At 33.4% G+C, this 51,199-nt stretch overlaps 7 protein-coding genes and 1 pseudogene across 7 annotated transcripts; 7 read left to right on the forward strand and 1 right to left on the reverse strand.

Moving 5' to 3' along the window:
- Positions 1–234: 234 nt before the first annotated feature.
- LOC145610932 (cation/H(+) antiporter 25-like) lies at positions 235–6,181 on the forward strand. The gene is made up of 7 exons (XM_081666191.1): positions 235–302; positions 1,106–1,183; positions 1,350–1,419; positions 1,722–1,764; positions 1,860–1,948; positions 3,027–4,034; positions 4,971–6,181. The coding sequence occupies exons 1-7, from the start codon at positions 235–237 to the stop codon at positions 6,126–6,128; spliced, it is 2,514 nt and encodes an 837-aa protein (XP_081522317.1). The 3' UTR covers positions 6,129–6,181.
- A 2,533-nt stretch (positions 6,182–8,714) lies between these two features.
- Positions 8,715–12,239, forward strand: LOC145610933 (cation/H(+) antiporter 25 pseudogene; annotated as a pseudogene).
- Positions 12,240–13,435: 1,196 nt separating this feature from the next.
- On the forward strand, positions 13,436–14,317 carry LOC145610934 (cysteine-rich repeat secretory protein 8-like). The gene has a single exon (XM_081666192.1). It carries the CDS (start codon positions 13,436–13,438, stop codon positions 14,315–14,317), a length of 882 nt encoding a protein of 293 aa, XP_081522318.1.
- Positions 14,318–15,117: 800 nt separating this feature from the next.
- On the forward strand, positions 15,118–15,987 carry LOC145610935 (antimicrobial ginkbilobin-2-like protein). Its single transcript, XM_081666193.1, has one exon. It carries the CDS (start codon positions 15,118–15,120, stop codon positions 15,985–15,987), a length of 870 nt encoding a protein of 289 aa, XP_081522319.1.
- A 1,225-nt stretch (positions 15,988–17,212) lies between these two features.
- Positions 17,213–18,073, forward strand: LOC145610936 (antimicrobial ginkbilobin-2-like protein). The gene has a single exon (XM_081666194.1). It carries the CDS (start codon positions 17,213–17,215, stop codon positions 18,071–18,073), a length of 861 nt encoding a protein of 286 aa, XP_081522320.1.
- A 1,433-nt stretch (positions 18,074–19,506) lies between these two features.
- On the forward strand, positions 19,507–20,343 carry LOC145610937 (cysteine-rich receptor-like protein kinase 4). Its single transcript, XM_081666195.1, has one exon. It carries the CDS (start codon positions 19,507–19,509, stop codon positions 20,341–20,343), a length of 837 nt encoding a protein of 278 aa, XP_081522321.1.
- A 194-nt stretch (positions 20,344–20,537) lies between these two features.
- Positions 20,538–26,492, reverse strand: LOC145610208 (uncharacterized). Its single transcript, XM_081665492.1, has 7 exons — positions 24,154–26,492; positions 23,853–24,042; positions 22,697–22,800; positions 22,471–22,573; positions 22,037–22,338; positions 21,248–21,553; positions 20,538–21,135 (listed from the first exon to the last, which is right to left on the reverse strand). Exons 1-7 carry the CDS (start codon positions 25,993–25,995, stop codon positions 20,719–20,721), a joined length of 3,264 nt encoding a protein of 1,087 aa, XP_081521618.1. The 5' UTR covers positions 25,996–26,492; the 3' UTR covers positions 20,538–20,718.
- A 5,591-nt stretch (positions 26,493–32,083) lies between these two features.
- Positions 32,084–43,815, forward strand: LOC145612211 (cysteine-rich receptor-like protein kinase 10). The gene is made up of 7 exons (XM_081667592.1): positions 32,084–32,221; positions 33,091–33,126; positions 40,729–40,862; positions 40,955–41,165; positions 42,571–42,808; positions 43,010–43,160; positions 43,265–43,815. The coding sequence occupies exons 2-7, from the start codon at positions 33,099–33,101 to the stop codon at positions 43,586–43,588; spliced, it is 1,086 nt and encodes a 361-aa protein (XP_081523718.1). The 5' UTR covers positions 32,084–32,221; positions 33,091–33,098; the 3' UTR covers positions 43,589–43,815.
- Positions 43,816–51,199: the final 7,384 nt, after the last annotated feature.

Consider the following 51,199-nt stretch of genomic DNA (forward strand, 5'->3'; position numbering starts at 1 on the left):
ACCCAATTTTGTTACTCACCTGTGTTATGAGTTTGTCTGTTTTGCAGTAAGGTTGTGTAAGCTTCCTAACATGATTGACTAATGATCATAGGGTTTGTTATTGATACAATCATATGAGACAACTCAAGGTATGAGAATAACCTTCATATATTAAATTAACTTTTGTGGTTAATGTGGTGAGTGGACTAGACAAGTCATGTGGGGGTCAAGTGTCTTAATTTAATCTATGCCAAGATGAAAGTACGAAATGATGAGATGAGTGGTGAGATTCTGGATGGTATAAGATCATTGAATCAACCAAGGTATGTATCGAACTCATTCTCACTATGTAGAGAATTTAATATGATGAATATGTTGATCATGTTAAAAACCAGATTTATTGGGTGTGAATTAGCTTTGATGTTTGATTCAATATGCTAATGATTTGCAAATATTTTGGTTTAAGATTTTATTCTTGACATGATGTAGCTTTGCAGAAAGGAATTTGTTCGTTCACTTAATTTGTCTAGATAGCATTGTCCAATCGTTATTGGAGTTGGAGTGATGCAGTGGACAAAGGTTAAGTAAACAACAAAGCTTATGATTACCCTGCCAGTGTATGTTTTACAGGTTGATGGGTTGTACTTTGTTTGAGTTAATTGCAAAGCAAGTGTGACGCACTATCCGGTAGGAAGCAAAGATCATTGCTATTTAGGGATGATAAGTGTCAAGAATATAAGTTATTGCAAAGTGAACTATGGAAGTTTGTCCGTTGTGGGGGCAAGTTGATCCTCAAGTTCTCTACATTATTTTCTCAAGTGTCTTTGTGTGTGTTGATAGGAACTACGAAGGTAGTTACCTAGTAAGACAGAGCTTGTGGAAATGATATTCTGGTGAGAGTATGTAAAAGCAGGAAGAGTCAAGCAGTTCCTTAAAAAAAAGGATGGAGCACAAGTAAGTGCTTGATCGTCTAAGGAAATGGTGTTTTAAAACTCCCATGTGGTTTTTCATTCCAGTGACGAAGTGTCAGATAATGAGTCTACGTAATTGAGGTATCTGGTGTGGTAACCCTCTAATTTTTATGGTTATGAGATGCCTTGCTAGACCTATTGCTTGATATTAACAGGTTGAGTTTTAGTGTTCTTAATGTGTCCATGACCCAGGTTGGGTGGTCAGATGAGATAGCTTACATGGATGCACCAATGTGCTTTTAACTTGAACTTTTGTTCTAATTGAGTCTGGAGCCTAGTTTGGTTGACTCATTATTGTTTTACACTGTTGGTGTATGTTGAATCTAACTCTTTTGAGTGGTTTTTTGACCAGGTGATTAAGAGACAGGCTGAGTGTGCCTCTTAATGTCATTTGTCCAGATATTCTTTGAATAGGACTGATAATGACGCCGACGTAGAGGTTGAGCATACTCTTAATACCTTTATCCCGGTAATCAAGAGTGAGGAGTGATGGTGGTCTTAAGTGACCTGGACTGTCAGCTCTAAAACTGCTTGAGTAGGGAATGTGCAGTGAAAGGTACCGAAGAGATAGGTTGAGCGTAGCTCTTAATGGCTCTAGCCCAGTCGCTCAAGAGTAGGGAGTTATAGTGATCTTAAGTGATCAGGAACTATTAGCCCAGATACTTCTTGAGCAGGGACCGATAGAGACACTGAAGTGTTGAGTGCATCTTGCCCGAAAGCTCGTTGAGCTGCGGCTAGATGGTGCACTGTTGAGTGCATCTTGCTTGAAAGCTCGTTGAGCTGCGGCTAGATGGTGCACTATTGACTGATGGAGGTTGAACTTAAATGTTCTTAATGTTTAGTTCCATTGCATAAATAGTCCTTGGATTTGCAAGGTGCATGTGAAGGTTCACATGTCTGCATGAATAGTCCTTGTATTTGCTGGGAATGCTGAGAACACCTATGTGGGTACGAAGAGTGGCGCTCTTCAAGGGAGGATTGGGTGTGATCCTTCTGAAGTACTCATGAGATCCCAAGTGTAGCCAAGATTTGCGGAATTGCTTAAGCTCTAAAGTCAAGGTATGTGTTTACAAGGTCCCTTCCTCGCTCCTAGGAATTCAAATCTTAGGATATTCACTAGGGAAGTGTTGAAAACCTTGTGCACTAATGTGTTAGTTCAAATCTTCGGATACTAGCATTTAAGTACTAAGACTTTCATTTACTGTTCAGATTTCATGATCTCAGGTTCCGTTTGCATTAGTGGGGGATTGTTGGAGTTGGTAATGCAACCGGAGATATTTGTTCTCATTTGGTTGTATACTCCCATAAGCAATTGATACATGGTCGTGTGTCTAATAGTACACGATCGTGTGATAGCTCTTGCATATGAACCTGGCTACACGACCGTGTGTTTTCTCCTACACGACCGTGTGATAACTCTTGCATATTAACCCGTCTACACGGCCGTGTGTTCTTTCCTACACGACTGTGTACTTCTGCGGACAAGTTTTTACTACACGGCCGTGTACCCTCACCTACACGACCGTGTATGGCTGCAGCAAGAGAGGAAGTTTATATTTATTAGGTTTCTTTTGGAGACCTTATAAATATACTACTACTACTATTTTTCATGTACATTCTTTTCAAAGGTAAAAAAGGAAAACCTAAACACAGAAACACAAACCCACCCTTTGAGATCTGAACAGTTCTTGAGCAATTCCAACCTTTGGTTCGGGTACACGAATTGCAAAGGTCGTTGTGTAAAACTTGGGGGGCGTGCGTCATCGGAAAACCTGTACCGGTGGTGGCGTATTTCGCTTCTAAGTCAGTGGGTTCCAAACCACGGCACAACAGAAGGAGGACAGGTCTATGTTTCGAGTATGGCGATCGAAGTTCTTGATTTGTCTATTATTATTCATGGAATCAACAGGTATTTTTCCAACATTAATTACAATTAATTATATATATATATACACACACATACATTATCGATTTTTGATTTACAACCATTGAACTCTACAATCCATGGGTCACACACTATTTAATTTTTAGTAATAAAAGATACCAAGACAAAAATGATGTATTTTGTGTTTGTAGGCGGGAATAATCCTCGGACCATCAGTATTATGTCGAAATAGTTTCGTTGCGAAGAATTTCAATTTAGAGAGCTCACGCTTCGTAATGAAAAATATCGGGGTAATGGGGCTTTCCTTTTTTATGTTTATGACGGGGGTGAAAATGGATCTTTCGACGGTCACCAAGGCTGAAAAGAAGCATTGGGTGATTTCAGGTGTTGGGATAGTAATCCCCCATACCATCATGTATATAGTAGCGTCATGTATTCGTAAATACATAGACAATCCCATTCTCCACGAACAATCTTCAATTGCAGCTATTACTTCGACTATGATTGTGTCACCGTTTCCAACTCTTTATAGCATTTTAAGTGACATGAAACTTTTAAGGTCGCAAATTGGACTTACGGTATTATCAACGGCAACCTTAACTGAACTAGTTGGTATATCTCATATCGTTTCCTTTGAAGCCATGATGCAAGCAGAAGCTAGCAAGATTTATGTATTGTATTACATTCTCACAAATTTTATACTTAGTGGCTTACTACTCTACGTCATACCACAATTGATGCTATGGGTTAATATGCATACTCCTAAAGTTAAACCCGTGGAGCAAATATATATCATTGCTATTTTGTTAGGAGTTTTTGTGTTAGGGTTTATCACTGATCTACTCGGATCTTCAATTGGAGTCGGATCTTTTTTTCTTGGGCTAGTCATACCAGACGGCCCCTTAATAGGAGAAACCATTGTAAATCATACGGAGGTTATTACAAATGACATTTTAATGCCCTTTGCATATGCCACTCTTGGCCTTACGACGGATGTGTTTACAATCATCGAGTGTTGGTCTTCCTTAAGTGCCATCTTGACTTTGGCCGTTCTACCCATTATAGCTAAGTTTGCTACAATTGTTATGACTGCTCGGTTTATGGAAATGTCGTATAGAGATTCTCTTATTATGGGCTTCATATTCAACCTTAAAGGTCAAACGGAATTTTTTCTTTTCCTTCATTACATGGATAAAAAGGTACGTACAATTCTAAGACATACATACTCTATGGGAAATTCCCTGTTTCTCACGGTGAGAAACGAAATTTGTTTCTCATGGTGGCATTTTTGTGATTAAATCAACAACTTTTTCAATATTGTGAGCTCCACAGTTGAATAAAGTTGAAAAAATTGTTGATTTATTCACAAAAATGCCCCCATGAGAAACGAATTTGTTTCTCACCGTGAGAAACTGAGGCTTCCTCCATAATCTATCTTATTTGAACTTGATGCAAATTTTTAATAATGTGAAAGTTGAGTGTTTTTTTTTCATCAATAACTCAATACTAGTGATTATGTTAGTGGTAATTATTATCTTCTGATTTACATGTGAATGAGCATGCACCAAATTTATGTTCAAATTTTTGTGGATATGAAAAAACATTTAAATGTATTTTACTTAGGTCTGTTCTCTTACGTTGAAATTCAGTTCAGTTTAGTTCAATTCAGCTCAGCTCAGTTCAGTTCCATTCTGTTCAGTTCAGTTCAGTTCAGCTCCTAATTTCCTTCTCTTATAAAATATTCATTTCAGTGCAGTGCAGTTCAGTTCAGTTTAATTTAGCTCAGTTCAGTTCAGTTCAACTGAGTTCAGCCTGAACTCAGCTGAACTGAACTGAACTGAACTGAAATGAATATTTTATAAGAAAAGGAAATTAGGAGCTGAACTGAACTGAACTGAAATGAATATTTTATAAGAAAAGGAAATTAGGAGTTGAACTGAACTGAACTGAATTTCAACGTAAGAGAACAGGCCCTTAGTATATGCTCCCCGTTAGTATATAGGATAATACTTGCAATTAACAAAAGCAACATTAGTAATAGCTTAATTTACATAACAATGATACTACTAGACTTTGCTTTATATACTTACTGAATATATATGACATTAATGGATTTTCTATTATTATGCATGCAGATCATAGATACAGTATCTTTTTCACTGATGATGATGTTAATAATTGTTGTGACAAGCATAACTTGCCCTTTAATCAACTACCTTTATGATCCAACAAAGCCATACATGATCGAAAAGAAAAGAACCATACAACACACAGTAGATGTGTCTAAACTTCGATTGATGGCATGCATTTACGACCAAGAAAGTGTGGCTAGCCTATTTAGCCTCTTGGACTTCGTGAATCCAACAACGAGTAACCCATTTACAATTTTTGTAATCCACCTTATCGATCTCATAGGGCGAACTACCCCTATGTACATCGACCACATGAAGGAGATTGGTGAGTATTGGGATAACAACAATGTCGCCGTCCACAATGCCATCAAGCTATACGAGAAGGATCGTAAGCACTGCATTACAATGAACTTATTTACTAGTGTTACCCCTAATCGGACAATGTACCAAGACATTTGTGAGAGTGCCTTGTTGAACAAGGTAAGATTTATAATTTTACCCTTCCACAAGAAATGTATTAAGGATGGAAGTGATTTTTCAACCGCCATGCTTAGGCCAGGGGTACAATACACTAATGCAAATACGTTAACACATGCACCTTGCTCCGTCGGAATTTTAGCATGTAAGAATGCTGCTACATGGGAGACATTCCCAAGTCGGTTAAATCAATGCACTCGTCGCCAATTTGTTCTATTGTTTTTTGGAGGGCCTGATGCTCGTGAGGCTCTTGCGTTAGCAAGCCACATGGTTGAACATCCAGATGTATCATTGATTGTGGTTCGATTCTTGGCAAATGAACAAATGGGAGATATAAAGTCGGAAAGAAAAATGGATGATGGGGTGATAACTTGGTTTTGGGTTAAAAATGAGAGGAATGAAAAGGTTGTGTACAGGGAAGTAGTTGTGAACAATGGTTTCAAAACGGTTATGACTATACAATCATTGAACTCTAGTGCTCCGATAGATCTTTGGATTGTAGGAAGGGGAAATGGTATCAATCCAACTTTATTGGAGGGATTATCGGAATGGAGTGAAAACCCCGACTTAGGGTTGATTGGTGATTTTTTAGTATCAGCCGATTTTAATACTTTAGGCTCTGTATTGGTAGTTCAACAACAAGTGTTGAGAAATAAACGAGTTACTTCTTTTCCTTGCTCTTAAATTAGATTTTGTGCTACATTTTCTTTTTTTTTTTTTCTTGTAAACATGTTAGATTTAATCGATTTCCTTTCATTTTATTTGTGGTTTATATGTGAACTCTCAGATGAATTGCCACAAATCATGAATGAGTACATAAATACATGAGAGTAAACTTGGTTTTACTATATAAATCAATTTAATATGTAAATATAGAGTACTGTATAATATTCTTTATAATTGTTTTTGGTCTTCCCATTTGACTTTTGTTGTGTCAAAAAAAAGTGAAAAACAAAGTTAATTAAGAATTAGGTGCTAGTATTTTAGTAGTGGCTAGTACTTTCAACGATGTCTAGCTAAGAATTAGATGTTAGTATTTTAGTGGGTCTTAGGTATTATGTTAAGATGATTAATCCCTTAAAAAAAATGTTAACATGATTAAAAGAGAGATTATTTAGGCATTAACTTTCATCATGCGATCATGCATGTATAGTATATCTTCCCATTTTATAGCTTTAGTTGGTTGTTTTACCCTCCTAAAATTGTGTAGGGTATCTTAAGTTGGAGGAAGTTCCAGTTAATCAATTTGATAAACAAAATTTGTTTATCAAATGTTAAAATGGTAAATAAAACAACATAAATGCACAGTTATCATGGCATTTTCGTAAATATATCAACAACAGTGGGACTCATATTTAACAAAAAGTTGTTGATTTATTTACAATTGTGCCATTTGATAAACAAATTTTGTTTATCAAATTGATAAACTTGAATTTTCCCCTTAAGTTGGGCTCTCTTTATTATTTATGTTTATTGATTCTACAAGGTATCATGATCTTTAGGTTAACGGAAAGAGATGAAGAAAAGGAAAAAAAGAAAAAACAAAAGAGAGAGAGAAAGAGAGTATTAAGAAAAATAAGAGTAAGAAAATGATTTCATTATTGTTTGTGAGCAATTAGTTTCTCGAAAGATGTTTTTTGCATTATGAGTTTCTTTGTGTTTAATCATACATAAAAGTAATGGTTGGTTTGATGTAGGTGTTGATGGGTTCCCTTTTAGCTTATGCAAATGGTTTTATCATCCAATATAATGAAAATAAAAAGAGGGAGAAAGATTGTTTGAGCTAAAGATCGCATAATCTTTATGAGTGTGGAAGTCGTAAGAAATGGTTTAATTTCCAAGATAACACTAAAGATTTTTGGTACAATGTCAAGATAATTAATGGAGAGAGTGTGGAAGGGTGGCTAACCATGTATGTGATTCGTGCACCATAGCTAGCTATATCCGAGAATTCTTTTTATTTGGCTTTGTGCCACAACTTTAGTTAAACTATTACCAATATTAATAAAGAAAAATATGTAAACAAATTATTTAATCGTATAGTTGTTTTGCACACTATTCTTAATATATAGTTCAGAAAAAGAGGCAATTAACATTAATGAGGCCATATATATAAATAAACATATTAAAGGGCATAGTTGTCCCAAACAATATTCATAAAACTAGAATAAATATTTTAAGGGTAAATATGTAAATAAATATTTTAAGGGGCATAATTGTCTCAACAATATTTATAAATGTAACAAATACTAGTATATTTTTTTAAAGGTAAATATGTAAATAAATATATAAAGGGGCATATTTGTCTCAACACTATACATAAATGTTTAGTCATACTTTTAAAAAGGCAAGGATAAATGAAAACACACTATTCTTAAGAGTAATTAACGTTAATGAAGGCAAATAAGTAAATAAACATTTAACAAGATATAATAGTTCAAACAATATTTGTAAAAAATATATATTATCTCAATTTTTAAAATAAGTAGGGCGATGCTTAGAGATATAAAGTGTTGAAATAATACATTGACAAGCGTGATGGTATTTTGTAAATAGGCATTTTACTCGTCCGGAAGAAAAAAAAAGAACATTTTAGAAAATGACGGTACAATGCATTTTATCATGGGTATTTTTCATAGTTTCTATCCTAATTTCGGAAACATTCAAAACTAATTAAGGTAGTACAGCTACAAGGTATAGACAACAAGTTCATGACATGCTATCTTTAATTATGTGATCGCTGTGTTTAAGGATTATGATAGTGATGAAATTATTGTTCAAATTACTCTAAATTTCTTCCTAATTTGATAAGAATCATCCTATAAATGTGATAGTTGAAAATTAATTTTAAAATATAATATCTAAAATTAGTAATTTGTTTATGACGCTAATAAAAAAATTAAAAATAAAATAAAATAAAAAAACAATTTATTTTTTATATTAACCCCTTCGTTTTTGTTCTAATTTAGGAGGAAATTAAAAAAAATAAAATTACACTAGTTCATGAAGAACAAAAAAAAAAAGGGAGCGAATGACAAGGAACATAGCATATAATTATTATGTAACTTTTTGTTTGAGCTGCAAAGTTTTGGTCGCATGGTCATTATATACATGCATGATTGTGATTCTATTGGATTTTGTAATCGTGTTCATCAAGCTAAGGTGTAAAGATGTTGTGCACATTCATGTTGTGCTATCCATTGCATTGAAAGACAACTTAAATAAATAAAGTGTTTCTATAATTCCTCCTTTAGAATTCAATTGTCATCTATGGACCAAATTCTTCCTAAATTGAATGGTTCTGTTGTGACAGATTATCATGGCCGTGTTGTTGAGATAATTTGTCAAAGAAACCTTGAAAGTCATGCATTCTCATTATTTGAAGGTGCTATTAATCATCTTGATTTCTCATTCACTGTTCTCCTTTTAGAAATCTCTATGGTTCTTATTTTTAGCAATATTTTGCGCTTCCTCTTGAAGCCTCTCAAACAGCCTAGAGTCATTTCTGATATCCTTGTAAGTGTTTCACCTTTATTATTAATCATTTTAGGACCATCATTTTATATTGATAAATATAGATAGTATATAGTACTCTATGATTTTCTTTAATTTGTTCAAACAACTTTTTGCAAATAAAGGAATATAAAAAAGAAAAATAGAGAGAATTTTTTAGGATGCGTAAAAGCATGAAATAAGCCAATTAATGACTACGAGCAAGTTGTGTGGTGCAAGAATGGCTAAAATACCGGAGTAAAAATTATTTCAGCAAATGGAACAAAGTAGAATGAATATTATGGGCTTCAATTCTACAAATTAAATTAAATTAAATAAATAGCAAGAGTAAATGCAATATATGCTTGAAATTCTTAAAACTTGAAATAATGGCATCACTTCTACATATAATAATAATAATAATAATAATAATAATAATAATACTCCGTAATAAAAAGTACTAAAACAAAAGTGATGTACCAAGTTTGTTTGTTTGTGCAGGCAGGCATAATCCTTGGACCGTCAGTTTTGGGTCGCGACAATATCTTTGCAAAAACATTCACTCCAGCTAGCTCGTACTTTGTGATGAGAAATATTGGGACGATAGGGATTTGTTTTTTCTTGTTTGTGACCGGGGTGAAAATGGACCTTTCGATGGTCACAAATGCTAGAAAGAAGCACTGGGTAATTGCAATTGTTGGGGTGACAGTGCCCCATACTGTCATGACCATGGTAGGTTTAAGCATCTTTAAAGATATAGACAATCCAATGCTTGATAAGGAATCATCTATTGCAGCTATTACTTCAACTATGATTGTCACAACTTTCCCAACTCTCTATAGCATTCTAAAAGACATGCAAATTTTAAGATCGGAAATAGGGCGCATTGTAATATCAACGGGAACCCTAATCGAACTCATTGGGATATCTCATATTATTTCCTTTGAAGCCATGATGCAAGCCGAAATGAGCAGGATTAATGTATTGTATTACATGCTCACAAATTCTTTGTTTGGCAGCTTATTATTATACGGCGTACCACATGTGATGCAATGGATTAACAAACAAGCTCCTAAATTTAAACCTGTGGAGGAAAAATATATCATCGCCATTTTACTAGGTGCTTTTGTGACTGGATTTTTCGCTGATCTAATCGGATCTGCAATTGGAAATGGGTTTTTTTGGCTCGGGCTACTCATACAAGATGGCCCTCTAATAGGAGAAAGCATTGTACTTCATACCGAGGTTGTTATGGATAACATTCTTTTGCCCTTTTCATATGCTACTTTTGGCCTTACCACGGATGTGTTTGCAATGATCAACGGTTGGTCCTTCTTAAGTCCCGTCCTCACTTTCGCTGTTCTTCCCGTTTTAGTTAGGTTTGCTACCGTTGTTATGTCGGCTCGGTTTATGGACATATCATACAGAGATTCTATTACTCTCAGCTTCATCTTAAATCTTAAAGGTCAAACAGAATTTATGCTCTTCTTTCATTATATGGAATTTAAGGTACGATTCTTAAACATACATAATCTTATGTAATAATAATAATTAGATGTGAAAGTAGAGTGATTTTAATACAATTACTATGAAGTATTTAATTTGTAAAAGGTCACATTGACAACTATTTTTTAAAAAATTTGTTAATTACTACTCTTAAAAGTGATCTATAAGTACAATTACTATCTTCAGTCCTCTGATGAATTAGCTTTAGTATGACATCACTCATTACCTTGAATTTGACCAACATTTAGGCTAGCAATGAAAAACAATTGATAAAAATTACATTTTGTTGTTTGATAAGTAAAAACATAAAATACATTTTTCAACTGAAAGTGAGGTTACAAAAACAAATTATTATTATTGCATAAGTACTACATTTAATTAAGCTAATAATAAGTGACGTTATAGTCGGGCTAATTCAAATGGCTTAAGGTAATTAGTAGTGATCATACTCTTAAAGGTTTTATTTTTTATTTTTTTGAAAAGATAGTAATTAACAACTTTTTTATTCTTAAAAGTAGTTATTAATTTTAAGTTATATAATTGTCAAGGCGCCTTTATTAGAGTAGTATTTGTTTTTTTATACTCATTTAATTTACAGAACATTAATTACATTGTTTTTTTTTTTTTAATATGCAGTTCATAACAACGGCATCTTTCACAATGTTAGTGATTGTGTCAATCATAGTGACAAGCATATCCTGCCCTATGATAAACTATCTTTATGATCCAACAAAGCCATACATGACCAACAAGAAAAGAACCATACAACACACAATAGTAGAGTCCAAACTTCAATTTTTAGCCTGCATTTATGATCATGAAAGTGTGGCTAGCCTATTTAGTATCTTGGACTTTGTGAATCCAACAACGACTAACCCAATCAAAGTTTACGTAATCTACCTTATCGAACTCTTCGGGCGAGCTGCCCCTATGTTCATCGACCACAGGAAGGAGATCGGTGAGTATTGGGATAACAACAATGTCGCCGTCCACAATGCCATCAAGCTATACGAGAAAGATCGTAGGGATAGTATTACAATGCATTTATTTACTATTGTTACTATGAATCGGACCATGTACCAAGATATCTGTGAGAATGCCTTTTTGAACAAGGTAAGATTTATAATTTTACCCTTCCACAAGAAATGTATTAAAGATGGGAATGGTTTTTCAAGTGTCATACTAAGGCCTGGCGTACAATCTACAAATGCTAATATGTTATCCCATGCACCTTGCTCCGTGGGAATTTTAGCGTGCAAAAATGCTTCTTCTACATGGGATACACTCCAAACTCGATCTAATCATCGTGTTCGTCGCCAATTTGTCTTGTTGTTCCTTGGAGGGCCTGATGCTCGTGAGGCTCTATCGTTGGCAAGCCACATGGTCGAACATCCAGATGTATCGTTGATTGTGGTTCGGTTCTTGGCACGTGATAATAATGGAGATATTACGTCGGAAAGAAAGATGGATGATGGGGTGATAACTTGGTTTTGGGTTAAAAATGAGATGAATGAAAAAGTAGAGTATAGAGAAATAGTTGTGAACAACGGTTTTGAAACGATCTCGACTATACAATCATTGAACGCTAGTGCTTCGATAGATCTTTGGATTGTTGGGCGGAAATATGGAATTAATCCATCTTTATTGGACGGATTATCAGAATGGTGTGAAAATCCTGAATTAGGATTAATCGGTGATTTTTTAGTATCGGCTGATTTTAATACTTCAGGCTCTGTATTGATAGTGCAACAACAAGTGTTGAGGGATCAAAGGGTTATACCTTGGGCTTGTTACTAGATTAGATTTTGTATTGGGTTTGATTTGGTATTTTTTACAAAATGTACTATTGGTTTAGGTTTGATTTGACTCCATTTTAATATGTAGTTTATGACTCTTCCGATTTAATTTGACTCCATTTTAATTTGATTTCCTTTTTTAAAAAAATTTAGCTTATTGCTTGTATGGACTAAATTAAACTTAGATCATATGAATATTGGGTTTAACAAAATAAGCATTAACTTCGTATTTCTTTCAAAAAAAAAAATATTAATTTCATATTGCTAAAACTAGCTAATGTATTTCTTCAAAAAAAAAAAAAAAAACTAGCTAATGTAAAACCGTTTTTTTTAAAGTGTGTGAAGTTAACTATTTGTCTATAGGATCCCTCTCTTTTTACCTATAAATTTTTTTTTTTTAACTCTTGTAATATGTGGCTTAATTATTGGTTTAATAAGCCAATAGTCACTTAAAAACTCAGAATAAAATAAAAATGAAAAAACGTTCTTTATATAATCAGTTTTAATCTCAAGCCATTTGTTCGATCTAATCCGATCTTATTAATTTAATCACCATCCATTAAGCTACAATTCATGGACTATATAAATTCCATTATATGATTTAAATCTGACCAATTCTTTGATGCAAGACGATTCAACTAAGAATAAGTTTATATTAAATTTGTTACATATTTTGTACAAACGTACGGTTTCCATGTCTTTTGCATCATTCTAACTGAATAACTCACCTTGTATTCTTTATCTGCAAGTAATTGACTATCTTATTTATATAATCAGTTTTATTTTAAAGTCACTTGTTCAAATCTAATCCAATCTTTTTAATTAAATTACTTGCAAACTACGAGTACAAGTTATAGACTATATATATATTCCATTATATCTGACCAAGACGTTATCTAGCTAATCCCTTAAATTAATTAACATTAGTAGATAATGATAAAACAACATAAACTCTAATTCAAATAAATATAATCAGTAAACAAGAATATTTGTCGATGTCAGTAGTTATTACATGTTATGCACAATACGTTGGTTATCTTACACTACATTGCGCGTCAAAGATCATTTTCAATGATGTATTGATATGCTTGAATTGGTTGAATTCCTATCAATTCAACTACTATAAAGTAATTTAATCATTTGCATCTGCCAATCTGCCTTAGCTTGAAACCGCGCAAATCAGGAGGACAACTAACCATGGCAACTTCATACAATACAATTCGAGTACTCGAAACCATTATATTGTTCAGCTGTGTTTTTACTCTTGTAAGCAGCGACAGCAGAGATTCATTCATTGCTAGACAAAGCGGCAACAGTGTGAGTTGTTCGACTACTGGAAATGCTAGCGATGCCTTCAGAAACAATGTAAATCTCCTTTTCTCTGATTTCATCGAGCATTCGTCCATTAGCAACTATTACAACACTAGCATCGGCAACAGCTCAGATCGAGTCTATGGCTACTACATGTGTCGAGCTGATGTTGACCTCAAAACTTGTAGCACCTGCATACTTAACGGTACACAAGCTGTTATGAAATCTACCTGTATAGAACATGAAGACGCGATTCTCTTCTCGCAGTTATGCATCTTTCGATATCAAAACTACAGTACATATGGCATGTTCGAAGGCACAATATCAGGGTCCGATCATATTGAAGCAAATGTATCGAACTACCAGCAGTTTAATCGAACATTGTCATCGACGTTGGAAAATCTTATCAACGAGACTGCTTTTGGAAGCAAAAACAATGGATCTAGATTGCGTTTCGCTACCATAGAAGCCCGTGTAACAGAATATGAGACAATCTATAGCTTGGCTCAATGCACACCCGATATAGCGGGCGTAAATTGCAGTCGATGTTTACAATTTGGAGTCTCTGACTTCAGCCGCTCTGGTAATGTATCTCCAGCTGCTTATACTTTAATGAACAAATGTTACATCAGATATGATAATGTCTCTTTCTATGATTTCGGAGACTCGAATGTCAATGCAGGTGTGGGTTTAAGACCATCAAATTTTCTAGCCGTCTACTTTGTTGTATTCTTGTTTGTATTGATGAACTTCCTAGTGCTTTGCTAGGCCTTGAACCAATTTATTCCTGTTGACGATGTTATCATGTACTATATAATTATACATAGTTTTGTAATGTGGCTGATCTGCTTTTTTTGTTGATACTTCAATAAATTTCTTATGGTTTGATAAGCTAGATTAATTTCTGCATCAAGAAATGTTGTCAGCTGATTTAGTGCTTATACGATACAGTTTTCGATTTAAAGGTAGAGGTTTTAAGTCCTCCAATCCCTCCATGTGTTACATTCTCTTGCAATAGTTCATCCTATAATCATGAAAAGCAGGGGATCTAGTTATTATTGACTATGTAAATTTAACTTTCTTTTCCACAAATTGTATAAATCTCAATAATGTTACGGAGTAACTTTTATTGGCTCCACCGTACAAATTGTTACGTCTTTGTTAATGGAAACAAGTTCATTTTAAAAAGCGGAATCACGTATGTACTAAAACAGTATTTGAATCAATTACCCTGTACTTAATTTCAATAAATCGGCATGCATTTTTAAAGTAAACTAACATTCTTTATGTAAATTTTATGACTTCTAATAAATCAATTAGTACGTACTCTTATAATAGTTGGAGTAGTTGGACCATCTTAATCATTGCCAGTAATGAACATGACTTAAGGATAAGATCGATGCCAAATTGCCAATAATCAATCTTAATTTAATCAGTTTGCAATTAAGCTTTCGATAGTACACCAGGACCACCGCGTATTATATAACAATTAGATCGCACTAATAAATTCCTCCTTTTTTAAGTACTCATATAAAATTGAGCTTGTAAAGCAACTAGGCCAAGCAACCATGAAACAAATAAACTCTTCCCTCATTTCGATCTTCATCATAATATTTTCATTAAACAATCGCGACACTAGTGCTCAAGAATTACACAGCTTTAATAGAGTGTGTTATGGAAATTCCACAACCGGTAATAGTTCCACGTACAACAACTTCAAATCGAATGTCTATTCACTTATCTCCGGGCTTGCATCCAAGTCAACTTCATCGTCGAGCTTTTTCTACAATACATATAATATTGGCGAGGTTAATTCAAGGGCTTACGGTTCTTACTTTTGTCGTGGTGATCTAAAAGCACGAGAATGCCAAAAATGTGTGTCTGATGTTACCGGATTCCTCTCACGAGCAGATATTACAAACTCAGATTGTTATGGTGCCGGAGTCTACTATGACGACCCACAATGTATTGTACACTATGCAAACAAATCCACGTTCAATGTGTACGAAATGGGAAGAGCACTTACTAGTGATTCGATAGGGGATAAGGTTACTGACTACAATAACTACAACGAGACATTATCGACTACAATACAAGGACTCATTAGAGAAGCCGAGTTGGGCAATTGGACACAACCTAATTTCGAGACAAGGGTAGTAGACGTAAAAGGATCGATGGATGAGAAAATTTATGTACTTGTGCAATGCACGCCTGATATAACCGCGTTGAATTGTAGTAATTGTTTAGGGGAATTATACTCGAGTCTTCCTCATTGTTGCAATGGTACTCAAGGTGGATACGTTGCGTATGGTAATTGTTTGATCAAGTATAATAATCAATCTTTCTTTGGCAGCGCCTACCATAGTTTTTTGCCTAAATTGTGGCATGTTACATTGGTCTTGATAGTGACTATGTACATTGTATTTATGGAATGTTAGTTTTTCAAGATTCGAACAAATAAATAAATTATTGGTCAATGTATCTTCGTTACTTGTTAAAGATAAACTGTTTTTTTTTTTTTTTAACGATGGTTAAATTATAGTATGTTTCATACGATCTACATTTATTAATTGGATTGACATTAATCAATGCTTTTCTAATACGACTCTCTAAATAATTTCTTTGTATTTCTTAATTCTGCATTTAGTTTATCCTGTTAAAAAAAAGATGATACTTGCATATAACGATTAAAGGTGATCATGAGCTAGGTGAGAAGTATACCGGCAAAAGATAAGCCAAGTCAGCATCGAAATTGGGCCTGTGTTAAAATTGGGCTAAAAAAGCATCGTGGGCCGTAAATAACGCTCAGCAACAGAGTATTAATCAACGTACTCCTGTTTTTAGTTTTTTTTCTCCTCTAATAATACATGTTGACTTTTACATTTGTCATATACCAACTTAATAATCTACTTGGGAAAAAAAATTACATGTAATAATTATGGTGGTGGATTAGTCGCAATGTATATATTTTCATAATACGAGTATAAGCTTTAAGTTACAGATATTAATTGTCAATTTTTATTTTATTTTTTTCAAATGTGACGATCAAATGGTTTATAATTAAAGGTATGTTATATTTAACAAATTGGGTCAATCAACTTGCTCCATTCAAAACAGAGAATGATTGGAGTATTCAATGAAAAAATAAGCTAGGTCCAACCAAAAAATGCAACAAATAAAAAAACTAATGTAGTCCAAATTAAGCTAAACAAAAAAATGTGATCAATTCAACAAATTAAAAAATGAAAAAAAATATATAATAATAAAGGTGAAGTTAAAAAAGTTAACTTTTGGACCTTTTTTTTATCACTTCCCTAATTCATTCCTTCTTTTTATTTTCCAACTTTCCATTTTAAGGATGACCCAAAAAATCTTGAACATGTTACGTAATCATTGACTAAATTAGCATTAAATACCACACTAATTAATTACAATTTTACGATCCAATCTAATAAATACAAGAGTACAATAAAATAAAATAACTTAGATTGTAGGAAACTAGCAACTTGTGATTTAAAAGATTTGTACACCGTATATCACATGCAAAAATCTTCTTATGTCCTTTACTATGAACCTTCCATTCAATCTCTACAAAATCCTCTGTTTTTTCCTAGTTGACTTTCCTCCTTAGACAACCAAAACCCAAGTTCATATTGAACAACCATGGCATGTTCAATCCCTCTTCTCTTCCTTATAACAATTATTGTTACATGCTCATGTATCAATATGACCTTTGGTGTCGAGGAAGTCGATTTTGATGGTGTTGGTAGAGTTTGCTATGGAAACTCAACCGCGAACGATTCCACAAGTCAAGAATATCAAGAAAATGTTAAATTACTTCTATCGGTGCTTGTTTCGGAGTCTACATCGTTGCATCCACCAATGACTTTTATTAGTACATCGGTAGGCAGGATTGCGGAGAGGGCTTACGGTTCTTATCTTTGTCGAGGGGATCTAAGTGTTAGGCAATGTCACAATTGTTTAGTTAACTTGACAAATTTTATGTCGGATTTAAAGACTGACAATTCGGATTGTATTGGATTTGGCCGTTTTCTTTGGTGCATGGTACATTACTCTAATAGCTCAAAATTTTCGGCTTATCAAGAGGGGCTTGTGTTTAGCTATAATTCGATTGGGAATAATGTGTCTAGCTACGAGCAATACAATGAGACGTTGTCTAACACGATGCAAGGACTCGTTACAGAAGCTAGTTATGGTAATTGGACCAAGGCTAATTTCGCAACTAGGGCTGTTGAGGTAACAGGGTCTCATGAGAAAATCTATGCACTGGTTCAATGCGCGGCTGATTTATCACCGGTAAATTGCAGTAAATGCTTAGGAGAATTGTATTCTTATATTCCAGATTGTTGCAATGGTTCACAAGGTGGAGTTCTTGTTCATGCTAATTGTTTGATGAAGTACAATAATGAGTCTTTCTTTGGCTTAGCTAGTCATAGTTTTATGCCAAGTTATATTCATGTGATATTTCTCTTGTTATTTACTATGCACTTCACAATTATGTGAACTTGCATATTTTTGTACTCAAATTCATTATTCATAGTAGAATATACTTGTATGATTGCATTCTTTAATTTGTCTATGCTATTGATGAATCCTCCGCCGTTTCTCTAATATTAAACACTTGCAATTTGCATAACATGTACGACGAGGGTAAACGCAAAGTGGGTTGTCAACCCATGTGATACTTCGTATTACGAAAAAAAAGAAATAATACAAGTACTACGTACAACGATAGATGTATGTTTTAAGGAAAATAATAAGGGTAACTAATGGGTAGAGTTAAGTAACGTAATTGTAGTTAAAAGAGGGAAGTGTATTGATGGAAGAAATTGATATTTGTGAGAAACATGTAAATTAAGCCTAATTAGAATATGATAGTCGGACGTTGATGAGCATTTGAGGGTATGATTATAAGTTTTTCCAATATTTAAGATTTGAATGTGTTTCAAAGCACAAAGAAGACAACTAATTACAACTTACCACAAGACTCAACAGTCAGCACTCGTTTATTAGCGCCAAAAAGTCTCATAGAAGGGCTTTTTATTAACAAAATAGGGGTTGATGTGTTGGGCCTTGGGTCCAGTTCCTTCAAAGGAAGCCCAAGAAGTACGATACAATAATACAATTATATTATATTATATCAGTCATGTCTCTCAAAGATTAATCTTTCAATTTGTCAAAAAAAAAAAAAAAAGTTTAATGTTTCAATAATTGACTGAGTAATCTTTCAAAAAAAAATAAAAAATAATAATTGAATGAGTATGGTCTAAGCAAATTAGAATATTGAAAAAGTCAACGTAACCTTTTCATATATCTTTTTTTTTTAATTAAGAATAACAACAATGTTTAGTAGTTTGGATTGTGTATGTATTGGTTCTTTCAATTCCCTCAAGGTATTATAATAAAATATGCGCTCTACCATTTCTTCAAAAAAAAAAAAAAACAAAAAATCACCGGTTTTTTATTAATTTTTTTTTTTTATTTATTTTTTTTTTTTGGTAATGATTCCAAACAAAATACATAAAGTAGATTTGTTTCAAAAAAAAGAAAAAAAAATACATAAAGTAGATGAACAATTATGTGTTAAAATTGCTAGATTTATATATGATCAGACTATCCTCAAATATAAGTATGCTAAGAGCTTGAGACCATGAAAATTTAGACAATCAAAACACCACCTGAAAGAGTAGATCCTTAGCTAATTGGCAACTCAAGTCAACAAAAGACACCTCAAGACTTATTGACAACTACTAATGGCCCATATAATATATCACTTACAACTCATAACACGCATTCTATAATAGTTCAGCACGGCACTACCTTTGAAATGTACCATAATCCCACGATTTATCCATTATCCAAAATTAAATACTTCCATTATTCCTATATAAATTCACGCATACTAAAAATATTGATACATGATCAAGCATAGAACTATGGCACTAGCAAACTACTTTCTTTTCCTTGCATTTTTTTGCCAAGTTAGTATTCTTTCCCTTGGTGCAAAAGAGACCTCCGGGTCGGACAACGTTTACCAAGTTGGCATAGGCGGCCGTGATTCCGAACTTACAAACCCAAACTATCTCAACAATGTGGATTCCCTCCTCTCCAACCTTATATCTAAATCTTCACTCGGCTTCTTCAATACCTCTACGGGTGATGATGCTTCCGATAAGGCTTATGGTTTTTACCTTTGCCGAGGTGATCTTAGTGCTAAAAATTGCAACAATTGCTTAAAGGACGTAAGACAATATGTCTTAGATCGACGTCCATTTGAATCTTACTCCAACGGCATTGCATTTAACACGGATCTCCAATGTGTTGTACACTATGCAAACAACACTAGATCATTCGTGTATAGAGAAAATACTACTTTCACCGGTGATGGATTTGGAGACGACTTGGCACAAAACCAGCAATGCAACACGACGTTGATGAGTACATTGCAAGAACTCGCTAGAGAAGCTGGCTATGGGAACTGGACAAAGGCTAATTTCGCGACAAAGGTGGTAGATGTAACCGGGACTCAGGAGAAAATTTACGTACTTGTTCAATGTACACCTGATATATCCGCTATGAACTGCAGCAATTGCATAAGTAATTTATATTCTTCATTTCGGCCAGTTGCTATAGGTGGACGAGTTTTGGGCTATAATTGTTTGATGAAATTCAATAACGAGTCTTTCTTTAGCAACGGCTACCGCAATTTCATGCCAAGCTATTTCCTTTTGATCTTGGTTTTATTATCAACTACATACATTACTTTAATGTAAACTACAATATGTAAAGAGAAAAGACTGTAATATTAAATTCTAGCTTGTTTGTTTCAATACACAACTAAACTACTACCAATATTAACTAATGTAATTAGTACTATTATTATTATACTTCCTCTGTTTTTTCTTTTTTTTTTTATACTTGCAAATGTTTGTCCGTCACAAAAACCATGTAATTTCAACCAAAAAAATGAGACAAATTGAAGCAATAAATTACTCGGTACAAAACTGTAAAAACCTATGTATGCTAGTACAAATTCTGTTTCCATCTCTTTAAATAGTGTCATCTACATTTGATGGAGACTAAGAGGGAAAAAACCTATTTCTACAATGCAAGAAGAAAGGAGGGAAGAGGAGGTTTCATTGTGTTTCCTAGTCTCCCTTCCTCCGTTTCCTATGTCTACCACCACTGCTATCATTCTTCTTTCTTTTATTACGCCTATCATCATCTGAGCTTGATGAACTTGCATCAGAACTAGAATCAGATTCAGCGGAGGATGACTCTGAGTCTGATGAACTTGAACCAGAATCAGAACCAGAACCAGAATCAGAATCAGGTTTGGCTTCTAACTCTGGATTCTGTTGTTGCATTATCAATCGTGGCATATTCTTCAGGTACTCTCTCAAGTTCTCAGTTATTCCTCCAAGACCAATGGATGTGAAGAAGTTGATCGCAAACCGTGTGTTTCTGGGATTATCTTTTGGAAAAATTGAATCAAAGGAGTCTTGCATTGCTGGATCATTAAGCCGTTCATTCAGCAACCGGATACCAAGGTGCTCAGACAATTCCTGCATCAATTTTTAACAAAAACAATTATTAGACAATGAAGCAGAATGCATAAAAAAACAAAATAAATAAAATTCTTCAATGATGTAATACAACAGTCTTATTTTTAGATACCTGGAAAAGGATTTTAATGAAGATACGAGATGAAGAAGTTGTGTCCTCTTCAGTCAAACGTATGTAAGCTAACACATGCCAAGGAAGAGCATCAGTGCCCAGCAAATGAGCAAAGAATTTGGCCACATTCCTTAATTTGTTTGTCTCAAGGCGATGTATCATTGAGTATTGCTGAACAAAGCACTTGTCAAAATTTTCCTGATACACTTTGTTAAGCATACAAAACCGTTGGCCCAAAAGACCATAATATCTGAGATATGTCCTCTCTTGGCTGCAGCACTCCAGCAACATTATATTTAACTCCATCTGTAGCAAGAATTTGAGATGAGTTTCACAAAATAACAACCAGTTTATAAGAACACATAGAAAGCAGCACAAAGACAGATGCAATGAGCCAGATACAGGAAAGGCCCGTGCAAAACGCAAGCCAACAATCAGCATGGAGGCAAGAATATGAAAATTTTACTGATAAGCTTCAGAGCAACGGAAGAAAACAAAGGGGAAATCATATGATACAAAGTGCATAACAAATCATAATGCAGCACTGGCATTTTAAGCAGCAGGAAGTACATATCAGAGCTTGGGTAGGAAAATAAATCGAAGGTCTACAGAATATTTGTGAAATGACGCAAAGAATGTTTCAAGTGAATTTACACAAAACATGTGGAACACTGAAGGGTACAAAGAAAAGAATTCTCCAAAAGGACCAAAATTATCAGATTTTAGATCAAATCCCATGAGTAAATTTCATTGCAGCACAAAAATCTGGTGAGAAAGAGAATTGCTTACCTCTTGCCCAGGCTCAAGTTTGATTTTTAGCAACTTGTGGCCAGCTTCTTCAAAATCTACACTGGACATTATTGTTAAATAGATTGTTCTTCGAAGATTTATGAGGTTGGTTTCTGTTTCATCTTTAATCTGCATTTGCTGCTCTTCTTCGTCTTCATCCTCTTCTTCATCATCCTCATCATCATCAGACCCAACATCAGAGCCATCCTCATCCTCCTCTGACTCATCTCCCAGTATGGATTTCTTCAGCTCCTCATACTTTTTCTCGTTTTCCACAAAATTAGGATCTTGCTTGAAAATATCTGAAATTGGATATAAACAAGATAGTAGTGCTAAGAACCACTGACAAAAACTATACATTGCCACAAAATCTAATCCAAGTTAATAAATGCAAAATTATAAATAAATAAATAAAGGGGGAATAGTTCAAATACCAAGACCAGTTTCAGGATCTATCTCGTCTTCTAGTGACATCTCATGAGTGAGCTGATCTTCTGGATCCACAAGATCCAGTTCAGGCCTGACAGCTGGATGCCCCTGCAGAACCATATAACCTCAGAGGATTCAACACTTCAGCATTATTGAGAATTGAAATAAACAAGCCCTCATAAGTTAAATATAACAACACCCGTCAAAAAAAAGTTAAATATAACACCAAACCTGGAATTTAGCCTTTCTTATGGCAAACAGGCCTTCAATCAGAAACTGAACCCTTTTGTCAATCTCTCCTTCATGAAGAATTCCTCGAAAACGTTCAAAAATACCTGAGAGTTTATGCAGATAAATGAGATGGGACAGTGTGAAGATCAAAGAAATTTTGGAAGAGACAGGGTAACTAAAACGTCAAACACTCGGAAGATGCAGAATTACAAATATTGATCAAATTTAACAATAAATTTGTGCATTTACCACTTCAAAAAAAACCATTTAAGCGTTCATCTTCTTCTGAATTAAATATACCAACAGTCAATATAGATGAATCACACTAACTAATCATCATGAGAAATGATTCACTGTCCTAAGTATCAAAAATGGGTTCTCAGGTACCCAACTTCCACTCATAATCTTTTAGGTACTTAACTTTAAACTGACCAGTTTTGGTTATAAAACTTAAGTCTGTTACACAATTAATTATTTATTAATATTTCAATGTCACTGCAACATTCTCACATTTGATACCAAGCTCTGGAAAATGTACCGAGCTTTAAAATAGTAACGTTCTCTTTGTCAAAAATGTAATACAAACGCACCATTAATTTTAAAGTTTGGCATTCATTTTATACCCTCCTCAACAAAGCCAGCCTTAACCAAAAAAAAATGTACATTACATAATTTCATTATTAAGCACAACAACAGAATCATATTTACTGTTATCAGAAACCACAGAAAATCACAGCACGATCAATCAATCAATCGGTAATTGGATACTACATAAGGGATTTTCTCTCTGTCATACTAAAATTGATCACCAGTGTACTTTTTGTCTTTTTGTATGGCTAAAAATGATCAACGCCACAAATGATCACCAGTGTATTTATGTAGGTGAGCCGCCAACGCAGAGCAATGACAAAAGACATGTAAAATGTCAATACATAAATTCACATTTCACCTCCAACTAAAAGCCCTAAAGTAATTATCATAGCACAGAGCTTCAAAAGCTTATACATTTAATAGCAAAATATTTGGCAGCTAAAAGATTCAAAGTTTAACAAACAAAAACATGCAAAACGGAAGGATACAGAAAAATGAATCAGATTGAAAACAAAAAAATATATAAAACAGCAGAGGTAGTGTCAGGTATCACAAGTAAACTAACCATGCAGACCCTTGGGACAAAGGTCTTGAAGAATAGAGCCACATTCTTTGACAAAATCAACTGCAACCTCAACACTATCATCAGTAGGCTGCTCCAACAGAATGGTGAGCAATTCCAAAGCAACAAGCTCATGAGCAACTTGCTGGTTCACAAGATGAGCTATGAATTTAACAGCAGCCATCAGTTGAGGCTGTAAATTAATTCAGCATATTAGAACTCTACAAATGGAGCATGAATAGAGGGAGAGGGGGGTGGGGCAAAAAAATAAAGGTATTGAAAAAGAGGTAATAATCATACAAACCTTATCATTACGCTTGTAAGCTCTCTTTAGCTGCAAAATAATCCTCCTCAAAAGAAGATCCCCAATTTCAGGGAACTTCGTATTGACCACAGCAACCAGAGCAGCAAATACATCAGTAAAACCTGGTGATGCCATTTGGGACTTCATGCATGATCGACAAAACAGACCCCTTCCCCTGATGAGATTCTCGCCAAGAAGTTCTGGGATAATGTTCTTGATATTAATGGCATTCACTTTGTTTACCAAACCATTGATACTCTTCCTAAGAGCATCCCATGTCAAACGCTGATATTCCACACTGCTTTTGTCCTCAATTTCCTTCATCATTCGAGCCAACTTAAATGGTGGAATGTAAACTCCTCCAGTCCTCCCAAGGGTACTAAGATCACCACCCGGATTCATATTTGCTGTGGTAGACTGTGTTTGTGGTTTTGCAGGCTCTTCTCCTATAACATCCCTGCCCTGTTGCTTCAATTCAGAAGCTTTCTCATTCGTTTCTCTCCTATATCTTATTTCCCCTTCCTCGAGATCATGAGTTTGTTTACTAGTCCTATCCTCTCTCCGATCACTCCTTCGAATGCTATGCCTTTTTCTACGCCCATCAGAATCAGAGGAATCATCCGAGTCATATCGGCGCCTTCTCCTCTCTCTTTCCCGTCTGCGTCTCTCCCTATCCCGTCGCCGGTCCTCACCAGAACTTTCTGAGTCACTTCTCCTCTCTCTTTTTCGTCTGCGTCTCTCCCTATCCCGTCGCCGGTCCTCACCAGAACTTTCTGAGTCACTCCCTCGACGGCCAGTCCTACTGTTTCTTTCATTCATTCTTCTACCATGCCTACCTTCAATAACCGTTTCCTTGCCATCTTCTTTGTCATCCAAACTCTTGTTATGTTGCTCCTTTTCTCGTCCCTCACTTCTCTTCCTATCCTTCCCTTCATCAGAACTCCCTGAATCGCTTTCTTGACGCCTATTCCTCTCCCTATTACCACTTCTTTTCCCATCACCAGCTTCTTCAACATCCAACCTTTTCCTAGGCTTCTCTTGCACAGGTGTCTCACCTCTCTTTCTATCCCTCTCATCACCAGAACTTTCCGAAAGATTCTTTCGACGCCCATTCTTGTCACTAATATCTCTTCTCTTTTCATTCCCCTCATCATCATCAGATCTCTTCCTAGGTTGCTCCTTCTCTCGCCTCTCAATTCTCTTCCTATCCCTCTCTTTATCAGAACCCTCTGAATCACTCCCTCCATGCCCACCATTCCTTTCTCTTCCATCCTTTCTCTTCCTATCTCCATCCTCATCCACCCTTCTCCTAGGTCGCTGTCGCTCCCACTCTTGCCTCTCACTTCTCCACCTATCCCTCTCTATATCAGAACCCTCTAAATCACCCCCTCCACGCCCACCATTCCCTTCTCTTCCATCCCTTCTCTTCCTATTTCCATCTCCATCCTCCTCCACCCTTCTCCTAGGTCGCTCCCGCTCTTGCCTCTCACTTCTCCACCTATCCCTCTCTATATCAGAACCCTCTGAATCACTCCCTCCACGCCCACCATTCCCTTCTCTTCCATCCCTTATCCTCCTATTTCCATCCCCATCCTCCTCCACCCTCCTCTTCGGTCGCTCTTGCCTCTCACTTCTCTTCCTATCCCTCTCTATATCAGAACCCTCTGAATCACTCCCTCCACGTCCATTATCTCTTCTCTTCCCATTCCAACGATCTCCATCGTCCTCCACCCTTCTCCTCCCACCCCTCTCTTTATCAGAATACTCTGAATCGCTCCCTCCGCGTACATTCCTTTCTCCTTTATCTGGTCTCTTCCTACTTACATCTCTTTCCTCCTCCATTAAAATTATTCTCGATTACAAATATCAACACAAAAATTATAGTCTAGCAACAAAATTGCTCGATATAATCTTTCATAACTTGATTAATTATAACGAATTGTTCAACATACAACTCAGAAGAACCCTAAATCGACTATACTGACATTTAAATCAACACTAAACCCTATATTTTCAAAATTGATATTCAAAATCGCTCGTTTTAATCTCGAGTAATTAAAAAGAATAGCTCAATAATCCACCTCAGAAGAGCCCTAAATCGAGTTTACTGACGATTGAATCAACGATAGTGTGAAACTAAACCCTAGATTATGAAATTGATATTCCAAAAAAAAAAATAAAAATGTTACCTCAGAATCTATTTTATAGGGGAGAAAAAAAGCTCAGAAGCTGGTTCAATGGAGAAATCGGAGCACGCTTCAATGGAGGAAGAAGATTAATGAGACGCTGCGTAAACCCAGTGAGTCGTCGGATCCACAGAAACGGGATGAAGAGGCCGATTTGGTTAAGTGTGTGTTTAGGGTAACTGGGTAAATTCACGGGGGAAAATGGACGATTAGGATGTTTTTTTTTTTTTTTTTTTTAACCTTACTCGTGAAATTGTCAGAAATATCCCTTCACTCCGGCTAGGCTTTTTTAATATTTTCTTCTTTTTACACATAAAAGACGATATTATTAATTACTTAAAACGTTTACAATATAAACTAGTGTTTGGCCTGGGCGTTACTCCAGGTTACTTTGAATATTTTTATCATTATTATTAAAGAGCTTGAAAGAGTTTTTTTATTGTCGAAAATTATAACATTACAATAACAATAATAAATAGTTTTGAATAATTTTTTGATTTTATTTCTAATATGTATTTATATATTGATGTGCATAGATAGAACAACATTAGCTTATAGCCTGGATGGTAATAAGTTGGTCTTCATTCAATGAGGTCTTGTGTTCAAACCTTAATATATAAGTATAGATGACATTTTTAGGAACGCTTTTTAATATATAAGTATAGAAGTATAGATAAGAACAATCACAAGCAGGTCTGCTCCTCCTCATAGATGGGTCTAACTTTCTCAGGGCACACCATTTGAAGAGTGTGACCAATACTCATCTCAAGACCAATGATTGCAATCTCGTGTGCTACTGCATTGTGATCTCTCTTGACATCTGTAATATCAAAGACATCAAAGTACTTGATGGTTTCCTCAATATCCTTAATTACAGCAGCAAAGCTCATGGACTCATGGTGAATGTTGTTACTAGCAGACTTGAGCGTGACTCTTAACGATAGAGCATCAACTTCCATCTCTACTTCCTTCATCTGTAGCCTCTTAACCATAGCTAAACCTTCCCTAACCGCAAGCAACTCAGAAGCAAAAGCAGATACAACATTATACTTGCTAGAAAATCCCATAATCCAAGTGTCAGCATCCTTCCTTACAACTCCACCACCTGCAGCTACATTGATTGAAACCCAAGCGCCATCTGTGTTGATTTTACCATCCTTGAGGGGGTGGGCTCCAAGTCTTAAAGGTCCTTGAGTTGCTTGACATACCAAAAACTATAGCTTTACTCTGCATAATGTGATTAGTACACTGATAGTCTATAATGAATCTACTAAACACCTACCACTCTTGAATTGAACATTTTAAGATAAAAAACAACAATATCCCTATGCTTCCAAATGTGCCAAAGAGCGAAGTAAAAGTCATCCTCCAATGACTATCAAAAGCAAGATTAAAATTTAGCCAATCCATCCAATCCATACCAAAAAAATTCTGAAAATTAAAATTAGTCGAAAAATGGATTTTAGCAAATATATCCTTCCATAGTATAGAGGATGAAAAACAATCCCTAAATAAATGCAAGTGTGATTCGCTGTAAAGATTGCATCATGCACATATATAGCCAATTTAGGGGAATAATAGGAAGGATCATAGATAACTTTTCAACTACGGCATAATTGTATGCATGATATTCCAAAGCAACATTTTGTATTTGGCAAGCATGGTAATTTTCCAAATGGATTTCCATGAGTTGAAAAGGGAAAAATTAACAAAAGATGGAGAAATTAGAGAATGATATGCAGATTTTATAGTAAATTCCCTTGATTTAGAAGCTGACCAATGAATGAAATCTTCACAGATTAAGAACTTAGATATAGGAGTAGCAAGAATTTCAGAACTCAAAGTGAGAGGAAGTAAATGTTTTATCTCATCAAGGAACCAATCACCAATTCACCATTTCTTATAATATCTTTCACAAACCAATGAGCTTTACAAGGTGGAACCTCAAAATTAATAAGAAGATGAATGGGGGATTTACCTACCCAATGATGAAACCATAATCACCATTTTTTTAATACTTCCTTCATTTTGATAAAATCCACCACATTCTATATAAAGGAATTATAATTTAAATAATAGATCACTTTTCTTTTTAGTTAATGATTCTCTCGATCTCTCTTATTATATACAAAGGCGGAGCTAGCTATGGTCTAAAAGTTAAAGAAGTTTTTTTAGTTAAATAGAATATAAAGTGCTAAATTATATCTTACCTTACCAACAGCCTACTGAGAGCATAAGTTTATTTATCAAAAGGTCAGGGTTCAAGTCTATTTCCCAACATTTTCTCTTATTTTTTAAATCTATTCGGTTAATTTGTGCTTAATTTTCTATTTATCAATACCAAAATTATTACCATGAAAGTTAGTTATATCACTTTGAACAAGACTTTACTTTTCCATTAAGATGATGGAATTGATGATGTAATACCATTTTTTTTTTTGACAACAGCATGTAATACCAATTTAAAACTTGAAGATTGGTCTAGTTTAATTGCACTCGTAATTTTTTGTTTAATATTTCTAGTAATATATTGCACACTCAAATCATGCATTGATTGTATTTGCTATTTTTAATCACGCTATTTGACACAAAGAATGCGTTTAGTGATTCCGAACCCATACATAGAATGAATAATATATTTTTTAAATGGGTCATGCTGAACGCCTTGACTAAGCCGGGGTAACATTTGATGGATTTTAGAATACTTTGTGATTAAGGTTTAGCAAATGTAATTGTTAAATAAATTTAAATTTTTATATTAAGAACATCCTTTCACTATTAATGTTATGCAATTAGTAATTTATCTTGATTTTTTCAATTGAAAAGTTTAACAATTTTCTTTTATTGATAAGAGGATATTTAGATGGTGCGGTGCCTTACCATTATTAAAAAAAAAAAAAACCTAGGAAGTACTTGATTGAAAATAGCAAAAATAGCCTTGGTTCTTTTGGACTTCCTTACAGAAATTTTTAACTTGGTATAGGTCATGTCAAGTCATTCTAATTTACTTTTTTTTTTTAATATCATTATAATAAAGGTTCGCGTAGAATAGACTCTGTTTAGTCCAAACAAAAATACATACACAAGCAGTATTCACATGAAAACTTACATTAGCACAAAACCCCCAAAAAACTTCATTAGTGCCCTCCATTTCCCCGATGCTAGCTTGCTACAGCTACCCTCTAAACACCTCTCACCCTCTCTCGCATTAAAATCACCGTCATATAGATTGCTGTTATTAAAAGCTTCATGCAAGTCATCCTCAAGAACTCAAACCAAGCAAAATTAGCAGGTTGTCTTTTAAAAAAAAATTAATAATAGTTATAATAATAGTAGTAGTAATAATAATAATAATAATAATAATAATAATAATAATAATAATAATAATAATAATAATAATAAGTAACAAGTGCTATATTAAGAGTGTGTTCTATTCATCTGATCTGATTGTCACTTATGTATACTTAACTGAACTTATTAAATACAAGTATTTTTTTTTTAGTTATAATTTGAATTTAGGTAACTCAAACTTTATTTTCCTAAACTTAACTTATTTAACATCAACTAAATTTATCTGGAAACTTGAAATAAGTTAAAACGGACTCTTAATAACTGATCTATGTGATGTAATTTTGGAGCCAGAGTGATTGTGAGCAAGTTATAAATGCTCTTAAGAAAAGGGAGTATGGCAAATTGGCAATAGCTCTCTTCGTCTCCTTCTCGAGGAAATTGTTTTGTTAGCTGGCGTTTCTAGCTCAATTTCTTGGTCATTTATAAGTAGGGGATAATTACTAACTAGTGGGTACCCCGAGCGATGCCTCGGGTCGCTAGTTTGTGTACTTCTTGCTTTAATTTAACAATTATGTCAACTATTTGTATAGTTAGTGTCACCTTCTTTTTTTTTAAAAAAATATATGCATCATATGTATTTATATTTTAATCATGTGAAAAATAAATGAATTATATTACGATATTATTACCTCTAATTTACTTAATAAGTGAAAGGTTTATTATAATATTATGTGAAACTTGAAACATTAATAATAGTTGGTTAAGTTGGTAAAAGTATTACTTATACATATCGGAGGTTATGGGTTCGAATCTTGTTAAAAACATATTTTATTTTGTTAAATGAAGTGGCTAGTTTACGTGGCGCATATACTTATAATGATGACGTGGCATAGACACACATGCTTTAAACTTTAAAGAGTGCCACATGGCACCGTTCCTTTAAAAGGAACGCCTTTTAATATATAGTATAGATAAAAGGAACGCCTTTTAATATATAGTATAGATAGATGAGTAATTTGGTTCTCTTTTGGGACTTTCTTTAAAAAAAATACAATAAAATAAAATTTGTAAATCAAGGATAATTTGATCAATTTAACTAATAAATGAGGGTAAATTTGTAATAAAGAAAAAAGCTCCTAATCCGTATTACTGGGAAATGATAATTTAGGGTGTGCCAAAATCACTTTCCGTATTACTTCATCTCTGTTAATTGTCCATTCAAAACACTCCACCGACTTTCTGGCGTGCTTACGTTTTCTCGTCAAACGGTGGTGCCGGTGATCGGTGAACTTATTCCGGCGGAAGGTGAGTACCTAAATTTCCCACATTTTCATCCGGGTAAAGTTTGATACAGTCTTTTTATTCATAATTGTGGTTGAAATTCTTGTGTTTTTCCAATTGGGGTGATTCTCAGCCAATTAAACGTGTTAATTTGGTTTTTTTGTTTTTTGAGAGAATTTGAGGGGTTTTTGGGTAAAATTATTGAACATTGATTGGAATGTAATTTAATTTTCTTATTTTGTTGTCATTTGAAATTATTGCAAAATTGATCTTCCGTTTGGTTGAATTATTATGTTTGCTCAAATAATGTGATTATGTTTGATCGTGCTTGTGAAATTATGGGTGCATCTGAGAAAAGGGTTTTAGCTAATCAGAAGTTGAATAATCTAATTGAAGGTTAGAAAATCAAAGGAGATTGATTAAAGAGGTAAATTATGCTGAAAGATTAATAATTGCTTTAAAAGGAAGGGAATTTTCAAGGAATTCTCGTTTTTGGTACGAGGTTGATGTGATTTATTATTAAAATACTTCAAAGATGAGGCAAATTTGGTTGAAAACTTGTAATTGAGGCGAATTAGGTTAGATGATATGATCTTGGTTTTAAGATGAGCTGCGACAAGTTCACTATAAAATTCATAATGTATATTAGTGGCCACTGGCTTGTTCATGGAGAAGAACTTTGAATTCTGTAAGGCTTTTGAAATGTTAAGGATGAAACTTTCGTGAGTTGTCCTATGAAGTAGAACTTCTATTAGTTCTATACGATGATCTGTGCCTGTGACTTTTGCTTAATGGACTCAGAAATTTATTTGGAGCCGCAGCATCAGTTGAATTGTGTGGTTTTGCGATTGTTGTGGCTGTTACTGTGTTAGTATTCCCAATCACTAAAGGATTTCTCTAATGTTTTTTGTGGGATTCCTATCTCCTTTGTCCATAAATTTGTCGTCTAGAGATTGATTGAGTTCATACGTCTATTTATTGCTCCAAACCTTTCTGGTTACATGTCTTCTTCTGAACCGTGTCTTGAGTTTGAAATGACTTTTTTCAAATGGAGGTATAATCCCTGTGATTTCCCCTGCTTTCATAATATATCAATGTCTTCCTATTCTTTTCCAACTTATCTGATGTTTTTTAGGCAACACGTTCAGAAATGACTTCATGATCATTTATAATTTTCTACTTATAAATGTACTTTGTATAATTTAACTCTTGATATCAACTCTATGTAATTACTACTTGCAATTTATGCAGAGTTTGACCTGCATACAACAGCTTCAAGAGCTGCCTACAGTCCGCCACCAAATATAAAGGTTTGTCTAGATGATTTTCAGTTTGAGTTTCAGTCTAATTATCCTATTTCAATATAGTTTATAAAGATATTAGTTGCGTCAGTTTTGGTTGTAGTAAATGGTATTAGAAAGTGAATTGATGAACCCCGATGAACGTTGATAATTACTAATATAAGGAAACATTTTTCCAACATGTCTACCCTTCTCTAAAATCTTCTAATGCACCCCAAGCCATTACCCACCATAGAATAGAATAAAAGTCTGCAATTACATTTTGTAATGCCAGAACAAGGTGCATCCATGCTCCTGTATTATTGCATCTATATCTATACTTAGTCTATACTTAGTATTTAAAAACTCTAACCACAAAAATCCAAGGAAGCCACGTGTCATCATCCTACTACATTTCCCCATCATTTCTATTTCAACCCAAGAAAGCCACGTGTCTTCTTATAAAAGAGAACCACAAAAAGCCAACAGACTCACTTCATCTTTCACTCCAGCCTTTCCATATCTCTCTTTAATTTTAGTAATGATAGCTTCAACTTCTCCAATTCTCTCTTTAATTTTAGCATTAATCCGGCTCAACCTTCCTACTCCTTCATCTAGCTTCACTTCGAATTAAATTACCAATTAATATCTTTACTCAAGTTTTCGGTTACACTTTCCCCCAAAATAATTTATTGGTATTATGGTATATCTCCAAAATAATTTATGCAATTCTAACACTATATAACAAAGTTACTTCATTATCATTCACATGCAAATTCAGATTTAGTGAGAAACTCTCACCTTGTGATTTTTTATTTTTATTCAATTTTTATAGACGAATTAGTTATTATATGAAACCCCCAATTACTAAATTTGGGAAATTATTGTGTGTTTTGCAGAGAGATCGATGGGATGGTGCTTGCGAGTTGCGAGAGGTAAAAACTAAAAAGCTCTTATACTGATCTTATATTGTGAATCTGGCATCTCAAAGGGATGTATGTTAGGCTTGCTAATTTTGATTTACTAATTAATCTAAATAAATACTCTGTATCTAACTAAAATCACATGCTTCCCGTCAAAAAAAAAATCACATGCTTTAGTATAATTATATTAGTACTCCGAAATATTCCCATTAGAGGTAGTTGATAGATTATTTGCCAAACCACTTAGAATTTATCACTTTTTAGATAAGAATTCAACTATTAGCTATTATAAAATTATTCTTTTTTTTTTTTTTTTTGACAAGTACTACTTATTATGAAAGTTATGCAAATACTACCTGTATATTACGGAGTACTTAAATTCATATTACTAAATTGGGATATTATTATTATTATTAATATATATATATATATATATATATATATATATATATATAGGTTCGGTGTGACAGTGGCAGAAAACCAACCAAATGAAGACACAAATGTTTCTCAATAAGCAAAAGCCTCAGTTTGAAAGATGGAAGGCCCCAAGTACAAAAGTAAAAAGAAATAAAATTAAAAAAAAAAACTAAATCATGACTTCAACATGATGGATGCTAACTTTCTAATTATTTCATTTCATTATTTACCTTATTGCAAAAAAAAATTACTCTTTCTTACTTTATCAATTGTATGAGATTATTGTAAATAAGTCATACAAGTACTTTTTATTTACTATATCGCTATACCGGTCTACCTTACTAAAAAAAAATTCACTCTTTTTTACTATATCAATTGTATGCTGAGAGGGAACATTATCAAATACACGGTATATTATGCTCAATATTCAAATACATATAAAACTAAAATATAATATCCTTATAATAAGCCCGTACGTCGTACGGGCCCAATAGCTAGTTATTATTAAAACTCAAATGCAAAGAGTTACAATCTGCCACGTGTCAATTCCCCCCTAATTAAGTCAAGTCAGCACAATTACACATCATCTATTGCCACATCATCAAACCTTTTCATCTTATTCACCCTATTAAAATATCAATATTTATTCACACTATTAAAATAGCAATATCTATGATTTTGAGAAGCATCCTAAGTGATATTTGGGTTTTAATTGTCTTGATTGTGAAATAAAATCATTTAATTGTCTTGATGGTATAATAAATATTATTAAATAGAATAATTGAGATGACTATAAATGAGTTGAATACGTAATTTTTATGAAGATTTGTGACTACTATATTATCAATTTTTTACTCACTAAAGTATTGAATCATTTAAAGTGTAATTAGAATGAGAGTGAAGGATAGCTCAAGTGGTTAGAGCTTTTCTCCCGATTTGGGATCGATTCTCACCCCGCCCTTGTGGCTCTCTAAACACCAAAAAAGAAGAGTAATTAGAATTGCCGAAAAAAAAATTAAGACTAAACTATTGAATTGCCTCATATTATAACAGTTAACAGTTAAATTTTTTCTGGCTAAATTTGTGGAATTAATGGCTGAATTAATATGTGTGACATTAGTACTACCACTCAACCTTTCACTATAATACTAACCATATTATGCTGCAAAGTTGTCATGGAGTGATTAAACCCGGGGCCACTAACTTGTTATTAAATAAAACTTCAATCTGCTGGCTTGTGCGCATCAAGAATAGTAATTTCAGAAAACAAGCGTATTGTAATTAAATGAAATTGAAGAAATGGTTTCAGCTTTCAGTAGCATACTACCTGTGGTTTGTGGCGTTATATAAATTGATGGAGAAGCTACAACTGACAATGGTGGATAACTTGGGGTATAGTCAGCCCCATTTAGCAGAATATGTTCATGATCATAGCGAATGTGGCAACTTGGATCAACATCATCAAAGGTATACTTTTTGCCATCTCAGTGTGTATGGCCATAGATTTGAATGTAGCTTTGTTGTAGGCTGCTTGCTCTATCAAACCTTCAATTTTCTCTGCAACTATAGGATATAATTGTGGACTAATATCATCATTTACTGTTGTTAAATAACCCCAAGAAAATTATTCTCTTCTTTAAGGGAGATTAATGAGCGATTTGCATACTGAACCATGTATTCTTCGAACCAAACAATGGATCTCTTTCTCAGAAGGGCATCTCTATAGGATGTACATGAAACTTTATATAATTCGTAAACTACTTTGTATAAGACTTTCTTAACTCTTCTTTTAAATATTTGTTCTATTATTTTGTCAGGTTCGTATGATCAGAATACTTGGTTTCACAGATTTATAGGTAGAGAGTCTAAGTGACAGCTCTAATCACTGTATCACAAATGATTTCAAGACCAATTAAAATCAGATAAGTACTCTGTATTATGTAATTTTCTGTTTGGTTTTTTGGAAATCATGACTTTGGGTGATTATAAAAGTCCTAAGACCTTAAAGGGCTCCAAATTGCAATAGAAAACAAAGTACTAGTAGCACAAAATCTCACACATGCAGCACTGATAAAAATCCTGCTTGAGTTTTACATTTTAAGTTTGGACTGGTGGACTTGGTGGCAATGATGCTCTTCAATGGTGTCAATCATCATCTGTATTATACGGAGTAACAAATTTATAATTTTGCTAATTCTCTGTGAAGTACGGAGTAGTATTTTGTAGTTCTCTGTGAAGTAGTATTTTGCTCTCACATCCTTATCCCTCTTTCTCATACCACCCTCATGTATTAGGCCCTGTTTTGTTGACTAGTTTTACTTATTTTGAATTTTTTATAAAGGCTTATAAGGCTTACCTAAGTTCAATTTCAATCTATGGCTAAAATAACTTCTCAATTAAAGGTTAGATGAATGCACATAAGTTTAAATAAGTTCATATGAATACAATGCAACTTTATTATTTAGTGTGACAATAGAGATTTTTTTTCAAATTTAGAACATACGAGTTAAAATGTAGAACATATGATTAAAAATTCAGAACACATGATTTCAACTTTTAAACATATGATTTACAATTTAAAACAGGTGAGTAATAATTTTGAACATTTGCGGGTAATAATTTAGAACATATGATTTTGGATTTATAACGTGTGACTAAAAATTTAGAAAACTTGATTTAAAATTTAGAAAATTTGAATAAAATTTAGAACATCTGATAACATTTGATTTAAGATTGAGAACATGTGAATAAAAATTTATAACTTCTTATTAAAAATTTAAAAAACTTGATTTAAAATTTAGAAAATTTGAATATAATCTAGAACATTTGATAACATTTGATTTAATATTGAGAACATGTAAATAAAAATAAAGAACACCATATTTTAAGTTTAGAACATATGAGTAACATTTAGAACATGTGAGAAAAAGTTTGGAATTTACGATTAATAATTTAGAACATATGATTAAAAATCTTAGAACACAATTTTAAATTTAAAACATATAAGTTAAAATTTAGAAAAATAATTTAAGATTTTGAATATGTGAGTAATAATTTATAATGTTTGATTTAACTTATTTAAGATTTAGAACACGTGATTTAAAATTTACAACATCTGAATTAAAATTTAGAACATACGAGTAATAATTAAGAACATGATGTGTTCTCACATATGAATGAATTCTCACATAAAGGAGGAATTCTCACAAAAGTCTTTCCATATACATATAAACTTTTTAAAATTTCTATCTCTACCCCTCATCTCACATATATTCTAGTCAAACACCCCTTAAGCTATCTTTTACGCTAAGTACACTTGGAGGTAGGTATATCAAGTGTAACCAATACTTCATTTGTTTCAAACTAGTTTTGATATTATAACACATAATTATAAATGAAATGTTTTTAAATTATCTAATTGTTATTTTATTGAAAATGTAGAGTTATATGAAGACATGGGTATCATTAAATAAGTAAATGTGATAAAAAAAAAAGAAAAATTTGTTAGAAACAACCTTTTAAAGTGTTCACTTTATTTAAAACAACCTTTTAAATATTTTTTTACAAATTCAGACCACATTATAATTTTTTTTTATCAAAGACAACCTGATGCTAGTTTTCGGCGTTGACTCTATTTTTCCGATGTTGACAACGAGTGTATGAGACATGTGACCTCATATATTGCTAATTACACCCCTTTCCCTCCAATTCACTCGTACTAAATCCCCTCCTCTCTCAAAGTAATTTGTCACTTTGAAGGGTTTTAATAGGAGTTAATTGGAGGGGAAAGGGGTATAATTAGCAATATATGAAGTCACGTGCCTCACATACTCGTGGTCAACATCGGAAAAATAGAGTCAACGCCGAAAACTAGTATTAGGTTGTCTTTGGTAAAAAAATTTTATAATGTGGTCTGAAGTTGCAAAAAAAATTTAAAAGGTTGTTTTTAATAAAATAGACACTTTAAAAGGTTGTTTTTGACAAATTTTCCAAAAAAAAAAGAGGTATGCTTTATTAAATGCGAGAGATAGTAGGGTTTTGTTAATAAAAAAAATGAGAGATATAATGTAATAGTTGGTCTCTTCTTAAATAAAAATGTAAAAACTACTCCTCTTAATATAATGTAGGTTAGAAGGAGTTTTTATTTATTTATTTATAATTGTTATTATTATTATTTATTCATTTATTTATTTATTATTATTATTATTAGGACAAGAAAATAACCTTAATTACATGTTACATCTAGCTCTTTGAACTTACATAAAATTTGTGGTCTCCTTATACACTTAAGTACTTGCATAATAACACTCAAGTGTAATATTTGGACTTTAACGGTTATGCCGGTGGTTGATCTAGATATTAGCCATTGGGGGCACATCTACAGTGTAAATTTGTGGTGGTATCTCCCTATACACTTGAGTACTTGCATAATAACACTCAAGTGTAATATTTGGACTTTAACGGTTATGCCGTTGGTTGATCTAGATATTAGCCATTGGGGGCACATTTACAGTGTAGGTTGGATAGCAATAGTGAATTGAAGGGAAAGGGAGGTGAGGGGAGGGAGAAAGTGAAATTCCATTTTTCTTCCAAATCTCTTCACATGGAGTGGTTCGTTTTATTAATAGGGGATGGAAAATATATCTTTCCAATTCTTTCACTTTTCTTCTTGCATTGGATATGTAAACAAAGGATGATGCATCTTTCCTTTTCTCTTCTCTTCATTTCCTTTCATTTTCTATCCAAACAGAGTGTAAATTAGGCTAATAAAGTTGCTTGCAATTCACAACTAATTAGAATATCCTACTTTTTTTTTATTTTTTTTATTTTTTTTTAAAATTAATATTTAATTTTAATTTTATGTTTTACATATATAATTTGTTTTTGAGATATATATTAGATTTCTCAAGACAATAAAAACTCAAGAAAATGTCCAATGTCAATAGTTGTTACAAAGAATTGAAAATTTCTAATCAAAGGTTAGGACCTAGTAAATAAATCACTTGATTAGTTATTCTAGCTCAGAACAGTCACTTTCAAGAAAATCCAAACCTGCCAATTTAACTTGGAACATACAAAGAAAATAAAATCAACATGATAAATAAGACCAACTTGACCATTAATGGCACTACACCTTGATTGCATCCAAGAAAACACTTAATAACAAATGAAGCTATTACTTTTCAACTGTGGAAGTACTTTCTGTAGTAAGGTTGTGTATTTGTCTTATTATTCTCAAATGGCTGTTAAAGAATTATATAAGATGAAAACATCCCATCTTAAGACCAAGAGTAAACAAAAGATGCATCTCAACTTGCAGACAAAGATACCATTTTAATATATGAGTAGACTAAATCAAAGAGCGAGTGATTTTCATATTACTTAATTAAAGATTTTTAATTATACAGATGATAGTGAGGTTTTGGATGCCATTGAGAATAATTTTCATATATATATATATATATATATATATATATATATATATATATATATATATATGTATATATATAGAGGAAGGCTCATGTAAGAACCCTCCTCTATATAAGAACCTAATCTTATATAAGAACCAATCTCAGCTCTTTATTAGTTTTGATCTAACCATCTAAAATGATCCTTTAGTAATGGCATTTCTGTAATTTTAAAGAATTTATATTTAGAACATATAAACAAAAATTTAGAACATAGGAAAAATTTTAGAGCATAAACTAAAAATGTTTAGAACATAATCAGAAAAAATTTAGAACATAGAAAAAAAATTTAGGACATAAGCAAAAATTTAGAACATAAGCAAACAAAAATTTAAAACATAAGAAAAGTAATTTAGAACATAAGTTGATAAAATAATTTGATTTATTTCATGTTATACTATTTGTGGTTTACTTTTAAAAGTTTTTATTTATTTATTTATTTATTTTTATAGAGATAACCTATGTAGGAATCGAACCTTCATCCTCTATGCATTTGCATAGTGCTCTACCAATTGAGCTAATAGGTTTTAGCATTTTTTTTTCTTCATTTACCTACATGTTTTATATGTTCTAAATTATCTTCCTATCATCTAAACTTTTTCATCCAATACTTTAAATTTTTCCGTCTATGCTCTGAATTTTTCGTACATTTCTGAAAATTTCACCCTATGTTCTAAACTTTTTCTATCTATAATCTTAAAATTTCTCACTTCTAAATTTTTTCACCATATGTTCTAAACTTTTTTCCTATGTTCTAAATTTTTTCACCCTATGTTCTAAACTTTTTTCCTATGTTCTAAATTTTTCACCCTATGTTCTAAACATTTTTCCTATGTTCCAAACTTTTTTCACCCTATGTTCTAAACTTTTTTACTATGTTCTATACCTTTTTTTTCATATTCGACATTTTTTTTATCTATGTTCTAAATTTTTTCCTATGTTCTAAAATTTTCCATCTATGTTCTAAATTTTCTGTCTAAGCTCTAAATATATGTTTAAATTTTCATATGTTCTAAATTTATTCACTCTATGTTCTAAACTTATGTTCTAAATTTTCTTTTATGTTCTAAATTATGATTCCTATGTTCTACACCTTTTTTAAGATCTAAATTTTTTTCCCGTTCAAGATTTTTTTTAATTTTTTTTCTACTTATGTTCTAATCTTTTTTTTCCCGTACTCACACTGATGTTCTAAATTATTACTCATATGTTTTAAATTTTTTTTTGAGTCACATGTTCTAAATTTTACTCGTATGTTCTAAATTTGTACTCACTTGTTCTAAATTTAAGATGAGTTCTCATATAAGTATGAATTCTCACATATGAGCCTATTCTCACCGAATCCCTCCATATATATATATATATATATATATATATATATATATATATATATATATATATATATATATTCTCTTTTTTCTAATGCATTAGTTGAGTTTGCGCAGTTGTTGAGACACATATTTGATTATCAATATCAACGATTTATTTATAAAAAAGTAAATTATTAAAGTAGAGATTATGACTAATCTAACATGTTACATGAGTAACATTTATCCTAAAATCGATAGGTGATGAGGGTGATAGTCTGGGTGATATGGAATAGTCCCAACTCAGATTTAGATTATTATCCTAACGGCTAATATAAAAACCTGGATCAATCAATGCAATTTCAAGCACCCTTAAACGATTTTTTATTTTTTCTTTTTATTTATTTTTGTTACCAATACAGTTAGAGGCGAAGAAGGTGATAGTCTGGGTGACACGGAATTTGTGCAGTATGATTTTGCTACTTTGAAGGATGCGACAAGAAACTTCTCAAGTGATAACAAGCTCGGAGAAGGCGGCTTTGGTGCTGTTTACATGGTAATACATCCTTTGTATAATACCAGTGATCTAAATTGAATTGTACTCCTAGACTATGTATTATTTTTCGTTTTCTTTGTTGATATTGATAGGGAACCCTGAATAGTGGACAAGTATTAGCTATAAAGAGGCTCTCTGGCAACTCGGGACAAGGTGCTAAGGAGTTCATGACCGAGGCTCGTCTTGTGGCCAAGCTTCAGCACAGGAATCTCGTCAGGCTGTTGGGCTTCTGCTCTCAAGGAGATGAAAAACTACTTGTTTATGAGTTCTTGCCTAATTCAAGTGTTGATCAGTTCTTATTTGGTACTCTCTTTGAACTCCTTATTGTTTAGAATTTTCTCTTTTAAAAAAAATATGGATAAAAGTCTACAGCATATACTTCATATCTCTGTTATAGGAAGTAGTTTTTAATATGCGAGCAAGGTCCTTTTAAGTGGTCGACCTTGTGAGGAACACCCTTTTGTAAACAAGGTGGCACAAAAGGTTCTTATGTCCCATTTGGGTTGTAGGGAGGGTCCGTTGACCAAACTCTGACGTTGACTAAAATTTTCCGGCCAAAAAAAGTAACACATGCACGTGACAACTTGAGTTACCTTTTTTTTCCCCCTTTTCCCTCGATTTCACCCTTCCCCCCCCCCCCCCTCCCCCCTTTCTTATGAAACCCTACTTTCAGACCCAAAGTATTCACAAAGTAATTTCAAGGATAAGAATTCAAGATTTGTGATTACTTTGGGTCTTAAATTAGGGTTTCATACGGAAAAATCAAAGGGAAAAGAAAAAAAAAAAAAAGAAAGGTAACTTAAGTAGTCACGTGATATGCATGTGACTTTATTTGGCCGCAAAATTTTGATCAACGCCGGAGTTTGGTCAATGGACCCTCCCCACAACCTAAATGGGATATAAGGACCTTTAATTTTGCGCCACCTTTTTTATTAAAGGGTGTTCCTCACAAGGTCGACCACTTAAAAAGATCTTTCTCGCAAATTTTCCTTTGTTTTATTTATTTATGAATAACAGTTAAGGAAGTAGTTAAGCTGACATTTTTTTTATTAAGCTTTTGAAGAAAGAATAAAATACTACTCCGTAATCTGGAGTATGTAAATTAACCATTTAACAGTGATATTGTTCAATTTGCTCTCATTCTCAAATTGTGTAGCCCATATTTCAAATTATTTAAACAAATAGGTTAACTTTAAAATATAAGTTCAATATCAAACTTCCCATATTATAGTTGATGGTTAGCTGTAATAGAAAATTTCAAAGGAAAATAAGAATTACATGATATGGTCAACGACGTACTCTGGTATAATTTTGTTTTAATATGTCATCCCTAATGTATTTCAGTATTTGTTTGTTTGACAGAGTACCACATATACTGTATATAGATGATTGAATTGAAAACTATTTGATTAACAAAAAACCACGAAAGTACAACATTTGGGCAAGACTTACATACACAAATGAAAGAAGCTAGATTGTGATAAATGGAGTTTCTTAATTAAGCAACATGAAGTATTAAAACATGTCGATGCTCACTGAATAATTCGGAAAGAAATCTAGCATGTAATTAGTAGATATGATTACTCTCGTAGATATTACTCTCCACTTGCTTAGATTTGTAGCCATGAGTGGTGAAAATGATAATCATGATGTAGATGCTCCAAATGACTTATTTGCATTGTGTTTATGTGTATTCATGTGACTATAGATCCAAGAAAGCGGGGAACACTAGATTGGGAAACACGCTACAAAATCATAATGGGGGTAGCAAGAGGACTTCAGTATCTTCATGAAGACTCCCGCCTTACAATTATACATCGTGATCTCAAACCCAGCAACGTTTTATTAGATAAGGACATGAATCCCAAAATAGGTGATTTTGGCATGGCAAAGCTTTTTGGAAGGGAACAAAAGTTTGGAAACACCAGCCAAATTGTCGGAACACAGTATGCTTTTATTGTCCTCTTGCTTCAAAACATGCCTAAAATCTTTGTTGAAGTTTAAAGAAATTGGTTATTAATTGCTCAAATTCGTATTTGCCATTGTATTTATTTCTAAACTATTTTGCTTATTCTAAACTATTTTGCTTATTAGAAGTAAAGTGTCAAATCCTATGTAAACATCTTATACTGTCGTGGTGCATGCAGTGGATACATGGCCCCAGAGTACATGTTAACAGGGGAGTATTCTGATAAATCTGATGTCTATAGTTTCGGCATTATAATTCTAGAGCTCATCAGTGGTCAGAAGAACAGAATACATTACCAGTCTTCACACAAGGAAGATGTTCCAGTTCTTGTATGTCTAGCTCACTCTGCATGAACTCTTAATTTCTAATCCTTAATTCTATATCATACTATATAATATGGATAACATGTGTTTTTCTACTCTTTCTTTCGAAGGCATGGAGACTATGGAATGCAGGGCGGTCTTTGGAACTATTAGATTCAACATTATTGCATGACGATTATACAAGTAATCAAGTATTGAAGTGCATCCAAATTGGATTGCTATGTGTCCAAGGAAGCGCAGTACAACGACCTACAATGGCAGCAGTAGTTTTAATGCTTAATGGTTCTGTCACCCTACCATTACCCTCAACGCCTATCATCTCTCCCCATCACTTTAATGATCGACAGCAAAGTGATTCAACTTCGGCTGATCAATCCATGTCCAAGTCTGTAACCTGGGGTGCAGAAGTCGAGTGGGATTTATACTCGAGATAGACATGAGGGTTGCACCAATAGAAAATAAAATGGTACCCTAGTGGAGCTATATGCTCCTTTCCTTGCCTGTGTGGCAAGATTGTGTGCCTTAGCTACCACATGTCTGGGTGCTTTACTACAACATAAGTATTGCAAACTGTGAGCTATGCAATTTGAAAATTTGATTTCGCTTTCTCACTATCTGTTGTATGATATTCTAAGTTGTGTTTATGATCAAAATTTTCTTCTGAACATTCCTTGAATTCTAATTGAACAAAAGCATGGCAGTGTTAAAGGTAATGGTAAAAGTATATTGAAACGGTATAAAGCAAATAATAAGGCTATTGAAAATGGAAAGAATATTTTATTTTTTAGAAACTAATAACTAGTATAGGACCCGTGTAATTGCATGGTTTTAAAAGTTTAAATACCAAATTTTATAAAATTTAAACAATAGTTAATTTAATTCACAATATTGAAAAATTATACTCATGATGTGCAACTACTTACCACAATAATTACTCATTATGATGTTTTCAATTTAGTGTTTTTTAAAAAATAGAGACATGCTAAAGATATGAATAATAAGGTTTATGGCCTTTATATATTTCGATTATATTATACCTTTAATTAGAATGATTTACATAATTATATATGTGATTCTTAGGCACGTTTATGCTAGTTTATACCCTATTCTTAGTCTTTTTGGTCGATTTTTTGGTCATATTTGCATAAGTCATCATACATCGCTCTATTACGTTTCGTTTGTGTTTTTCTTAATGTTTCAGGTAATTTCATAGTCATTTGAACACTTTAGAAGTGTTTGGAATTGATTTGGATGATTTTTAGATTGAAGCCGATGAATTGAGTTTATTAATATGCCTATTTACATGTCTTATGTATTACCCTTTAATCCTTTATGTGTATGTTTGTTTAAATCAAAGCTAATTAATTGATGAAACATACTCTCTTCGTTCCATAAGCAAGGTTGTCATAGTTTTTTTTTTAAAAAAATCCAATTTACAAACGTCTATATTGTACATTTTCATCCTAAAATATCAAAAGTTACACTAATATAAATAATAAAAGTTACCGTGATATATCTATTTAATGTAAACCATGTATCTAATTATCTATCAATACTTTAATATCTAACATAAATATTTAAAATCTTACATCAACACTTTAATATTTTTCTGTGTGACTGACCACACGGTGTGGCCGGGGTTACTCGAGTTACTTGGTTAGGGGTTACAGTTGCCGAGGTTACTTGAGTTACTCGGTCAGTGGTTACTTGAGTTGCTGGGGTTACTCAAGTTACTCGGTTAGGGGTTACTCGATCGAGTTACTCCTGACGAGTTTCCCCCTCGAGTAATCCCTGATCGAACCCCTCAAGTAACCCCTGACTGAATAACCCCTAACCGCCTTAAGTATCCCCTGACTGAATAACCCCTCAAGTAACCCCTAACTGACACTACTAGAAAATAGCTTATTTCCGATGGTTAAAATCCATCGGAAATCACCCAAAAACCGTCGGAAATATGGTTTCCGACGGTTTTCCATCGGAAATGTGTCATCGCTTCGTCGGAAATTTCCATTTTTCCGATGGACAAGCCATCGAAAATCAATTTTCCGATGGTTTTTCAAGGCCATCGGAGATTTCCGACGGCTGAAACCATCGTAGATTTCTGATGGAAAAACCATCGGAAAATCCGGCAATTAAAAAATTAAAAAAAACCCAAAACCCCTACCCAAAACCACCCCTGACGCCACCGAGCACAATCACCCCTCCCTTACATCCAAATTCACCACCACTTCTCCCCCCACCTTACCCTAACCCACGACCCCAGACCTACCCACCCACCTTAAATCCCCTCAAAACACAAGCATAGACCCAGATCCACCCACCATATTTTAAAACACGAACTACAGACCCAACCCCACGACTTAAAACCGAAACCTACACCGCTGACACCAACCACCGCAACAACCACCGTTTGTTTCATCAACCACAACCCAACACATTTAAAAAAAAAAAAGTGAACTCAAAAGTAGAATTAATAGTACGAAAAATATAAAAACGAAAACATACCTCAAAATATACCACTAAAAACTCCGAATCGGCTTCGAATTTGGTTTTATAAGGTCAAATTCGTCCATAAAAACTCTAGATCTAGAGTTTTCATGGATGAATTTGGCCTCAAAAACTCCGTGTTTTCTTGTAGTGTGAACCCCTCGTCTAACTGGTAGAGGGATATTCGGTCGTTGGACGATCACCCTCTAACCAACAATATTTCTACCTAAACTAACCTAAGACAAGTGTAGGGCAAGTAGAGGATCGTATCCACAGGGAATGGGTATGAGTACACCGAGAGTATGAAACGGTTGCAATCTAGTTCGGTCACAAATTGGAGGTTTGATTAAATAACTACTATATGGAGACAAACACTAGGGGGGAAATGGGAATAGACACCAACCAAACCAATGGATCAAAACAATAGGCAAGCATGTACACAAATTGGATGATAGAGAGGGCACTCAACATTGTCTTCTTTTGAAGTCACCACACTAAGCATTCTTAAACCAAACTCAACTAGCAAGATAGGCCAACCAAGTCTTAACAATAGGAAGTAGACTACTAACTCGGGTTTGTCTTTCGATCGGTTCGAGATAGTACTAAGGCACAAATAATTGGGATTTCTCACCTAATTACCGCAACTAAGACTACTACATCATCCAAACGAGGTACCGTAATCAAGATAGAAATTCGGTCTAATCATACAAGAAAAGGTTCACTTCTCTCGAAACTACAACACTAAGCATTCCTAAACTAAACTCGACTAACAAGATAGGCCAACCAAGTTTTAACGATGGGAAGTAGACTACTAACTCGGGTTTGTCTTTCGATCGGTTCGAGATAGCTTAGTACTAAGGCACAAATAATTGGGATTTCTCTCCTAATTACCGCAACTAAGACTACTACATCATCCAAACGAGGTACCGTAATCAAGAGGAATTTAGCATAATCATACAAGAAATGGCTCACAACTAGACCTCATCTTTCAATGCAAGCATAGAAGTGAATACATGAGCAATAAGTGGCCATCCAATTACACATGCAATTAACCAATTCTTTAACAATCAATCATCAACCCAAAATGAACATGCAAACACAAACATCAATTAACCCATGGCTTGGTTGGGTCTTCACCCAACCCCTAGTTAAGAAACTAGTCACTAAACATGGTGAAGAACATTCTAACAACAAGTTCCAATTCAAACATTAAGTTAACAAGTTGAGAGGAGTAGTAGGAATAAGGTAGATCGGACATGCAACAACAATTAAGCAAGATCAAGAGAGAAATTAACAATTCAAAGTAAATAAAAACTGAAATTAAAGAGTAAGGGATAGAGGAAAGAGATTACTAATGAAGCTTCAAGGTTGAGAAAATGTTGAAAGGAAGAATACAAACTTCAATTAATCTACTTCAATGATAGAGTTTGAGAGAAACTAAGCTAATTAATAAGAGTTTAGAGAGTTAAGGGCCTAAGAAGACTAAAGGGAAGAAGGTGATCTTCTCCAAGGAAGAAGATCCAGAAAACTGAAGCCAAGGGTCGTATTTATACACCCCGAAATAACATTGTAAAATCCGCCCAAAAAGTCGGGTCTGCATGTAGGAGCGCCCGCTCCTACATAGAGGAGCGCCCGCTCCTCAGGCTGGAGCGCCCTCTCCTGGATCTTGCGCGCCCTCTCCTCCTGCAGCAATTTGAGGCAGTTTGTAGGAAAACAGGGAGGAGCGCCCGCTCCTATATAGGTGCACGCCCGCTCCTAAAAGTGCAGGGGAGGCAGAATGTGGCAGTTCAGGCAGGAGCGCCCGCTCCTAACAGGCTGCACGCCCTCTCCTCTTGTGCTTTGCTTCCAATATAGTTCTTCATGTTCATGCTATGTGACCAATTTCTCCTTGCATCTACAAACACGAACACACACATAAAAAGGAACGGGGAAGCCAAAAGTTGTAATCATACACAAAAAGGAGTCGGAAAGGGGGATAAAGAGGGGAAAATGACAACAAAATTGTGCTAAAAATACCATGATAAGTGGACAAATAAAACACTTATCACTAACCCTTGATTGAACCCCTTAAGTAACCCCATGACCGAGTTACCCCTAACAGAATCCCTTAAGTAAACCCTGACCGAGTAAATCAAGTAACCCTTGTCCGAGTAACTCAAGTAACGACCCTAACCGGATAGCTCGAGTAACCACAACCACACGGTGTGGCCAGGCACATAAAAAAATTTGTGAACACTTAAATATCAACATCAACAATTTAATGTATCTAATATAGTAGCTAAGTTCATCATTTTCATCAAAATCATATCAACACTCCATACACTTCAAGTTGGTGTCACACAGTGATGCCCACATTTTCTAACCTCTCATAAGGTCTCCCTATAAAGATCAAACCCACTATTCACCTTCAAAATCATATCTTAATAACCAAATCAATCTACGTATGTCCTAGTTTGAACATGTAAAATCAAAACCACCAATTTGAAAAGCGATCAACCCGCAAACTCAGACGCAGGTTAGTCCCAATTTCTCAAATTTGCAATCAATGTTTTCAAGTTATAGATTTCAAAAAAATTAAACATCCAATTTAGGCTCAAGAATTATCGAATTCCTTTTCAAGTTACGCCTTGTTGCAGCTCCTCGATTTTTTTTTTTTATGGGTTTTCTTGATTTTATCCTAGGAAACAAAATGAAACAACACAAATCCAATTCTACGATTTGTTATCGTCATTTATTGCGAGGTAATAGTAGGAATTCGAATCCTAATCCTTATGCTCGGAAATGTGTTCTAACTTTCTAATTATTGACTGATACATTCAATATATAAATACGGATTAATTTTTTAATCATTATATAAGTAAAAAACTAAATTTATTTCTTTCAATATTTTATGCTTGTAGCTATTTTTTTTTTTTTTTTTTTTTTTTTTTTTTTTTTTTTTCAGTCGCAATTTATTTAAGTGTATATTTCTACTTGTTATCATAATTATTAAAACGTATAATATATAAATACAGAATAATATTTTCATTCATTATATAAGTAAAGAGCTATATTTATTTATTACCTTCAATATTTTATACTTGTATAATTTTTTTTTATTTTTTTAGTTGCAATGTATTTTAGTTTATATTTCTACTTGTAGTTGTAATTTGAACTAAGTCATAGACTCTGTCTAAAAAAAAAGCTAAGTCATCGAGAGTTGATTTTTTTACAAATATGATTATTGATACAGTACATATGATCAGGCCCGTTTCTGAGATTTTGGGGGCCTAGGGGCGGATAAAAAAATGAGGCCCTAGTTGGATGACGATTGAATTTACTAAGAGAAAAAATTGGGTATGCAAAAAAAAAAAATACTTTATTTATATAAGAAAAATTTGACAATTACCACCTCCTGTTATGTCCATTTTAGCAATCACCACCTTCTATTTTTTTTTTGAAAATTACCGCCTTCTATATTTAAAATCATCAAAAGTTACCACCTTCTTGCCCCTCAACTACCACGTGACGTCATTTTTGGCTCATTCTTTCCCTTTCCTCCCTATTTCCCTCACATTTCTCATTCCTAACTTGATTCTCATCCCCCCTTTCACTTCTTTTCCCCCAAACAATCAAAAACACTTCAATTCACTCCTCCAAATCAAAATCGACGAACAATTATTGGTGGTTTGTGGGAAAAAAAGTGAAAGGGAAAATGAGAATCCAAATAGGAATGAGAAATGTAAGGGAAATAGGGAGGTAAGGGAAAGAATGGGCTCAAAATGACGTCACGTGGTAGTTGGGGACAAGAAGGTGGTAACTTTTGATTTTTTTGAAAATAGGAGGTGGAAATTTTAAAAAAAAAAAAATAGAAGGTGGTAATTGCTAAAATGGACATAACAGAAGGTGATAATTGTCAAAATTTCCTTTATATAATGTAAGAAATTTTAGTAGTACAATAACGCTTGTACAAAACATTAGTACAATAAAAGTTAAAGAATGATATCACCGAATCTCACAAAATGCTAGTAGTAAAGCCGGAAAGTCCAAAAGTTGTCATATATGGTAGAATGAGCAACACCTACAATAGTCAATAACATAAGTATTGATAGCACAAATTAAAAATTCAGTACAATAAAATAATACATTTATGAATATCATTTATCATTTGACAGTTTGACATAAGGTGATACTGATAATTCGTTAATTCATAATTAAAAATTTATCAATGGACAATTCCATATACTATGATAATGATAATTCATAAATCATAATTAAAAATTTATCTTTATCATTTGACAATTAATAATCATTAATCAAATATCATAATTCAAACAAAATGAGAATTAACTAGAAAAGTATAATCCGTATGAGGTAAGACATCGTATAACATCGTATTAAATTAATATTTCAGAATAAATCATAAAGTAAAATTAATTAATACTCCGTAACTTTTAATTTCTGGAAAAAAATTAAATTAATAAACTTACCAATGTCATAATAGAAAATTCGTATTGTTTCTGATTTCATCTTCGAACGTTGAAGCCAAACTCAATAATAATGGTGGAAAAATAATAAAAAAATAGAAAAAAGTGATTAAGGAAATTGATATGTGAAGAACAATTGAAAGAGTATAATTTTAGACTTAGATTTGTATCTCATTGAAAATTGATTGCAAAGAAGAACGTTTATGGGGAAAATCATATTTTTAGATTTAATTTGGGAAGATGAAAGATCAGAAAAATAAAGGTTATGATAAAAATAATTGATTTCATGGATGAAAATTGAATATTATACGGATAAATTTGTTTTGATTATGGGAAATAATTTGGCAATTCCCCAAAATAAAATAGCTATTTTCTAGGAGAAATTAATGTGAGGAGATTATTAAGGGAATAATTTGATTAACTGACAAAAAAGAAATGTTGCTCAATTACTTTGTAACACTCACCATTAATTTTAATATTTTTATTTTGTTTTTTAACGAATCTGGATTTCAGATTTGGGGGCCCTGGGCGGGTGCCCCGGCAGATACGGCCCTGCATATGATTATATTATAATATGAACTATGAAGTAATTTTTTTAAAACTTAAGTTAGATATAATCTGTATGATTTTCATATATATCAAATGTATACTTATTATTTATAATATCTTAGCTTTCAAGTATATTTGCATATTGATGTGAATCGAGTCCCCTTTCTTATTACTATCTTTATTGTTTTATTTAGGTATACTCTCTTAGTTTTACCTTACTCTTAAAGTGTGGGTTTTACAAGTGAGTTTTTAATAAGGGTATTTTGTTTTTTACCACCTCACAAAAACACGAAAATCTCTTTTACCACCTCCCAAAAAAAGTATTTTACTTTACCACCTCATAAAAAACACGAAAATAGGTTTTACCACCATTGAACTAATTCCGTTTAGGAATCCGTTAAGTGGGCCCATAAAGCCACGTGTCGTGTTATTATTGGCCAAAAAAAGAAAAAAATAAAAAAAAAAGAAAAAAAAAAAAAAAAAAAAAAAAAAAAAAGAAAAACCTAAAACTACCCAGCCACCACCACAGCGCCACCATCGCGC

Source organism: Chenopodium album, chromosome 24, assembly GCF_948465745.1.
Source record: "Chenopodium album chromosome 24, dcCheAlbu1.1, whole genome shotgun sequence".
Taxonomy (NCBI): domain Eukaryota; kingdom Viridiplantae; phylum Streptophyta; class Magnoliopsida; order Caryophyllales; family Amaranthaceae; genus Chenopodium; species Chenopodium album.

Bases quoted from the DNA above. Each gene is read 5' to 3' on its own strand.
- LOC145610932 (XM_081666191.1), top strand. From the start codon at position 235: ATGAAAGTACGAAATGATGAGATGAGTGGTGAGATTCTGGATGGTATA. The intron at 1,420-1,721 runs GTAATCAAGAGT...CTTGCTTGAAAG, and splicing joins CTCTTAATACCTTTATCCCG to CTCGTTGAGCTGCGGCTAGA. The intron at 1,949-3,026 runs GTACTCATGAGA...TTGTGTTTGTAG, and splicing joins TTGGGTGTGATCCTTCTGAA to GCGGGAATAATCCTCGGACC.
- LOC145610934 (XM_081666192.1), top strand. From the start codon at position 13,436: ATGGCAACTTCATACAATACAATTCGAGTACTCGAAACCATTATATTG.
- LOC145610935 (XM_081666193.1), top strand. From the start codon at position 15,118: ATGAAACAAATAAACTCTTCCCTCATTTCGATCTTCATCATAATATTT.
- LOC145610936 (XM_081666194.1), top strand. From the start codon at position 17,213: ATGGCATGTTCAATCCCTCTTCTCTTCCTTATAACAATTATTGTTACA.
- LOC145610937 (XM_081666195.1), top strand. From the start codon at position 19,507: ATGGCACTAGCAAACTACTTTCTTTTCCTTGCATTTTTTTGCCAAGTT.
- LOC145610208 (XM_081665492.1), bottom strand. From the start codon at position 25,995: ATGGAGGAGGAAAGAGATGTAAGTAGGAAGAGACCAGATAAAGGAGAA. The intron at 22,339-22,470 runs GTATTTGAACTA...ATCCAATTTCAG, and splicing joins AGATCCTGAAACTGGTCTTG to ATATTTTCAAGCAAGATCCT. The intron at 21,554-22,036 runs GTAAGCAATTCT...TTCTTGCTACAG, and splicing joins AACTTGAGCCTGGGCAAGAG to ATGGAGTTAAATATAATGTT.
- LOC145612211 (XM_081667592.1), top strand. From the start codon at position 33,099: ATGGGATGGTGCTTGCGAGTTGCGAGAG. The intron at 33,127-40,728 runs GTAAAAACTAAA...TTACCAATACAG, and splicing joins GTGCTTGCGAGTTGCGAGAG to TTAGAGGCGAAGAAGGTGAT. The intron at 43,161-43,264 runs GTATGTCTAGCT...TTTCTTTCGAAG, and splicing joins AGGAAGATGTTCCAGTTCTT to GCATGGAGACTATGGAATGC.